This window comes from Scomber japonicus, chromosome 6, assembly GCF_027409825.1.
Source record: "Scomber japonicus isolate fScoJap1 chromosome 6, fScoJap1.pri, whole genome shotgun sequence".
Taxonomy (NCBI): domain Eukaryota; kingdom Metazoa; phylum Chordata; class Actinopteri; order Scombriformes; family Scombridae; genus Scomber; species Scomber japonicus.
In genome coordinates, this window is record NC_070583.1 from 32,124,526 (window position 1) to 32,196,614 (window position 72,089).

General features: G+C 39.4%; 3 protein-coding genes across 3 annotated transcripts in view; 2 read left to right on the top strand and 1 right to left on the bottom strand.

Annotated features, from left to right (window-relative positions):
• Positions 1 to 7,575: 7,575 nt before the first annotated feature.
• Positions 7,576 to 20,244, top strand: naalad2 (N-acetylated alpha-linked acidic dipeptidase 2). The gene is made up of 20 exons (XM_053321591.1): positions 7,576 to 7,657; positions 8,085 to 8,196; positions 10,137 to 10,323; positions 11,263 to 11,364; positions 11,467 to 11,592; positions 12,236 to 12,316; positions 13,136 to 13,241; positions 13,350 to 13,443; positions 13,730 to 13,825; positions 14,297 to 14,382; positions 15,050 to 15,169; positions 15,252 to 15,334; positions 15,444 to 15,507; positions 15,626 to 15,693; positions 15,839 to 15,930; positions 16,468 to 16,558; positions 17,358 to 17,622; positions 17,822 to 17,903; positions 18,295 to 18,387; positions 19,953 to 20,244. Exons 1-20 carry the CDS (start codon positions 7,576 to 7,578, stop codon positions 20,140 to 20,142), a joined length of 2,220 nt encoding a protein of 739 aa, XP_053177566.1. The 3' UTR covers positions 20,143 to 20,244.
• Positions 20,245 to 35,700: 15,456 nt separating this feature from the next.
• LOC128359964 (putative N-acetylated-alpha-linked acidic dipeptidase) lies at positions 35,701 to 39,704 on the top strand. Its single transcript, XM_053320277.1, has 4 exons — positions 35,701 to 35,710; positions 35,920 to 36,001; positions 36,454 to 36,546; positions 39,439 to 39,704. The coding sequence occupies exons 1-4, from the start codon at positions 35,701 to 35,703 to the stop codon at positions 39,626 to 39,628; spliced, it is 375 nt and encodes a 124-aa protein (XP_053176252.1). The 3' UTR covers positions 39,629 to 39,704.
• A 29,975-nt stretch (positions 39,705 to 69,679) lies between these two features.
• nlrc3l (NLR family, CARD domain containing 3-like) overlaps positions 69,680 to 72,089 on the bottom strand; it is a 15,460-nt gene continuing 13,050 nt past the window's right edge. The window contains exons 11-12 of the mRNA XM_053321471.1: positions 71,515 to 71,727; positions 69,680 to 70,503 (exon numbers count right to left, since the gene is read on the bottom strand). Coding sequence (XP_053177446.1) covers positions 70,111 to 70,503; positions 71,515 to 71,727 — 606 coding nt within the window. The 3' untranslated portion in view covers positions 69,680 to 70,110. The remainder of the gene's footprint in view (positions 70,504 to 71,514; positions 71,728 to 72,089) is intronic.

Here is a 72,089-nt window from a genome sequence, read left to right on the forward strand (position 1 = left end):
AGCTTTATGTAAAAAGGACTGTAACTGTGGAAGACTAACTAGCTTCATATCATCTTCTGATAAACTTTTAAATACATGTTTTTCTCAACATGAGTGGATTTTATTCCCTTTAACTTACATTTAAGAACATTTTGTGAGGATCCATTTTCATTTGGGTGCCTGATTATTATCTTAATACAAGCAGTTTTTTTAATTGCGAAAATATCCTTTAAGTATAACTACTGTAAATGATGTTTTAACTATTAATGAAGCAATAACTTATATGTATTAACCCTTTAAAAGAGTATGTCTCCATTAAAAGTGGCACCAAAGAAGTCAAAGCAGTTTATTTTCTTGTTCAGAGGTGAAAATGTCAGATCAATGATTTCTTTATTTTAAGGGGGAATGAACAATGTGACTGCCTCCTCATGTACAGATACATTTTGGAAACAATGAGATTTAGTACTGCATGCTGTCAGCGCCATCTAGTGTTTTTAAGAAGAAATGCAACTGTAACTTTATGATGCCTAATATTATAAAGGGATGAGCATACAAAGGAAAAATTTATATATCATAAAAATGTAATTTACCTTAGGTCTGGGTTGTTTTTTATGCTTTTATTTAAACTATAACTAAAACAATCTTACCCTAAAAGTCCATTTAAGTAGCTTTTCTGTAGTTTTCACTCATATCACATGATCTTCATCAGCAGACAGGCATCGTCCGGTTGGCATGGAGATTGAGATGTTCATATTTCCATTATTTCTTAGCATGACAAAGAACATGAAATCCTTCAAGTGATTAGAAAAAATAGGAATTTGAACATCTACATCTTCATGACTAACTGGGCAAAATCAATTTGTTGAAGAAGATCATGCAATATGGGTAAAAGCACCCAAAACAGGACAGGCTGAAAAAACATAAGAGTTACATTAACTACATCGTTCCCAAATTAATCTTCAAGGAATCTGTTGTATGTCACTATTGTCTCTCTATTAACAGTGGTTTAAATAGAAAACAAGCTGGAGGGTACTAAATGGACCTTTAACCCTCCTGTTGTCCTCAGGTCAAGGAAGGACAGAAGGAAGGACAGGAGGAAGGAAGGAAAGGAGTAAGGATGAAAAGAGGAAGGAATTTAGGAGAGAAGGAAGGAAGGAAGGAAAGAAGGAAGGAAATGAGTAAGGAGGGAGGGAGGGAGGAAAGGAGGAATGATGAAAAGAGGAAGACATTTAGGAGAGAAGGAAGGAAGGAAGGAAGGAAGGAAGGAAGGAAGGAAGGAAAAGGCGAAGGAAGGAAGGAAAGGAGTAAGGAGGGAGGGAGGAAAGGAGGAAGGAAGGAAGGAAGGCAGGAAGGAAGGAAAGGAGTAAGGAGGGAGGGAGGAAAGGAGGAAAGGAGGAAGGAAGGAAGGATAGAAGGAGGAGGGAGCAAAGAAAGAAGGGTGTATAGAACAACCTGTATCTATAGCAACCATAGAACAACCTGTATCTATAGCAACCATAACACAATCTGATGGTCTGTGTGCATTACATACCTCATACAAGTGGTAAAGATTGCCCAAAAAGTTAAATGGGTTCAATAGATTTAGTTTTTGACCAGATATCATGACACAAGGTGACCTCTACCAAACAGCTGAGCAGACCTATAAAGGGTTAAACTGACCGGCTCTTTATCAGGCTTGCCTCTTGGATTGTTATTTTCTCCGTCAGTCTTACATCATTGGATTAATCTAACAGGATTTGTTTTCATGCTTGACTGTGTTTGGCACTTTTTATTGATTGTGCTTCTCCTCTTACTGTTTTACTCAATACTTTCCCAGATGTGAGGTTGATAGTAAAGTAATGTTATCATAGTTATTGTGACATATATTGGTCTAAAGATCATTACTACAAATGTTCATCCAATCATTTCTGCAGACATGTGAGGTTGTACCGCACATCTGGTACTTTAAATAATCTGGTAAAGACATGCACAGACATCCTCTCTAATTCCCCTTACTGTTACTGTTAGCTGATTTATATTGTTTGATGTACTGTTGTAGGAAGGAAGGGAGGGAGGAAAGGAAATAAGGAAGGGAGGAAGGAAGGATGGAGGAAAGAAGTAAGTAAGCAAGGAATGTAGGAGGGAGGGAGGAAAGAAGATAGGAGGGAGGAAGGAAGGAAGGAAAGAAGGACAGAGGAAAGAAGGAAAAAAGGAAGGAAGGAAAGAAGGTAGGAGGGAGGGAGGAAAGGAGGAGAGAAGAGGAAAGAGGAAGGTAGGGGGGAGGAAGGACAGAAGGAAGGAAGAAAGGGAGATGAGGAAGGGAAGAAAGAGAGAAGAAGGAAAGAAAGAAAGAAGGAGAGAGGAAGCACAGATGGAAGGAAGGAAGGAAGGAAGAAAGGAAGGAAGGAAGGAAGGAAGGAGGGAAGGAAGGAAGGAAGAGTCAAAACAGACGGGTCAATTTGACCCGGGAGGACGACACGAAGGTTAAATAATAATATTGCTATAACAGGTCCAGGTTGAGTATGAGGCATTTTCTTTTTCTGCTTCTTCAACTTCTGCAAAAACATCTGGAGTTGTTTCATCGGTGGAGAAACTGTACTTTTTTGTACTGTTGGTATTTGTCATCATTTTCTATCTTACTCCATTAAGCTACATCTACATCAATCTGTTATACAACACCAGTCAAAAGTTGGACACATCTTAAAATCATTGCACCAGTTATCAATAATACATTGGCTACAAGCTCTCCTCGAGGTGATCTACCCGGAGTGGTCATCAGCTCGGATTAACCCTCCTGTTGTCCTCAGGTCAAGGAAGGACAGGAGGAAGGAAGGAAAGGAGTAAGGATGAAAAGAGGAAGGAATTTAGGAGAGAAGGAAGGAAGGAAGGAAGGAAGGAAGGAAGGAAGGGAGGGAGGGAGGGAGTAAGGGAGGAAAGGAGGAAGGAAGGAAGAATGGAAGAAGGAGGGAGCAAAGAAAGAAGGGTGGAGGGGAAGAAGGAAGGAAAAGAGGAAGGATGAAAAGAGGAAGGAATTTAGGAGAGAAGGAAGGAAGGAAGGAAGGAAGGAAGGACGGAAGAAAGGAAGGAACAGTCAAAACAGACAGGGTCAATTTGACTCAGGAGGACGACACAAAGGAAGGAAAGGAAGAAAGAAGGAAGGAAGGAAGGAAGGAAGGAGGGAGGAAAGGGCGAAGGAAGGAAGGAAAGGAGTAAGAACAGAGGAAAGAAGGAAGGGAGGAATAAAAGGAAAGAAGGAGAGAGAGAGGAAGGACGGAAGGAAGGAAGGAAGGAACAGTCAAAACAGACAGGGTCAATTTGACTCAGGAGGACGACACAAAGGAAGGAAAGGAAGAAAGAAGGAAGGAAGGAAGGAAGGAAGGAGGGAGGAAAGGGCGAAGGAAGGAAGGAAAGGAGTAAGAACAGAGGAAAGAAGGAAGGGAGGAATAAAAGGAAAGAAGGAGAGAGAGAGGAAGGAAGGAAGGAAGGAAGGAAGGAAGGAACAGTCAAAACAGACGGGGTCAATTTGACCCGGGAGGACGACAGGAAGGTTAACTTCTCTTCTCTCATGAAGACTGAAGCAGCCGAGCAGTAACAGGCATGTGTAACACTGTTGACTTTATCAACCTCCCTGAGCTCCACGCTGCTGGTTTAATCAGCGGTTTCCCTCCTCCAGATAAACAGCGTGCTCAGGACGACGCTGCGCTGTGGTCTGTATCCTCCCCACATTCCTGAGGGAGGAGAGCCTCCTCCTACTCACTTCACGCTCCAGCCCACCGCATGAAAGAGCCGCCCGCCAGCCCGCACAGCTGTTCACAGAGCTGTAGGACAGGTCAAGCACGACCGAGGCCTGCCTGGTTTACAGTGTGGGAAACAATATATATGTCAATGACTTCCTGTAGTAGTGTCGTAATGTAGGTTTGTAAGCCTACAGTCCTTCCTTCCTTCCTTCCTCCCATCCTTCCTTCCTTCCCCCTACCTACCTTCCTTCCTTCTTCGTCCTACATTCCTTCCCTTCCCTTCCTTTCCTCCCTTCCTTCCCTTCTTGCTTCTTCCCTTCCTTACCTTCTTCCTTCTTTCCTCCCTCCCCCCTACCTTCCTTCCTTCCTTCCTCCCTCCCTCCCTCCCTCCCTCCCTCACTCCTACCTTCCTTTCCTTCCTACCTTCCTTCCTTTCTTTCTTCCTCCCTCCTACCTTCCTTCCTTCTTTCCCCCTGCCTTCTTCCGTCCTTTCCTTCCCTTCCCTTCCTCCTACCTTCCTTCCTTCATTTCCTTCCCTTCCTCCTTTCCTTCGTTCCTTCCTTCCTTCCTGCTTGCTTCCTCCCTCCCTCCTACCTTCCTTCTTTCCTCCGTCCTACCTTCCTTCCCTCCTTCTTTCCTCCCTCCCCCCTTCCTTCCTTCTTTCCTCCGTCCTACCTTCCTTCCTTCCTTCTTTCCTCCCTCCCCCCTTCCTTCCTTCCTTCTTTCCCCCCTACCTTCTTCCTTCCTTTCCTTCCTTTCCTCCTTTCCTTCCTTGACTTGAGGACAACAGGAGGGTTAAGTACAACATGAATTTTTACCTCTTTGATAACTCAGCAAAATAAAAAAAGTTGTCAGCACACAAAATAGGATGATTTTCCTCCTTTGTTAAAAACACTGGACACATAGTATAGTTTACTGCAAGCCAAATTTCAGACAGAATATAAATAAATATTTGGGCTCTTAGTGTTAACACAGCATTGAACAGCTGGGTGCTTCAACAGGACAGGCAAACCAAACCAATGTTTGTGGGTTCAATGGCTGTGGGGGGGGGGGGGGGGGGATGTTTTGTTTTGGGGGGTTGGGGGAGGGGGGGGGGGCCTGAGTGGGCTTCTTTGTCTGAGGACTGCAGACTCTACAATCGCCACTGCCAAGTTTAATGCATTAATGTTTAATCTCATGCATGCATTGGTCACATTCCTGCACTGTCTGCAAACATTACTGGGACTTTTTTTTATTATTAGAGGAGCACACACTAAAAGAAAAAGAAACAAATATATATATATCACTTATTTGCACGTCATGTCTTCTGTTTATAAAGTCACCGATGTTGAAAGTAATGAGCCTGTTTTCACAATGTAAGGAGGAGAAGATACAGTATGTAGGGAGTAAAAGTAACAAGTCAGCAGAAAAATAAATATTAAAGTAAAGTACAGATACCTGAAAAATCTACTTAAGTACAAATACTTACTTCTTATCTCTGCCTTTATGTCAGATTTTCAATGAGCTCAGAGAAACTTTCCATTCTCAGCAGATAAATGTGAAAACAGCTTCATGTGGTAGGAGACAGCACCAAGAAAGCACTAAAGCAGAGAGAGGGAGGAAAGGAAAGGAAAGAAGGGAGGAAGGAGGAAAGAAGGAAGGAAGGTAGGAGGGAGGGAGGAAAGAAGGAAGGAAGGAGGGAAGGAAAGAAGGAAGGAAGGTAGGAGGGAGGAAGGAAGGAAGGAAGGAAAGAGGAAAGAAGGAAGAAGGGAGGGAAGGAGGGAGTGAGGGAAGGAAGGAGGGAAGGTAGGAGGGAGGGAGGAAAGAAGCAAGGTAGGAGGTAGGGCGGGAGGAAAGAAGGAAGGAGTGAGGGAAGGAAGGAAGGAGGGAGGGAGAAAGGAAAAGAGGAAGGACAGAGGAATGAAGAAAGGGAGGAAGGTAGGGGTAGGAAAGAAGACAATGTAAGGAGGAGAAAGTACAGTATGTGGGGAGTAAAAGTAAAAAGTCAGCAAAAAATAAATAAAAAATTAAAGTAAAGTACAGATACCTGAAACTTTCCTCTCTCAGCAGATAAATGTGAAAACAGCTTTCTACTGTCAAAGTCTTCATGTGGTAGGAGACAGCACCAAGAAAGCACTAAACCAGAGAGAGAGGAAAGGAAAGGAAAGGAAAGGAAAGAAGGGAGGAAGGAAGGAAGGTAGGAGGGAGGGCGGAAAGAAGGAAGGAAGGAAGGAAGGAAGGAGGGAAGGAAGGAGGGAGAGAAGGAAGAAGGGAGGGAAGGAAGGAAGGTAGGAGGGAGGGAGGAAAGAAGGAAGAAGGGAGGGAAGGAAGGAAAGGAGTGAGGGAGTGAGGGAGGGAAGGAAAGAAGGAAGGAAGGAAGGAAAGGAGGGAGGGAGGGAGGGAGGGAGAAAGGAAAAGAGGAAGGACAGAGGAACAAAGAAAGGGTGTTCAGATGTATGTTGGGAGTAAAAGTAAAAAGTCAGCAAAAAAAAAAAGTAAAGTAAAGTACAGATACCTGAAACTTTTCATTCTCAGCAGATAAATGTGAAAACAGCTTTCTACTGTCTTCATGTGGTAGGAGACAGCACCAAGAAAGCACTAAACCAGAGAGAGAGAGAGAGAAAGAGGGAGCAAACATATTTAAAAGAGGGACACCTGCAATATGATAGGCTGACAATGAAGGTGTGTCACGACGCCATTGGTTAGATGAGACCAGGTGATCTGAACAGCTGACATTTTGATTGAAGCTACAAGAAATGACAACAAGGACTTTATGAGTGAGTGAGCTGTGAGAAGGATCAGAAAGAGTTGAGAAGGTTGAGAAATAAAAGTATGGACTGAGTTTACTGAGCTTGATTTTAAAGATACATTCATTTTTTTAAATCCTAACATTTTTAAACAGGAAGTGAGCTTGTAAAGAGGAAACAGGTGTATTTTCTCATCCTGTGATAACACCACTTCAGATTCATGCTTGACTCTTGAATCTTGAATTAACTTTAGAAGCATTGCCTCTCATGATGTGCAATACATGTATTCTGGTTTAGGTCCAGAATACATGAATGACATGTTAGTAGAATATAAACCCAGTAAGAGCTCTGAGATCTACTGACTCAGGTCAGATAGTCGAGCCCAGAGTTCAAACTAAACATGGTGAAGCAGCTTTTACACAACTGGAACAAACTACCAGCAGAACTGAAATCAGCCCCAACTGTGAACATTTTTAAATCCAGGTTAAAAACATGTCTCTTCTCCTGTGCTTATTATGATTGAGCTCTTTTAAAGCACTTTACATTTTAATCTTTCATTTGCACTCTATGTCCTTTTAATGATTTTAAAGCTAATTTATTATTTTATGCTGCAATCATTTTATTTATGTCTTTCTATTTTTCTGTACTTTGTTTTTATTATGGGGGGGTGGGGGTGGGGGGTTAATTGTATGTTTTAAGTTTCTCAAATTACATGTTTTTCTGTTTTATGTAAAGCACATTGAGTTGCCATTGTGTATGAAATGCTCTATATAAATAAAACTGCCTTGCCTTGCCTTACTGAGCCAACACTGGAGCAGCCAAGGGGCACAAGATAAGTCATCCATCTACATGCAGGACACTAAATCACCAAGTCCCTCTTTTTGTCTTCCTCTCCAACTTTTTACTCACTGCCTCTCTCCTCTCTCACTTGCCAGTCACTGATTATCTCCTCCCTCCCTCCCTCCCTCTGTCCCTCCGTTTGCTCACTCTGTCGCTGTCCCTCTTTCTCTCTTTGTCTCACTCTGCCCCTACTCTGCATTACTTAAACAAATTACTCTGTGTGTGTGTGTGTGTGTCTCTTATCGCTGTGAGCTTGCTCTGCAGAGTAAGTTGAGTCAGTGTGTGGAAGACTTGCCCTTCTGCTGCTTTTTAAAATGAGAAAGGAGCGCAGGTCAATCACACGGGTCTGGTGGATTGTGATTGTGACAGCTTTGGTCTCGCTGGGCTTCATCATAGGTAAGACATGATAATAGACTTTAATGTAAAATAATGGGATAGTTAAGAAGGCATGTTGCTGGAAATGTAACCTGTTGAAAGTGTGTTGTTGCCATCGAGTGTGTGTCCGTGTGTGTGTGTGAATCGTGAAATGAACTTCATCACTATTCTGGCACATTTCACATCCTTCCGCTCACGGCAGGTTAACACATGGTGTCCATAACCACACTTCTCTCTTTAAAATATCATTTTAAAATATAACAGACAATTTATATTCTGCATTATTTCCCTTCACTTTGTCTGACTCGTACTTTGTTCTTGGAAAAAAGATATTTTTAACACAGCAAGAGGTGATACAGTGATGACTCTCTTCTCGTGTATGTGTGTGTGTGTGTGTGTGTGTGTGTGTGTGTGTGTGTGTGTGTGTGTGTGTGTGTGTCTCCTGTAGGCTGGTTTGCTAAGCCTACACACTCAAACACATCAAACACATGTGCTTCAAGCCGTTATCTGAGGGAGTTTCTGGATGAAATGCAGGCAGACCAGATCAGGGAGCATCTCAGGTAACGGCCACTAACAAAGACACTAAACCTCTCCTCCTTTGTACGCTTAACATAAGAAGATAAAGGGAGCAAGGAAACATGCTCCAGTTCTCATGGAAGGGGGGTTTCCTTTCGTCCATTGGAAGACACACAAAAACAGATTTGTCAAATACTACAACTGCGAGGAACGAAGGTAGGGGGAGGAAAGAAGGAAAGAAGGAAAGAAAGAGAAGGAGGGAGAAAGGAAAAGAGGAAGGCAAGAAGGGAGGAAGGGAGGGGGGAGGAAAGAGAGAAGGAGGAAGGAAGGAAGGAAAGAAGGAAGGTAGGAAGGAAGGAAGCACAGAAGGAAGGAAGAAAGGGGGAACGTGGAAGGAAGGTAGGAAGGATAGAAAGAGAGAAGGAGGGATGGCGGAAGGAAGGAAGCAAAGAAGGAACAGTCAAAACAGACGGGGTCAATTTGACCCGGGAGGACGACACAAAGGTTATAGAAGGATTCTGGACATTTGTTTGGAAATCCCAAAGTTTCCAAAAAAATACCCAATATGTGAAGCTGAATTTGAGCCATGAAAACATCCATCAGTGGTCTGAACTTACAAACATTTGAGAAAGAATTAATGGTTTTGAACATCTCAGTGAATTCAAGCATGGTACTGTCACAGGATGCCACCTTTGTAATAAGTCTGTTCATGAAATGTCTTCTCTACTAGATATTCCACGCTCAGCTGTAAGAGTTATTACTGAGAAGTGGAATCGTTGAGAGACAACAGGACCACGTAAAGTCTTATTAACATTAACACAGAGCCTTGACTTCAACCCAAATTGAACACTTGAAAGGAGATTGCGAGCCAGACCTTCTCGTCCAACATCTGACATATTCCAACATTTTGTGGAAAGCCCTTCACAGATGAGTGGAAACTGTTAAAGATGCAAAGAGGAGAACAACTCCATATTAATGCCTGTATCATAAAAGCTCCTGTAGGTGTAATGTCCAGGTTTCTCAATACTTAGAGTAGCATCACTGAAAAGTTGGACTACACTGATGCTGGCAAACCATGTGGAATGAATTATGTTTCTGCAGAACTGAGTAGGAAAAACTGTCATGAATGTTTTCATATTCACAAACTAGGTCAAGTGCTTTTTCTGTGTGGACATTTAAAAAAACAAAAAAACAGAGCCATCGTTAATGTTATACCGGTGCTGAAAGAGGCCTGTCAATATAAGTGAAATCAGACATCCAGAATATTCAGTCACTTCCTGAAACACTTTGCATGTATGCCCTGTTTTTGCTTTTAATCAGCTTGCTTTTTTAAAGCGGTGGTTCGGCATAATTTCGACCCAGTGTCATATGCACCATGAGGTCTATCCCTAGGGTCTATCTAATCAGCGCCTTGTCGAAATATTGCGACATCCCGCACATCACCTATAGAGATCTGTGTGGGATCTCGCGAGATGTTTACAGCTTTAGCAGTAGCCACAGAGTAAAAGCCATCAGGTAAGTGTTATTTTAATAAACTCTTGGTGTACTTACACACTTTCCAATGCATCGATTTATGAGTAAAGACCTTATTTGTACTACTGTAGAAGTTTGATAACAATCCAGGCATTATTAGTGGGGTCATTTACCAGATACACTGGTGGTCCCGTTAGCGCCTCGGCTGATAGCTCTAGCTCCACTATTTTGCGACTAAATGAAAAAAAAAAGGGCTGAGGCGCTGATTAGATAGACCTCATGGTGCATATGGGTCGAAATTACGCCGAACCATCGCTTTAAATCTAATGTGGAAAACCAATTATGAACAAAAATACTTTAACTATTCAGTAAAAGCATCCGTTTCTCCAGCTAACCCTAACCCCAACCCTAACCCTCCAGCTAATACCACATTTTAGTTAGGGTTAGGGTTAGGTTTAGGTTTAGTGATTGCTACCTCCTTCAACACTAACTGCTGATCTTCTCCTCACAGGAAATTTACAAGACTCCCCCACCTGGCCGGCACAGAGCAGAACCTAAAATATGCAGAGCAGTTCAAAAAAGAGTGGCAGGAGTTTGGGTTGGACTCAGTGGAGTTGGTGCCTTATGACGTCCTGTTGTCCTATCCCAACAAATCACAGCCCAATTACATCTCCATAGTAGATGCACAAGGAAATGAGGTACAGTGGACACACAGCACATAAACACATTACCTGGCAGGCTTTCTTTTGGCCAGGTATGATTCCAACAGTTATGTCAAATACATGTTTTCTGTACTTGTTACTAGTGCAAATGTATTATTACAGTTTGCTCCCATCTATTATAGCCTTAGGATGGCAGTTATACTCTATGTAGATAACAATATTATGAACTGGTTCATGTAACAGCTACCATTATTTCAAATGACTGTGTTATACATGTATTCCCAGCCAGAAACCAATTTAGAAACATGTTTTAAATGAATGATTGCCCAACAGTTTGTGATCCTAATCTTTGTTTTTTTTTAGCACCGCAGGCACTACTCTATTCATCGCACTTAACTTTCCCACCACACTTTCTCACGTACATGAACAATAACACTAATTCAGTCCAAACTAAAGACTATTTCTCAGTCTGGTTAAAAAAACAACCACTTTCCAGAGTTAGTCCTTACTGCAAAAAGTCGTTCAAGTCCAAGGTCCCTTTTATAGTTTTGTTGCAAGATAAACCTTTGTGTCTGTCTTATGAGTAGAGATAATGATTTATTGCATGGCCTCAATTGTGGGAAAATGGTGCAAGTGGGATTTAAAAAAAACCCTAGACGCTTATACAGTAGAAGGGGTCAAATACAAAAGACATGTAATGAACAAAATCATCTGTTACATAGCCGAGCCCTCCTATGTCAAATACGTCATCATGCTGCTTGAATGTATTAAGGACATTAAACACCATAAAGATGTTTTATTCCAGCTAATTCAGTAATACTACAGACTACGAATCATTCAAAGCTGACCAGGATCAACTGGTGCCTGTAAATAATCTACTACTTTTTGTTAACCAGTGAGTCAAAGTGTTTACCATGGACACCGAAGTGCCATCACATCTAATTTAATCTTATGATGTCATCTTTTTTTCCTCAGGTTGTAAAAACGTCCTTAGCTGAGCCCGTCCCTGAAGGTTATGAGGATGTTTCTAATATCGTACCTCCATACAGTGCCTTCTCTCCTAAAGGACAACCCGAGGTACACACACACACACAAAATCAACAATATCATGATTATACTGATACACTGTTATATAAGCACAATCATTAGGATGTCTTAACTTCCTGTATCTCACTCCAGGGAGATTTGGTGTATGTGAACTATGGTCGCACTGAAGACTTCTTCCAGTTAGAGAGGCAGATGGGAATCAATGTTACTGGGAAAATTGTCATTGCCAGATATGGGAAGATATTCAGAGGCAATAAGGTAAGAAATGCACCTGCAAACCAAGTTAAAGCCTTGCTGTCAGTCGCTGGTAAAAGGATTATAAAGTATACCTGTGGTTAAATGTGACTTCATACTGAAAACCCAGGTTCAGGCTGTTACACTAAAATGCTGTTGATCCTCAACCTCTGACTCACCTCAAAGTCTTCTCACATTTCATGCCAGTCAGCAGTACTGTATTGTGATGATTTGTCATGACACATCAGCATCTGCGCAGACAAAAAGTACAATAAAACACACACACACTGCATCGCTATGATACAATGACAGAGACTGAGCAGAGAGGATTATCGGTGGCCCGCTGTCACCATTGCTGGGAATCTACAATAAGAGATGCACACGCAAAGGGAAATGCATCATCATCCAGGACTCCTCTCATCACTTTTCTCTGCTGCAGTCAGGAAGGAGATACAAAAACATCTCAATTACATAACAGCTTTTTCCCCATCTGCTGTCAGACTACTGAATGCACAACAATAATCACAATAATCACAATAATCACTGGCTGTCTGTACCCTCCACTATGCACTATGCACTTCATTTCTTAATTTTACTGATTTAGCACTTATTTATTAACTATTTATGGAATATTATTTATAATTCTTTCCCTCTCTTTCTCCACCAGGTGAAGAACGCTATTTTAGCCGGAGCAACAGGAATCATAATGTTCTCCGATCCAGCAGATTACAGTGCTGCAGGAGTCAAGGTACAGTATTCTGCAGGACTGGCACCAAAATATGGTTGTGTTCATATGTGTGTGCATACATAATAACTGGCACTGTTAATGCAGTAGAGTATCTATGATTACAACAACTATTAATTAATGGTCCAGATGCCCAAATTTGACTTCATTGCCTTGGCTTGACCACTTCCTGATTATGACTGTAAAGAGATTTTACAAGAAAGCCTTAACCCTTTGTAGGTCACTTTGTGTCATGATATCTGGTCAAAAACTAAATTTATTAAACCCATTTAACTTTTTGGGACAATCTTTACCACTTGTATGAGGTATGTAATGCATAAAAAGACCATCGGATTGTGTTATGGTTGCTATAGATACAGGCTATAGATACAGGTTGTTCTATGGTTGCTATAGATACAGGTTGTTCTATGGTTGCTATAGATACAGGTTGTTCTATGGTTGCTATAGATACAGGTTGTGCTAGTGTATAAACGAAGAATAACACAAAAACACTGCTGACATCAGAGATCCTGCTGGAGACATTTGTTTAAATTGAGTTTCATTTTTTTCATCTTGTACATGAACAGAATGAGTCTCTAACTTTTTTTTTTTTTTAAGTTTTGAACAAATGAGGTCTGTAGAGGTCTATAAAACATCACATTTAGGGTAAATGAGAAATAAAGTCCATGTTTTATGTTGTCACGGCCTCAAAATATTTTTTTAAATGGCACTTTCTTGGTGTGACCTACAAAGGGTTAATGAAGGTAGAAGCTGGATTCAAATAAAGTACTTAGTGTGTGTGTGTGTGCGTGTGTGTGTGTGTGTGTGTGTGTGTGTGTGTAGCCGTACCCTGATGGCTGGAACCTGCCTGGTGGAGGAGCTCAGAGAGGAAACGTTCTTAACCTAAATGGAGCAGGAGACCCACTCACACCTGGGTATCCTGCCAAAGGTGTGTATGTTTCTAAAAAAAAAAACACACATACAAAAAAACAGTATTTATACATGTGTATGTGTGTATGCATGTGTGTGAGTCTCTCTAATGTCTATTCTCTTGCAGAATATACCTACAGATCCAGCCTTGAGGATGGAGTCGGGCTACCCAGCATTCCTGTACATCCCATTGGCTACCATGATGCAATAAACCTGCTTAAGTACAACTTTTTTCTTTCTCTTTCAACACAGAATCTTCCTTCCTGCTTTGGAACATTCTTATTTGAATTCCGTAATTTATATTTGAAAACATTCTTATTTGAATTCCGGAATTTATATTTGAAAACATTCTTATTTGAATTCCGGAATTTATATTTGGAACATTCTTATTTGAATTCCGGAATTTAGGGAAAAGAGCTCAAACTGTCATTGGGGTCTTTTCAATGCAGCAGCTGATTTTTACACTGTATTATTAACAGAATATGTCCATTATTCACCATTCAACAGGAACATGGGAGGACAGATGCCCCCCAACAACTGGAAAGGAGCTCTTAACATCTCCTATAGGATTGGTCCAGGCTTTACCGAAGACTTCAAGACCCAGTAAGAGCTTCTTCTGTCTCCTATCTGTCGCTTCTCTGCCGCTCCACTATTGTCTTCACTGTGATTCAGCCTTTTTGTGTTTTGTCTCTCCCCCCTTTTTTTCCCCTTTTTGCTCCTTTTTCTGTTGTTCTGCTTTAATGGCCCGGTGGCAGGCAGCCAAACAAAGTACAAAGAGGACCCTTGTATTTCCTGTGTGTGAGAGACATACATACACATACAAGCACATACTGTAGAAGCTGAACAAATAAAGCTTGTAGTATGCACTCATATGCAACAACGGCTAACGGGGTCATTAGTGCTTTTGAACGGTTGGGTTTCTGGAGCAACAACAACAACCCAAGCAACACATGACATCGACAGTGTGGGATTCCTGTTATGCTTTTACTCCCTTCTCTTCACATATATCCTATTTGTGTCTGTGTCTCTCCGTCCCCTATATGTATCACTCCTCTCTTAATCTGTTTGTCCCAGGAAGGTTCGCATGAATATCCACACTAACAATCAGGTAACCAGGATCTACAACGTCATTGGAAGGATTAGAGGAGCTGTAGAGCCAGGTAATGCAACCCTAATGGACATAATAATGTGAACAAGAAAAGGATAAATCATAATTTTCTCATGCTGTAGTCATTCCTCCTGCTCTGGCTATTAGAAGATCCTTTCATAAAGCACTATCAATGTAAGTGATGGGGGACAGAATCCACAGTCATCTTCATGGGTAAAATATATCTAAAAGTTTATCTGAAGTTAATATGAAGCTGTTCAAATTATTCAAATCAAGAAGCCATCTTTCAGCATTACAGTCTTTTTTAAAAGCCAGATTCACTGCAGCTGAACAGGAAAACAGTCTGTCGAGACACAAAGAGCAACATTTGTTTTACCAAAAAGATTGTAAGTGTGTGAGATATCCACTTTATCTGACTAACGCTGATGGCTTATAAACTTTTTAGTACATTTTTGCTCTAAATGAGAACTATGTATTTTGTCCACCATCACTTACATTATAATCACATTTGAAAGGGATCCCCAAGAGGAATGACTACAGCAACAAAAACCTGTTTTAATGATAACATTGTTTAAAGACTTTATTTGCTCTGTTCTAAACCTGTCTTTTGGCAACTGTGTGAATATCTACTGATCTAAATTCAGGAGATGAAATATATCTTTATAAATTTTCTCTAACTCCCCTATCAACATGTGTTTTTGTTTCTCTGGTGTGTGCAGACAGGTATGTAATTCTGGGAGGGCACCGGGACGCCTGGGTGTTTGGAGCAATCGATCCCATGTCTGGTGCTGCAGTGCTCCACGAAACTGTCAGGAGTGCCGGCAGGTTGCTCAGTAAAGGTGGGTTTCTTTCAACAAGTGAATGAGTGAATAATGGTGGAATAATGACTGTGTGTGTGTGTGTGTGTATGTGTGTGTGTAGGATGGAGGCCAAGGAGGACGATCATATTTGCCAGCTGGGATGCAGAGGAGTTTGGTTTGCTGGGATCTACAGAATGGGCAGAGGTATGACGCACACCATAACACACACACACACACACAAACACACACACACACACACACAAAAACACACACACATTGACATACACTGACCACACTTCATCCTTCTCTACAGGATAATGCCAAGCTGCTGCAGGACAGAGCTGTAGCCTACATCAATGCAGACTCTGCCATAGAGGGTGAGTGTGTACATGTTTGTGTCAATTTCCAAATTAACAGTAATTTTGAGTCTAAATTGGATTGTTATATGGTGTGTGTGTGTGTGTGTGTGTGTGTGTGTGTTCATTTGAATTGTAGGTATGTACACACTGAGGGTTGACTGCACTCCATCTCTGCACACGATGGTGTACGACCTCACCAAGCAGGTGTGCAGGTGTGAATACACACAAAGCATCAATATATGTGAAGTCTCCATTCATCCTAATGCTCTCTCTTTCTCTTTCCTTCTATGTCTGTGTGTCTGTGTGTGTGTGTGTGTGTGTGTGTGTGTGTGTGTGTGCAAATGTGTAGATATCCAGTCCAGAAGAAGGAGAGGAAGGAGTTTCTCTTTATGACAGCTGGCATAAGAGAGACAACTGGACAAATGACCGCGACGCACCCAGGCAGGTTACAAAAGCCTCCCAGTTATAAAACATACAAGTTTCAGGTCCGACGCACACCAATACAGAGCTAGTGTTTCATATCAGTTGCTTAGTAACACTGATCAGTTACCAGTTGGGAGACTAATGAAGAGACAAAAACATGACAAACTTTTATGAATGAATCGGTCATCTTATCTTAAAAGAGAGGCTTCTTAAACAGCATCTTCAGACAGTGTGGTTGCCGAATCATCTGTAAACCTGTAAATTAAGTCATTTATGAACTTCTATAATGTGTTCGCTGATAAAGTTATACAAAGGTATTTTCCAGTAGACCTACTTACCTACTTATATAGAATTCTCTCAAACTCTCTCAAACAATTTAAAGACATAATATTGTTGAAATATATCAATGAGAAGGTTTTGAAAGCCTCCATCAACGTCTCATCTATACTAAACTCTACACATTTGCAGATCTGTCTTAAGGGATCAATTAAACGATCAGGGAATAAATGAAATAAATCACTGAGTCGGTTTACCCTCCACTCTGCTCTGCTATAGGATCAGTAAACTGGGCTCAGGCAGTGATTTTGAAGCTTATTTCATCCGTCTGGGAATCGCTGCGGGCCGAGCCAGGTACACTAAGAACAAGGTAATGTTGTTACATGATGGCATGTTTGTATATTTCTGTTTGTTCTATTACCCCTTTTCCACCAAGCTGGAGCTGGTGCTGGTTTGGAGCCCGAGCCTGACTATGCACCGGTTCTTTGCTTTTCCACCTCCAAAGCTCCAGCCCCGAGCCTCAGAACGAGCGAGCACCAACTCTTTGCTGGTCTAAAGCTAGAACAGATTACGTCAGTGGACTGGGGGCGGGACTAACATTTATTAGCCGGCTAGCGGGGTTAATGTTTATTAGCCGGCTAGTGGGGCTAACGTCTATTAGCTGGCTAGCGGCGTTAACGTTTATTAGCCGGCTAGTGGGGCTAACGTTTATTAGCTGGCTAGCGGCATTAACGTTTATTAGCCGGCTAGTGGGGCTAACGCTTATTAGCAGACTATCGTGGCATTTACAGAGGGTTAAAGATTTGTTGATTAAAACTACAATTTTGATCATTTTTTTGCCAGAGCTGTCTTCTTCTTCTTCTTCTTCGTTTCCGGCAGGCTAGATGCCTTGCACCATGTTGCTGCCTCTCACTGGTGAATCATGGAAGTGCTTCAAAGGCGCACGCTGGCTACGTTATACAGTGACATAATCGCATGGCTCCTTGCCTGTGGTAAAGGAACAGGTTCGTAAGAGGTGCTTGGTTTAGCACCAACTGAGCACTGGCTCTAGCACTAGCTCCAAACCAGCACTGGCTCCAGCTCGGTGGAAAAGGAGTGTATGTGAATTTGTCTTAACTTAGATGGTGTCCTCTGTGTGTGTGTGTGTGTGTGTGTGTGTGTGTGTGTAGAAAACAGAGCGATACAGCAGTTACCCAGTCTACCACAGCGTGTATGAAACCTTCGAACTCGTGGACAAGTTTTACGACCCGTCCTTCAGGAGACTTCGAGCGGTGGCCCAGGTGAGAGGCGGGCTCATCTTCCAACTGGCAGATTCCCAGCTCCTCCCCCTTGATGCCAACCAGTACGCAGTCTCACTCGGGAAGTATGCACAGAACATCGCACAGCTGGCACAAGCGCATCCGGAGAAGATTAAGATGTACAAGGTGTCATTTGGTACGTAAGTGCTTATGTCAGGTGGTGAAATATCAAATCATGCTTTTATATGAGATGATAAACTATTTTTTTTTTAAATTTGAAACACAGTCTAATTAAGCACACATTTCATATAATATACAGTGAATTCAAGTGAAATTAAAGGAATAAGCCAACCTGCTTTTAAAAATTTAGATTTTTCTCTCCCTTTCATTTTCAGACTCCTTATTTTCTGCAGTAGCGAACTTCACTGATGCATCCAGGGAATTTCATGAGCGCCTGGAAAACCTCAACAGAGGAGAGTATGTGTGACATTTCATTCATTTCAAGAGTCCAAACAAAAGCTGAAATATGCAATGTGTAAGGTCTCATGGCATTCGGTAGGGGGGAGGAAAAGAAAGAGAGAAGGAGGGAGGGAGGGAGGAAAGAAGGAAGGAAGGTAGGATGGAGGTAAGCAGGAAGGAAAGAAGGAGGGGAGAGGAAAGAAGGAGGGAGGGAGGGAGGAAGGAAGGAAGGAAGGAAAGAAGGAGGGAGGGAGGGAGGGAGGGAGGGAGGAAGGAAGGAAAGAAAGAAGGAAGGAACAGTCAAAACAGACGGGGTCAACAACACGAAGGTTAAAGAAATTAATTAACTTCCCCTAATGTTACTGTGTGTGTGTGTGTGTGTGTGTGTGTGTGTGTGTGTGTCTCTCAGTCCTCTGCAGGTTCGCATAATGAATGATCAGCTCATGTATCTAGAGCGAGCCTTTATAGACCCCCTGGGTTTACCTGGCAGACCCTTTTACAGGTAAGTCTCACATCCTCACACACTAAACATCGGTCGGACTCTCTCTCTCGCTCTCTCTAGCTCTCTCTAGTTGAGCGTTTAATAACCACTAGGTGGCACTGTGGGCTGTTTCTGACTTTTCAGAGTGCCCCCTCCCACCTTAAAACAATACTTTGTTCCATTGAAAGGTTGGATGAAGTATGTAAAAGGCTGTCCACACTAAGAATAATAACTATAAAGATAATGATGTGTCCGCACTTATGATCTATAACGGCCTATAAACAGCTGTGTCTGCAGATAATGAAAACAGATATTGATGACCCTTAACTGCTGCATGTTGTACAGAAAAATAAAAAATAAAACCAGGCAGGTTCACAGGCGGGAGCTGATTTCAGTTTGTTGATCAGAAGCACTTCCGACAAGTTGTTGTTGCTGTGATGATTCACTAGAACAAACACAAATGACAGCAGCTGATGTTGAAGCGCGATATGCAAAAGCAATGAGCAGGTTTTATTGACCTCTGGCAGAGACACACAGTACGAGCATAGATCTGAAGAATTATATGATCAACAAACTTTGTTTTTCCACTGGATGGATAAGAGGATGATGCTCTGTTGACTCTGGGACTGACGCAGAGTCCGAGGACAATTTACAGTGACTTGGGCGCAACATTTGCATCCAGCGACAGCGCTGATGAAGAGTTTTTGGGACTTGAGTGGGCATACAGCTGCACACTGTATTAAATGTGTAAAGATACTGTGTTCTTTTAAAAGTTTTAATTGAAACTCAACGTCACCTGAACCAGGTCTGAGTTAATATACTGCTCCAGTTGAGTTAAGCAAATCATTACCGGACCATTAACCATCAACCCAACACACTGTCTCAGGTGTGTTTTTTACTGTGTTTCAAATAAAAGTATTGAAAAAGTTTGAGTGTGTTTATGAATGAATAGCTACTGGTGCATTTCAAATAAACCGGCCTTTCATTTTAAAAAAGCGTTTTCCCAGCATGACACCCCCAAAAAAATAGACTCCAACTTACAGCGCTTTTCCACTAAACAGTTCCAGCACGACTCGGCTCAACTCGACACGGACCTTTTCCATTACAAAAAGGTACCTACTCAACGTGGATGGACAATGGAGGCAGTGGTGTACTTGCTGCTGTATGTGGCTTTCTGTCACACACAAAGCAAAAAAATTGAGCCGTATGACTGTAACGCTGTCCCGGTATTTAAAAATTCTTCTGTGGGACAGCTCAGCGACAACTTTTCTGACCAATAAGTGGCCGGCAGTCTGTTGACGTCACATTTATGGTATCAGCTCGGCTCGCTTGTAACCTCAGCAGAGCAGGTACTAAAAAAATACCAGGTATCAGGTACTATCCCTAATGGAAACGCAAAAAAACCCAGTCGAGTCAAGTCGAGTCGTGCTGGAATTGTGTAGTGGAAAAGCGCTATTATACGCCAGTTTTTACAGTACTTTTCTCTCTCTGTATTTTATCATGATTTCAGTCATAGCGTTTTAAATTGTTACTGGATAACTGCAGTGTTCTTCATACTCATCCCTGTTTCTCTCATCTGTTTTCAGACATGTGATATTTGCTCCCAGCAGCCATAACAAATACTCAGGAGAGTCTTTCCCTGGGATCTACGACGCGTTGTTTGACATTGAGAACTCAGCGGACCCAGAGAAGGCTTGGGAGGAAGTCAAGCGACAAATCAGCATTGCAACGTTCACCGTCCAGGCTGCCGCCATGACGCTTACGCCACCCGCATAAAGCACGCACAGTCTGAAGCTGTGTGCTCGAACAATCATGTGATCATTATTTTTTACCACCTCAATGCTAAAAGAGGAAAATCATCACCTGCAACACACAGAGCGATGGACTGTCCCTATTTTCTGAGAGGAGTCGTCTTCCACGAACATCCAGGGCTCGCTCACTTCTGAGTGTCATTACCAAAACACAATTTACAATCTGTATTTTTAATATTTTTTTACGTGACTGCAATTATTTATGTTGTTGTTGTTGGAGTATTGTAATAATCATCTCTGGCTAAAAGAGACACTAATAAAATCCAGTGATCCCTTAAACATGAGCAGAAAACAAGTGATAATGTACGGAAGCGTATTGCAATCACTTGAATAAAAAATAAATAAATCCAGTTTTTCTTTTTTGGTCTGTTTTTTGAGGTAATTATTTCTGAATAATAATCTGTTTTCCAGAGTAATTTATTTTTATGCTTGGTTTTTCGGGGTCATTTTGTTCTGATTTTCTGAGTAATCTTTTTTCTTTTCTGTTTTTCGGGCTAATTTTAAGAGGGCATTCAAAACATTGGACACATTGACTCTTTATTGAGAGCTCGATGTAATGGAAGCAAACATGACCTGCTTTGATCTGGGTTTAAGACACTGGGAGATTGTCCTGTCTTTAAGTCATACAAATGGTATTACTATTAGTTTGGATGTTCTCGCGAGATTGTGATAATTCAGAGAAAAAAATACCACGAAAAACAGATGAAAAAATAAATTACTCAAAAAAACTGATTTTTTTTTTAATTCAAGTGAATGCAATACACTTCCATAATAATAAATGTAATGTTCTGACATAAAACAAAGTCATATGAGAGAGATTTCTTTTCACCAGTTAAACCTACACGTCATGGAGTTATAGAGAACATGAAAGAAAGAGAAAACAACATTTTCACCAAAGCGAGAATTTACTACCACATCGAATATATTGTCTTGTAGTCACAAGATTAGGGGAAAGAATTAGGAAAAAGTGTGTCTATCTATTTAATGGGCATCTATTTATTATCTGACAAAATGAAGACGATTTAGCAGGACACAACACACAGCTACTATGAGTGTGTGTGTGTGTGATGCCATTACTCCCACTCTCTCCTACAGTTTTGCATGTTGGTTAATGTTTGGGTATTTACCATCTGGCCTAATTTTTTTCCTCCAGAAGACACACAATGCCCCCATCACACAGCGTAGCTCTGTAGCAGGAAGCTCCAATACTTCATGCTGCCAACAAACATGTACTGTACACACACATTTCAAGTAGAAAGTAGACATTTACACCAGTGTTTTTGCATGTATTTGAATTTGCATCTGTATTCATGCAGCTCTGTAATGGCAAGGCAAGGCAAGGCAAGGCAGTTTTATTTATATAGCGCATTTCATACACAATGGCAACTCAATGTGCTTTATATAAAACAGATACATTAAAACATACAATTAACCCCCCACCCCCACCCCCATAATAAAAACAAAGTACAGAAAAATAGAAAGAAAAGAAAAAAATAGAAAGAAAGTATAGTCCTCCTGGATCAAGTTGACCCTTTCTGTTTTGACTGTTCATTCTTCCCTTCCTTCTCTCTTTCTTTCCTCCCTCCCTCCTACCATCCTTCTTCCTCCCTACCTTCCTTGACTCGAGGACAACAGGAGGGTTAAATTCATGCGTGTACCAGTGTCGTTGGTGGGATTACTGCCATTTGGGTCAAGTTTATCAAGAGCCTGACTCCACTGATGACCACTATTAAAATATCACTTTTATTGACAATAAGAAGGCACTTGATCACATCCCGTCTGGACTACTGTAACTCTCTCCTCTTTGGTCTTCCGCGGAAATCTCTTCAAAAACTCCAACAGGTACAGAACGCAGCCGCTCGTATCATAACCAGAACTCCCTCTATTGAACACATCACTCCTGCCCTGCAGCAACTTCACTGGCTCCCGATCAAATCCCGCATTGACTTTAAGATTCTACTCCTCACGTTCAAGATCCTTTACAACCTGGCACCATCATATATCTCTGAACTTATTCACATCTACACAACTTCTCCAACTCTCCGATCCTCCTTTACCAACCAGCTCTTTGCCCCATCTGCCAACTTAACCACCATGGGGTCAAGAGCCTTCAGCCGATCTGCCCCCTGCCTATGGAACTCTCTCCTACCAGACATTCTATGGAACTCTCTCCTACCAGACATTCTATGGAACTCTCTCCTACCAGACATTCTATAGAACTCTCTCCTACCTGACATTCTATGGAACTCTCTCCTACCAGACATTCTATGGAATTCTCTCCTACCAGACATTCTATGGAACTCTCTCCCACCAGACATTCTATAGAACTCTCTCCTACCAGACATTCTATGGAACTCTCTCCTACCAGACATTCTATGGAACTCTCTCCCATCAGACATTCTATGGAGCTCTCTCCCACCAGACATTCTATGGAACTCTCTCCTACCAGACATTCCCACTTTGGACTCTTTCTCCACCTTTAAATCCCACCTGAAAATGCTCCTATTCAGAGTGGCCTACTCTGTCTCCCACTAACTATGCAATCTTCATTCTTGTTTATTTATTGTACTAATGCACTTTGAAGTCACATCCATATTTATTCTTTATCTTTGCACTAAATGTAACCTGATTTATATTGTTTGATGTACTGTTGTTGTGTTATATGTGCCTTGTAAGGTGATCTTGAGTGCTTTGAAAAGCGCCTTTAAACAAAATGCATTATTATTATCACTTGTATGAGGCGTATAATGCACAGACAGACCATCAGATTGTGTTATGGTTGCTATAGATACAGGTTGTTCTATGGTTGGTATAGATACAGGTTGTTCTATGGTTGTTTAGGTTGCTATAGGTACAGGTTGTTCTATGATTGCTATAGATACAGGTTGTTCTATGGTTGCTATGGATCCAGGTTGTTCTATGGTTGTTATAGATACAGGCTGTTCTATGGTTGCTATAGATACAGGTTGTTCTATGGTTGCTATGGATCCAGGTTGTGCTAGTGTATAAACAAAGAATAACACAAATTACTTGTACATGAACAGAATGAGTCTCTAATATGTTTTTTATAATAATGTTTTGAACAAATGAGATCTGCAGAGGTCTGTAAAACATGAAATTTAGGGTCAATTAGAAAAAAAAATCCAGGTTTTATGTTAAAGAGGTAGAAAAAGGGGAAAAAAATGTTTTCTTGGTGTGACCTACAAAGGGTTAAGACTGGATTGAGTAGGAGCAGGACAGATTATATTTAGGAATCAGTTGAGATATTATTTCTTGCTACATTGACTCTCATAGTAACTTTGTGCAAAAATGAACTGAAACTGGGAGCAACAGTTGTCTTTCAGTCCAATTTATGATACACACTACCATTTTTTTATTTGTAAACAGCAATGTCTGTTTCTAATCATTATGGTAAAGGTTCCTCAGTATGTGCTAAAGTTTGCTCTGTATGACTTTTCTATGAAGAGAACTGTGAATGGTTATATTGTGGACTTTGGTTCCATCCTATCTGAACAAACACCCTGCAAAGCCTCAGAACTTGGATTTGCATATGGTTTGTGGAAGCAGAAAATTGTTGTTTGTTGATTTCAGAGGAACGAATACGAAAACTTTTCCATTTAATTTGAGTATATTAACTGAGCTACCTTGTTGAAATCTCTAATTTTCTTTTCCTTTTAGAGACTATATACTATATCCACATCACACAACCACTGTGTGTTTAGGCTTTTTTTTTTACAACAGTGAAGGTGCTTTTTGCTCATCTTTTAAACAAATGAGCATCCGTGTGGGTGTGTTTCTTAGAAGAGATACACAGCTTTATAAAGTGATGTACAGCAAAGACAGTTTATATTTCCCTGTCCACCTTGCCATCACAGTCACCAGAGCGAGTCCTCATTGATTTGGTAAGTTTATTATAGATTTAAACTGCTTTAATACAATACCAGAGACTGTATTCAATTTGGTTCATTCTTGTCTAATTATTTCAATCAAATGTTATGAATTCAATGAAACAGATATTTAAATTGGAGAAAACTGAATGACTTTAAAAAAAAAGTTATTTCTTTGTGATGTCAGACTGGCTGGTATTTGTAATGAATATTGGGTATTTGTCATATTAACATGCTACAAAAAATACATTTCATGACACTTTTATACTATTATATTAATACTAATTTTACTTGCTTTAATATATTGGGCCCTATTTAGACTATTTAGACACACACACTCAGTACTATTTTGTTACATGTACTGTATATGCAACATGATGTGAGTGTCCACACTTAGGAACTAACGTAGATAGGACCCGTAACTGCTGTATGTTGTACAGAAAAAAAATAAAAAATGAAACCTGGCGGGTACTGATTCACTTTGTTTATCAGAAGCACTTCAGACACTTGTTGTTGTGATGTTTCAGTAGATTGAACACGACTGACAGCAGCTGATGTGGAAGCGAGATATGCAAATGCACATAGATGAGCAGGTTTTATTGAGCTCTGGCAGAGGCACGGTGCGAGCACTGATATGAAGCCTAAAATATTCACTAACTTTGTTGTCCTCGTGGCGTGAAAGAGCCGTGTAGCCAGTGGCGTGCACAGACATTTTGGGGGCGTAGGTGCTCAGTGAAAAATAAAGGCTGCCAGTTGACATGGACCTACACTGCAGCACACTGAAATATAGCTGTCATGGCACTTGATGTGAAATGTGTCAACATGTGAAGCATCTGTTGGATACTGCAGAGTAGCTATCTTTGCAGTTGTGTCATCTCTTTCACATACAGCTGGTTCTTGCTCATGCCTTTCTTGTTCTTCCTCATTTTGATCACCAGAGGGCACTGTTTCTGTTTCTGTAACTGTGCATGAACCTGGTGCTGCTCTGGACTCTGCTTTATCTGTGTCTGTTATATATTCTGGGGATTCATCTCCCTCATCTTCCATGCTAGTAGATGGCCTATTGCAGGACAGAACAGAGCTGCTTCCCTGCTGTAGCTGCCTAGAATAGAATAATAATAGTTTTAATAATAGCCTATTAAATTAAATACAAGATTACTGCAAGCCTTGTAACATAGTAATAACTTATGGTTGGTACAAAATAATATGATTAGCTAATATAGCGTCATGCCTGATTTAGTACCGCCAAACCACTTTGTGTAGTTAAAATAAAATGTGGACAGCTTTTAAGATATTTCAATAGAATTAGAGGACCAGTTCAACTTTAAAATCTGATCCTTAAAAGGCCCTAAACAGTTAACATGACTCTGACCTTTCATCTTCCTCTTCCTCTTCCTCCTTGCTGCTGAGGCTTAAGGGGCAAACAATACACTCGACTCGATTCATGTATGCGTTACCTGGCTGGTGGGGCAGGGGAGGAGGTGTGTGTGGGCTGCGGCTGTGCACTGCTGCTGCAACGCGCCTCCGTTTGTGTCCGCTCTGCGCGTTCACGTTGACAAAGGAAGAGAGGTGTGTGCGGAGGAGGACGGAGGCCGGGGGGGGGGGGACATATTGGGGCATTATTATCACACGCTTTTAATCGTCGAATATTTATAAATGATCATGTCATCATGGGCCACATACAGTAGCCTACACTGTTAAAAAAAAAAAAAACTTTCCTTCAACTTGCTTGGTCCAGTGGGCAAAGGACATGTGCAATAGCACCACCTAGTGTCTATATGTGGACGCCACTGCGTGCAGCCGATGCAGCCACTTCTCAGAGCAGAGGCTGCAGATTTATCAACATATCAGTCCTGCTGCCTTCAGGTGCTGCAGGGATTTCATGAACTGAAGGAGAAGTTCTTCATACAGTATAAAGCAGCTGTGGACAGCAGCTACTGTAAGAATCACCCACATTTGTTTATAGATCAATGCAGATTGATTTAGGCTACTGACTTTCTTTATTTAACCATATTAATCCACATTGTTTTCTTTGCTGATTTCTAATGATTTATATTTTAAGTATTAATCTGTTGTTGCAGTGAGTATTTAGTTTGATCCTGTTGATAAAACCACCAGAACAGCATCAGACTGACGTTGCACCAGAAACAAACGTAGTTCTGTTTTCAAGGGCGACATCTAGGACCAAATTTCAATATAACAAATGTCTCAGTGCTGCTGCTTCATTTACCAAAAATAACACAACAACCAAGAGTTGGTGTATTGTGGTCCATTGTGTATTTATTTTGCCATTCAAAGCAAATGCAAATGAACCGTCTCTGTCTCTTACTGTTTTCCTTCCATGGGTTGAGACAGTAAGAGGAGCACACTGTTTGTTTTGTGGCCAATAGCCCATCACTTACCAGTCCTCAGATAACTAAGTTATTAGTGGGTGATTTGTGGGTCTTTGAAAGCAAATAGGTGCACCATCAAGTCATGTGACCTGACTAGTGGTTCATTATCACAACTGTGATGTCCTGTCTGCAAATAAATTTCAAAATCTATCAAAGTCCAAAGTAACCTGAGTAACTGAGGATCGCTTTTCAGATTAAGTAGATAGTAAATGTTGTCACACCTGGACATTGAGCACCCCATCCATAATTTGAGTATTTGACTGTCAGTGTACAGAACGAAGACAACAAAGTCATACAGTTTGGTTATTTACATTTAGGAACCGTGCTATTTATAAAAGTCACGTGGGTATGAGCTTCTGCGTGTCAGCTGTGTTCTCACTTTTTTTTTTCTTGTATGTTTACAGGCAATGGCACAGTTGATCTATCTACCACTGCTGCTGCTGGGTATGTTATCGGCCTTGTTAGAACGTTAAGGGACAGTTCACACAAAATAAAACCTACATCTAGTCGTATCTAGCCTGCACAGTTAGGTTTTACTTAATCTCTCCTTCTTTATGTTTTACATTTTAGATAAACACAGATTTTTTTAAGAAAAAGGTCATGGGTTGCCCGTGTCCACTTAGTATTCCACTGGACAAAAATGAGACGGATAGAAGGTTTAAATAAAGCATATTTTATTTATTATATTTTATTACTTAACTTTACTTCTGTGTATATTTATGTATCTACATGTTTTCCTCAATATATTCATTTCATTAGTAAATAAGGACAGAAAAAATAGAAACAAATAAACAAGTACAAACTAAACTTCTGATGTGATCTTCTGCGTTACAGCAACAATCCAGCTGCTCACGGATTCAGCAGAAGTAGAACAATGGCTGGAAAAAGGACTCACATATACTGTGTCTGACAATTACAACAACGGCTGGATCACTGAATTCAGTTGCACAGCTGAGCGATGGAATTGGAAGCTGACACGTTGTAAGGCCAGAGAAAAGCTCGAAGTCAAATTCGTGGCCGTGCCCGTAAACAGCTGTGAGCCAGAAAACATGCACGGCAACGACCCTGATATCAAGTACTACAGTCATGACAAGGATAATGTTATAAATCTAGAGAGAGTAGAAGGTAAGCACTGCAAATCTTTTGATACATTCTGTTATCTTCACTTGTCTGTTTTTAGGAGAGATGCACGATTGCTTTTTAAGATTGTTTGAAAAAAAAGAGCACTTACAGTAAATGCCTGTTGCATATTTGCCAACAGAAAATGAGTCAGCATGTACATCAATGTTTCAATATGCATCTGCATTTCCACTTTAACCGATTCTGTGTTTTGTTTTTTTGTTCACTGTTTCCATTTATCAGGGCCTATAAAGATATGTCGCCGTAATAATACATTTTTCCTGATCAGAGAATCCAATCAGACGTGTGATAGATGTAGAAACGAGTGCTCCAATGTCTCCGACACTGGACATGGGTAAACAGGTCTTTTGTGTAGCCTACTAGTTGCTGTGTTGATATTTGGATTTGTTGCCAGTTGTAGCTGCCAGCATGTTTGTGTCACACATTTCAAAGGCTTTTCAGTAGATGTTTTTTTTCCACAGAGTCCCACGAAAGACAAAAATACATTTGCAACCATCAGATGACTGGACAGTGAACATAACAGTTGAAATAGACAACAATGTGAAAAATTACTCCATCAATTGTACCAGTGGCAATACAGGCAAGTACTTTTATTTGACACAATATAACTGTCCTTCAGTTGTTATAATAGCAGAGTTTACGATGTATTCACCTTATAATAATAGTTCACCTTCAAAACTATAAGTTCATTGAAAACTTCCATGACCTTCAGGCTAATTCAATTCTTCAATCCATGGAGAAAAATGACAAATACAATAACACATTTTTTTTAAATTATAACCCAGATTATTTCTATCCAAAGTAGAAATTATGTTAATTCACCTCATGGATGTGCAGTGTATGTGTGTGTTTGTGTTATAACATGCACTAACTTCAAATCTCACCTTGCTTTTGTAATTTGTGTTGACGTGGTGCAGATCTGCAATTCCACTCGGAGCCTAAAACCTGGATTGAAGCCCTGAAGACCTGCCGTGGAAATCGATCTGAACTGGTTCACATCACCAACCAGAGTGTGTGGTATGATGTGAATTCTCTCCTGAAAAAGGAAAAAGCAAAAGATGAGATAGTCCTGGTTAAAGGGGTGTGGATCGGCCTGGAGAGATCCATCTTTGGCTGCAACCCCAAATGGATGTGGACGTCGGGGAAAGAAGTTAACTGTCGTTCCTCGTTTAAAGACTTCCCTGTTGACCCCCTTAACCACCACTGCGGAAAGGTCATGTGGATTGAAGAGTCCTGTAACTCCACTTGGCTGGATGAGGACTGCTTTAAGGAGTTACCTTTCATCTGCCAGCGTAAGCTGTTGTTTTGTTCAAGGCCAAAGTTATTTTATTAGTATACAGGCTTGAATGAACGTCTTGACATAATATCAATAATGCGACTAAAAGTATTTCACCAGGTAACGGGAGAAATGTACTTTTAACTGTATGTTCTGTTTCTTTTATCTCTACAGGTAAGATACACTAGATACAGAACACTGTATACTGGAGGGCTGCCAACTACAAGAGTCATATTCAAATTCTTCCCCATTTTCTCCCTTTCATAAGGCTTATATTTGAATAGATCATAGATTGTTGCCTATGCTGTTTGCTGTATGCTTTACCCTTTCTAATAACTTTCTTTCTCTGTAATATGTAGGTACTGTGAGTGATGTAATGCAATCATTTATCCAATAAAAACTATATCGGTTTGATCAATAATAGTTCACCTCGTCTTCCTCTTGTATTGTTTCATACATGTTTACTAACGGAAACAATGAGCAATATATCCACACCATTAAAAAACAAGGCCCAGGATGATCACCCTTTTCCACCTCAATGATTGTGGGTGTTTATCTGAAATTGTTCCGATATTTCAGGGGAGATTATGTGAGAGAGTCACCCAGTAAATGTATCTCACATGGATAGATGGATAGACGCACACACAGACACACACTCACATACAAAGTTACACAAGCACACACACGCACACACACACATACCTGTTTTTACTACCGCTGACCTTTCTGAATGGTCTAGAAACATAATTTTAACTGTTAAATTCATCAAAAAAAATTGTGAACACAATAATTACTTGAAATATCAAAAACTCTCACTTAAATTTTAAACCTGAATTTTGCCCTCGTTGTGGGGACCTGTAATGATAACATCTGTTAGCATACAATTGACATCACTGTTAGCCACAGCACAATTCATGACAATTTAAATTAATGTCCGATTGAAACCTTAAAGTCTGTGTAAAGTAAGAATAAATATGTGTTCGGAGTTTGACATACCACAGAAAAGTATGTAGTTAACCACCCTGCCAAATTTGAATGATTAAAAAAATCGCCAAATATATGAAATTAGGCTTCAAAGTTGTGTAAAAATCAGCCTCTGTCTCTGCTGCCAAACGATGTGGGCGTGTCTGCCGAGTTTGCTGAAACCCCGCCCCCTACCAAGTGTCACCTGTCAATCAAAGTCACCACCTCTACCAGAAACATGGACACTAAGGCTGTGTCTCAATTTGGACCCAACTGCGAGGCTGCATCCTCGAAGGACGCGGCCTTTGCGGCCTTCGAAGGATGCAGCCTTGAGGAACCTCCGAAGGACGCATCAACCGTTGTTAAATGAGACGGTCTAGCCTTCGAGGCATTTCCTGGTTGCGTCACCAGCTGTTCCCGCCCATAAGACGAGAAAGACGCCACGACCGAAAAGACGGTGAAAAAGCTGACAAAATTATAAGAGAGAAGAAAGGAGAAGAATAAAGGAAAGGAGAAGAAAGAAGGAAAACACACAAGAAAGAAAGAAAGAAAGAAAGAAGAAGAAAGAAGGAAAACACACAAGAGAAAGAATAATAAAATAATAATAATCTGTAAATAGTTATTTCTGATGTAAATGTGTAAATAGTTAAATGTTAAGACCGTAGTTATATTTCATTCCTTGATAGAAAGAATTGTATATTGTATATAATAATTATTTTGATAATAATTGTACATAATTTTTATAATTTTCTTATAATAATCTGTAAATAGTTATTTCTGATGTAATTTTTGTAAATAGTGAAATGTTTCATCACTTGATAATAAAAGAAAATATTTAATCCCTTGTTCTTCCTGAACAGTAGCACTTTATGCAACCCTGTTATAAATTGTACTGAAGTTGTAAATACTAAATGGAATAGACGTGTAACAATGAACAATATTTTTTATTTAATAACAACATAAAACATCAAAATCTTCACAATCAAATAAAAAATAAAGAAAAATCATAAATAAACACAGTTCATAAATAAAATCAAATTAAACACATCTATATAGATGTATATTTATTTTTCTATTACTTTTCCAGGAGAGAGAAGAGCCTCTTCATCCTGTCTTTCCCCTCCTGCTCCCTCCTCTCCTCTGCCTCATTTTGCCTTCTCATGTCCTCCTTTATGAGGTCAAGGAGGTCATCCTCCCTCCTCCTCTTCCTCCTGGGCCCTGGCTGGTCCTCCTCCTCCTCCTCCTCCTCCTCTTCACTCTCCTGCTCACCCACTGCGGCACTTGGCCCTGGTGTGTCCTCACGGATGGAGGCAATGAGGACAGGGGGGGCAATAGATGGCCTCTGCCCCAGTACCTCATCCATGAGGACAAACCACGGCCAAGTGCCAGCAGTGGACTTGCCGCTGGCCCCCTCCCCTGTCCCTGGATATTTGCAATCCTAACTGGGGATTTCCACTGGGTCCGTCAGCGGCGCGGAACGGCTGTGCTACGGTTTAGCTCCGTCCTCTGCCCGGCGTCAACTCACACCGGGAGCGTTACAGCAGCGGACCGGAGCATGCTCTGGGAGAGAAAGCTGCCTTTTTAAAATGACGTTGCACTGTTAATACAGTAATTACGGCAGCCCAATCAAACCCGAACGAGTGCCTTTAGTCTACAGTAATTACTGTAGTAGCAGCACAACTAAATGGCCCGGTTTTGTTAACTTGCTCAATTTTGGTTGATTTGGTAATTTTCTTTGATTTATGTACTTATCCCATCTGTCAGTAGGCTACGTAGCTAGATGGAGTCTTTATCTGACTGTTTTATTCATGTTTGTTGCCGAAATACGATCGGGAGGCTGCACGGGTTGTTTTATTTTGAAAAACGGAAGTTTTATTTTGCTGATTCAGTGTCGGACTTCCTGTCTAGTGCAATCTGCTCTGTTGAGCTTGTCGCGAGTTGGCAACGGCTCCGTCAAAAATAGAAATGCTACCTATCCATAGCGCTGCGGCGCGGGAGCCGCTGCTGAGCCGTTGCTGACACGCTGCTGAAACGTTCCCGGTGGAGATACTCTCATTGATTATAGTGTTACCTATCAGCTCCGGTGACCGCGGCGCAGCTGTAACGCGCCGCTGCCGGACTCAGTGGAAATTGGGCTTAAGGCAGTGGAAATCAATCATGTCAGCAATTTTCAGCAAAAGTATTTAGTAACAGTAAAACTAATCCAAACCTGTAGGCTACTTTATATATATATTTTTTTAAATTGTCCCATTTTTTTTTGGCCTGGTAGGGCTGGACCTTCCCCTCCAGCCCAGTCTTTCCCAGTATTGCTCTAAACACAGAGGGAAGCAAGAGAAAAGGTAAACACAAGATCACATCAACACAGGGATGCAAAGATGTACATAAATGGACATCAGCCTTGCCTCCATCCCGCCGTGGCGGAGTTTTTGCCCCCCGTGAATAGATGGTCATTTTCCCCTCTTTGTTTAATCAGGAGCTCGGTTTGCTCCTTGCTCCCTAAAACAAAAATAAAACAAAATGTAATGTAAAACATGTTTTTTCTTTACTATGTCAACAGACAAAAGGGTTCTAATATAGCAAAAAATTATCATAATAATGATAATAATGAAGTATAACATATAATAGTGATAATCCCAAACGTAGCTCTTTATTAAAATCTAAATTTGTTCATCTTAGTCCATTTATATATATATGTATATATATATATATATTTATATATATATATATATATATATATATATATATATATATATATATACATATATATATATATAAATAAAGATATAAGTCAAGTAATAAAATATAAGTAATTAGTAAAAGTATAAAAGTATTAGTAGTAATAAGTACAAATAATTAAATAAAACAAACCAATACTTACACTTGAATGAAAAGTCTTCACCTGTTGGTGTCGCCATTGTTGTGTTTTCGCGGCACTGAACAGCGCCGCGCAAAGGATCTTGGGATTTGGGAGGCCGCGAAGGATAGTAGCGATGCATCCTCGAAAAAGAGGGAAAAGAAGGCCGCATTTCAAGGCTGCATTTGAAGGACTCTTCGAATTGGGACAGCCTTCGCGCGGCGTTGTGACGTAATCGGCCTCGAAATGCGCACTTCGAGGATGCAGCCTCGCAATTTGGACCAAATTGGGACACAGCCTAAGTGTCCTAACTAACTCGGCAGCTATGTCCGCGGCTAACTCAGCTAACTGGCTAACTGTAGACTGTAGTAGTAGTAGTGTGCACTGAATGTATACCACTACAGCAGCAGGGGCGGGTTTATGCTAATCGTTGCTGTGATTTTCAGACTCACCCGCTACATCCTGAACACAGAAATTTTGAAACACAGTTTGTGAAGCCTAGCTCCACAATTCAAATCTAAATTGTTGAAATGCATTTTACACGTTTTTTAGAAATATATTTATGACCTATTTAATGTGTTTAGAAGAAAACGTCAGAATTCAGCTTACACAGTCTTTAATGTTCTTTTACATGCATTTAATAATGCAGAATGCCAAGGGGCTATTTGCCAAGCTGATATGCTAATATGAAGCTAATATGCTAATATATGCGCTTACACTCTTTGTCAGAAAAAGGTCTCCACTGACGAAATTCACACACTGCTGTACCGTTTGTGACCACTAGGGTTCACACAAAGTCAGGAAAACCAGCTCTGTGGGTTCCTTTATTTCTTTTTTTTCAAAAAAACTACACCAGGCATATCAGGAGCCTGTTTGCTATTGATTCCAATGCTCGTTCCCATGGGAACCAGGAGTCGGTCCCCACGGGGTCAGTGATATGTCAGGTTGTGGTCCCCGCAAGGATAGAAAAACACAGACAGACACACACACACACACACACACACACACAATATGCATTGAAGGACAAGTATGGCTCTATTTTCCATCGACAAATCCCATGAAAAGACCAAAATTAGTAAAATGTTAGTTCATCTCTAAACACTTTTCTTTACCTTTTTCTCAGGATTTTAATTTTCTAGATTGGTGTCTAAAATACAGTAGGAACCAAAAGTCTGAGTTTAAAATAAATAAATAAACAATTACTTATTGCAAACCATAACCCATAAACTAAAAAGTGGTTTGTGGGAGCAGAAAATTTGTTGATTTCAGAGGAGCACAAAAACTTTTCCATTGAATTTGAATATATGAACTGAGCTCCCTTGTTCTCAGCTTCTACTAAAGATCTACTAAATGCTTTGGCATGTGTGACATTGTTAGAGCTCCAACGATATCAGAGTCATACTTTCACTAATATTATTGAATTCTCTTTATTTTATTTTCCTTTTCTTTTGTTTAATAGAAACTACATACTGTATCCACATCACACAACCACTGTGTGTTCAGGCTTTTTTTTTTTAAATGTACAACAGTGATGGTGCTTTTTTCTCATCTTTTAAACAAATGAGCATCCATGTGTGGGTGTGTTTCTTAGAAGAGATACGCAGCTTTATAAAGTGATGTACAGCAAAGACAGTTTATATTTCCCTATCCACCTTGCCATCACAGTCACGAGAGCGAGTCCTCATTGATTTGGTAAGTTTATTATAGATTTAAACAACTTTAATACAATACCAGAGACTGTATTCAATTTGGTTCATTCTTGTCTAATTATGTTATGTTAGTTCCTTTTGCCTATTTATATAGAATTCTCTCAAACTCTCTGAACAATTTAAAGACCCAAAAGTAAAGGAAGCTGAACTAACAAACTAACAGCCAGTGCTTCGGAGTAAATGTGAAGAAACAGCCCCACTGTAGACCAGGTGGTTCAAACATACGGCCCGTGGGCCAGAACCGGCCCGCCAAGGGGTCCTGGCCCGCTGGATAACTCTGAAAAGTATGAATATTACAGAAAAGTATTTCCAATTTTTCTGCTGCTTTCATCCTGACCAGAAGACAATTCAACGTTCAATGTTATATTTTCATGTCTTAGGTAAAATAAGACATAATATTGTGTGATAGTAGTGGTGTTAAACCTAATAAATACACTCTCTCTGCTCTCTGACTGTTGTCAAGCAGCTTCTGAGCAAAATAACTTAAAATAACAGACATAATATTGTTGAAATGTATCTATGAGAAGGTTTTGAAAGCCTCCATCCTCGTCTTACCTATACTAAACTCTACACATTTGCAGATCTGTCTTCAGGGATCAATTAAACGATCAGGGAATGAATGAAATAAATCACTGATCACTGAATCACTGAATAATCACTTGCCCTCCGCTCTGCTATAGGATCAGTAAACTGGGCTCAGGCAGTGATTTTGAAGCTTATTTCATCCGTCTGGGAATCGCTGCGGGCCGAGCCAGGTACACTAAGAACAAGGTAATGTTGTTACATGATGGCGTGTTTGTATATTTCTGTCTGTTCTATTACCCCCTTATCCACCGAGCTGGAGCTGGTGCTGGTTCGGAGCCAGAGCCTGACTAAGCACCGGTTCTTTGCTTTTCCACCGCCAAAGCTCCAGCCCCGAGCCTCAGAACTGGTCTAAAGCTAGAACAGATTACGTCAGCGGACTGGGGGCGGGACTAACGTTTATTAGCCGGCTAGCAGGTTAACATTTATTAGCCGGCTAGTGGGGCTAACGTTTATTAGCCGACTAGCAGGTTAACATTTATTAGCCGGCTAGTGGGGCTAACGTTTATTAGCTGGCTAGCGGCGTTAACGTTTATTAGCTGGCTAGCGGGGCTAACGTTTATTAGCAGACTAGCGGAGTTAACGTTTATTAGCAGACTAGATTGGCATGTACAGAGGGTTAAAGATTTGTTGATTAAAAGTACAATTTTGATCATTTTTTTTGCCAGAGCTGTCTTCTTCTTCTTCTTCTTCTTCGTTTCCGGCAGGCAAGATGCTAGATGTCATTTGGTACGTGAGTGCTTATGCCATGTGGTGAAATATCAAATCATGCTTTTATATGAGATGATAAACTATTTTTAAAATTTGAAATAGAGTCTAATTAAGCACACATTTCATATAATATACAGTGAATTCAAACTTTAAAGTGTAGCTGAAATTAAAGGAATAAGCCAACCTGCTTTTAAAAATTTAGATTTTTGTCTCCCTTTCATTTTCAGACTCCTTATTTTCTGCAGTAGCGAACTTCACTGATGCATCCAGGGAATTTCATGAGCGCCTGGAAAACCTCAACAGAGGAGAGTATGTGTGACATTTCATTCATTTCAAGAGTCCAAACAAAAGCTGAAATATGCAATGTATAAGGTCTCATGGCATTCGGTAGGGGGGAGGAAAAGAAAGAGAGAAGGAGGGAGGGAGGAAAGAGGAAAGGAAGGTAGGACGGAGGAAAGAAGGAAGGAAAGAAGGTAGGAGGGAGGAAGTAGAGTAAGGAAGGAAGGGTGGAGGAAAGAAGGAAGGAAGGTAGGACGGAGGAAAGAAAGAAGGAAGGAAGGTAGGACGGAGGAAAGAAGGAAGGAAGGAAAGAAGGAGGGAGGAAGGAAGGGAAGAAGGAGGGAGGGAGGGAGGAAGGAAGGAATGAAAGAAGGAAGGAACAGTCAAAACAGATGGGGTCAACAACACGAAGGTTAAAGAAATGAATGAACTTCCCCTAATGTTACTGTGTGTGTGTGTGTGTGTGTGTGTGTGTGTCTCAGTCCTCTGCAGGTTCGCATAATGAATGATCAGCTCATGTATCTAGAGCGAGCCTTTATAGACCCCCTGGGTTTACCTGGCAGACCCTTTTACAGGTAAGTCTCACATCCTCACACACACTAAGCATTTCCTCATGTTTCTGGTCGGACTCTCTCTCTCTCTCTCTCTCTCTCTCTCTCTCTCTCTCTCTCTCTCTCTCTCTCTGTCTCTCTCTCTCTCTCTCTCTCTAGCTGAGTGTTTAATAACCACTAGGTGGCACTGTGGGCTGTTTCTGACTTTTCAGGGTTAGTATGATATAAGTCAGCGTCACTGGATTCACAACAGTTTACTTGTACCACTTGTATGTATTTATAGATGATTTGTAGCTCTGCCTTATTTGCATGCCTACAGTAATATACAGTACTGTGCAAAAACATTAGGCCACCGCCTTCATACAAACGGAAAATACAGGAACTATGTAAACAACATTTAACATTAATTATTATTATTAATTCAAGCTCCATTTAGGTTAAAGAGAGCCATTATTGCTCAAGTGTAAGGGGAGGTCTGAATACTTACACCTATTTAAATACAGCATACACATTTCCTGTATTTTTTTTGGTTGTTTTCAATTAAAGAGACTGAGAAATAATTATATATGGTCATTATAGCATTGCTAAAACAACCAATTAAATGGTGGCCTAATTTTAATTTCATAATTTTGTACTGCTTTACAATTGAGCCACTGAGCTCTACTTTATCAGGTCAGCTGATCTGCTGCTCCTGGAGGTACCGAGGCCAAAGCAGAAGCTCAGAGGGGATAGAGCCTTTTCTGTTGCTGCTCCTAAACTATGGAACGAGCTTCCTTTAAATATTCGACAAGCCTCCTCACTGTCCATTTTTAAAACTCGTCTTAAAACCCATTTTTATTCCTTGGCTTTCAAACGTGCATGAGACTCTGCTCCTGTTTGAGTGTTTTATGGTTTGTTTGATTTTAGTGATTCATAAAGCAATAAACAATGATTTTAATATTTATTTCCTGTGAATTGTTTTATGTTCCTGTGTTGTTTTTATCTATTTATGTACAGCACTTTGATTCAGCTGTGGTTGTTTTACAGTGCTATATAAATAAAGTTGAAGTTGAAGTTTATCAGCAGATCTAGTTACGGATACAACGGATACAACCCAGACTGTGAAAAGCCCTTTTTATAATATGACAGGTGAACATGAAGAACCTGATTCTCCAGCAAAGCACTGCTGGTTTTGTGTCCCAGAGAATAGATCATATCTTTAAGGCTGTGTGTGCTAATAGACTAATTGTACTCAGTGTAGTGTAGTGCTGGAAATTCTGGTTTATTCACTGTTAAGAGCTTTTTGTTTTCTATATACTGTAAAAAAAAAAAACTGGTGTAGAAGTCCCACCATTTTTTTCATTTGAAAGTGGGGTGCCTCTTATACACCAGTGCGTCCTATTCACCAGTAAAATACAGAGAGAGTTTAGTTTATTTGGATCCCCATTAGCTGTTACCCAGGCAACAGCTTTCTTCCTGGGGTCCATGTTAAAATAAATACAACCAACTACAATATGACATAAATGCATACCTAAATAGAGTGCCCCCCCCCCCCCTTAAAACAGTAATTGGTTCCATTGAAAGGTTGGGTGAAGTATGTAAAAGGCTGTCCACACTAAGAATAATAACTATAAAGATAATGATGTGTCCACACTTATGATCTATAACGGCCTATAAACAGCTGTGTCTGCAGATAATGAAAATAGATATTGATGACCCTTAACTGCTGCATGTTGTACAGAAAAATAAAAACTAAAACCAGGCAGGTTCACAGGCGGGAGCTGATTCAGTTTGTTGATCAGAAGCACTTCCGACAAGTTGTTGTTGCTGTGATGATTCACTAGAACAAACACGAATGACAGCAGCTGATGTTAAAGCGCGATATGCAAAAGCAATGAGCAGGTTTTATTGACCTCTGGCAGAGACACACAGTACGAGCATAGATCTGAAGAATTAAAAGATAAACTAACTTTGTTTTTCCTCTGGATGGATCAGAGGATGATGCTCTGTTTGACTCTGGGACTGACGCAGAGTCCGAGGACAGTGAGCTTTGTGAGCATTACAGTGACTTGGGTGCAATATTTGCGTACAGCGACAGCTCTGATGAAGAGTTTTTGGGACTTGAGTAGGAATACAGCTGCACTGTATTAAATGTGTAAAGATGCTGTGTTCTTTTAAAAGGTTTAATTGAAACTCAACAAGTTTTGGAGTATAAACATATGTGTTTATGAATGAATAGCTACTGGTGAATTTAAAATAAACCTTTAATTTAAAAAAAGGCGTTTTTCCAGTATGACACCCCCCAAAAAATAGACTGCAACAGTAATGGCGCTTTTCCAGCACGACTCGGCTCAACTCAACACGGTTCCAGAAACAACCTTTTCCATTACAAAAAGGTACCTACTCAACGTGGGCGGGGTCATCATAGCAACGGCTCTGCGAAACTGCTGTGACTTCGTTTTATACGCGACACAAACACATAAACAATGGAGGACATGGAGGCGATGGTGTACTTGCTGCTGTATGTGGCTTTCTGTCACACACAAAGCAACAAAACTGAGCCGTATGGCTGTAACGCTGTTGCCGGTATTTAAAAATGCCGGGTTTGATTCTTGTGTGGGACGGCTCATGACTCTTCCAGCGACAACTTTTCTGACCAATCAGTGGCCGGCAGTCTGTTGACGTCACATTTAGTATCGGCTCGGCTCGCTTGGAACCTCAGCAGAGCAGGTACTAAAAAAGTACCAGGTACCAGGTACTATCCCTAGTGGACACGCAAAAAAAACCGAGCCGAGTCGAGTCGTGCTGGAACTGTGTAGCGGTTTTTACAGTACTTTTCTCTCTCTGTATTTTATCATGATTTCAGTCATAGCGTGTTGTTACTGGATAACTGCAGTGTTCTTCATACTCATCCCTGTTTCTCTCATCTGTTTTCAGACATGTGATATTTGCTCCCAGCAGCCATAACAAATACTCAGGAGAGTCTTTCCCTGGGATCTACGACGCATTGTTTGATATTGAGAACTCAGCGGACCCAGAGAAGGCTTGGGAGGAAGTCAAGCGACAAATCAGCATTGCAACGTTCACCATCCATGCTGCCGCCATGACGCTTACGCCACCCGCATAAAGCACGCACAGTCTGAAGCTGTGTGTGCTCGAACAATCATGTGATCATTATTTTTTAACACCTCAATGTTAAAAGGGGAAAATTATCACCTGCAACACACGGAGCGATGGACTGTCCCTATTTTCTGAGAGGAGTCGTCTTCCACGAACATCCAGGGTGTCATTACCAAAACACAATTTACAATCTGTATTTTTAGTATTTTTTTACGTGACTGCAATGACTTATGTTGTTGTTGTTGTTGTTGTTGGAGTATTGTAATAATCGTCTATGGCTAAAAGAGACACTAATAAAATCCAGTGATCCCTTAAACATGAGCAGAAAACAAGTGATAATGTACGGAAGCGTATTGCAATCACTTGAATAAAAAATAAATAAATCCAGTTTTTCTTTTTTGGTCTGTTTTTCTGAGTAATTTATTTTTATGCTTGGTTTTTCGGGGTAATTTTTTTCTGATTTTCTGAGTACCGAAATCTTTTTCTTTTCTGTTTTTCGGGCTAATTTTAAGAGGGCATTCAAAACATTGGACACATTCAGTCTTTATTGAAAGCTCGATGTGATGGAAGCAAACATGACCTGCTTGTTTTTACGTTGATCTGGGTTTAAGACACTGGGAGATTGTCCTGTCTTTAAGTCATACAGATGGTATTACTATTAGTTTGGATGTTCTCGCGAGATTGTGATAATTCAGAGAAAAAATTACCACGAAAAACAGGAAAGATTACTCCAAAAACAGGGGAAAAAATAGCCAGATACGCTTCCGTAATAATACTGACATAAAACAAAGTCATATGTGAGAGGGTTTTTTTTTGCCAGTCAAATCTACATACCATGGAGTGATAGAGGAAAAGAAAGAGAAAAACAACATTTTCACCAAAGCGAGAATTTACTACCACATCGAATATATTGTCTTGTAGTCACAAGATTACGGGAAAGAATTAGGAAAAAGTGTGTCTATCTATTTAATGGGCATCTATTTATTATCTGACAAAATTAAGACGATTTAGCAGGACACAACACACAGCTACTATGAGTGTGTGTGTGTGTGTGATGACATTACTCCCACTCTCTCCTACAGTTTTGCATGTTGGTTTAAGTTTGGTTATTTCCCGTCTGGCCTTTTCCTCCAGAAGACACACAACGTCCCCATCACACAGCGCAGCCCTGTAGCAGGAAGCTCCAATACTTCATGCTGCCAACAAACATGTACTGTACACACACATTTCAAGTAGAAACTGACATGTTTCTGCATGTATTTGAATTTGCATCTGTATTCATGCAGCTCTGTAATGGCCTCTTAACCTTCGTGTAAGGCAAGACAAGGCAAGGCAGTTTTACTTATATAGCGCATTTCATACACAATGGCAACTCAATGTGCTTTTCATAAAACAGAAACATTAAAACATACATAATTAACCCCCCCCCCTCCCCCATAATAAAAACAAAGTACAGAAAAATAGAAAGAAAGTGTAGTCCTCCCGGGTAAGTGTAGTCCTCCCGGGTCAAGTTGACCCTTTCTGTTTTGACTGTTCATTTTTCCCTTCCTTCTCTCTTTCTTTCCTCCCTCCCTCCTACCTTCCTTCTTCCTCCCTTCCTTGACCTGTGTCTGACGGACCCTTTATACAGTCTATGGACGGACCCTTACGTAAAGCCCTGCCCCAGGCTGTAGTTCTGTACTGTTTTTTTAAATAATCACAGCAGCTAGCAATACTGCACCTTTAGCATCAGCAAACACTGATTCTCCTGCACCAGCTCCCTCCACCCCCCCCAACAAGTGCTCCCCCAAAGCAGCCTGTTAAGCTGCCAACAAAAAAACAACAAACAATTGACTATAGTGTAAAGTCCTACTTTAGGTTAAAATATATTTGAGAATTAGGCCATCCAGTTAAGATGAATGTTATGTTGTTGGTTGATAAAATCTGGATGAAGGATGTTTTATTTCATTTTATTTTATTCATTTATTTTATTTTTATTTTTCAGTTTCACCCCTGAGGGATTGCCACCTTATTGTGGTCAGGGGGTTTGTATGCCTCAGTTAGTGTTCAGGTGGGACACCCAAGTTGGACAGATCTGAAGGTAGAGGCCTGACAAAGTGCAATCCACTTCTCCAGGTTGGGGTTGGACACATAGACCCCTTTCAATGAAGAAAGCATCCTTACTATAAGCACAGAAAGAAAGTGCTGGAGCATGATGTGTACACATGATGCCCCCTTCACATTTCTGACTGCCCCCTCATATATGCCTGCCTAGAACCGGCCCTGGTAAGAAGGCACTTGATCACATCCCGTCTGGACTACTGTAACTCTCTCCTCTTTGGTCTTCTGCAGAAATCTCTTCAAAAACTCCAACAGGTAAAGAACGCAGCCGCTCGTATCATAACCAGAACTCCCTTTATTGAACACATCACTCCTGCCCTGCAGCAACTTCACTGGCTCCCGATCAAATCCCGCATTGACTTTAAGATTTTACTCCTCACATTCAAGATCCTTCACAACCTGGCACCATCATATCTCTCTGAACGTATTCACATCTACACACCTTCTCAAACTCTCCGATCCTCCTCTACCAACCAGCTCTTCACCCCGTCTGCCAACTTAACCACCATGGGGTTAAGAGCCTTCAGCCGATCTGCCCCCTGCCTATGGATCTCTCTCCCACCAGACATTCCCACTTCAGACTGTCTCCACCTTTAAATCCCACCTGAAAATGCTCCTATTCAGAGTGGCATACTCTGTCTCACACTAACTATGCAATCTTCATTCTTGTTTATTTATTGTACTAATGCACTTTGTAGTCACATTCATATTTATTCTTTATCTTTGCACTAAATGTAACCTGATTTATATTGTTTGATGTACTGTTGTTGTGTTAAATGTGCCTTGTAAGGTGATCTTGAGTGCTTTGAAAGGCGCCTTTAAATAAAATGCATTATTATTATTACTTGTATGAGGCATATAATGCACAGACAGACCATCAGATTGTGTTATGGTTGCTATAGATACAGGTTGTTCTATGGTTGGTATAGATACAGGTTGCTCTATGGTTGGTATAGATACAGGCTGTTCTATGGTTGTTATAGATACAGGTTGTTCTATGGTTGTCATAGATACAGGTTGTTCTATGGTTGCTATAGATACAGGTTGTTTTATGGTTGTTATAGATACAGGTTGTTCTATGGTTGCTATAGATACAGGCTGTTCTATGATTGCTATAGATACAGGTTGTTCTATGGTTGTCATAGATACAGGTTGTTCTATGGTTGTTATAGATACAGGTTGTTCTATGGTTGCTATAGATACAGGTTGTTCTATGGTTGCTATAGACACAGGTTGTGCTAGTGTATAAACAAAGAATAACACAAATCACTTGTACATGAACAGAATGAGTCTCTAATATGTTTTTTATAATAATGTTTTGAACAAATGAGGTCCGCAGAGGTCTGTAAAACATGAAATTTAGGGTCAATGAGAAAAAAATCCATGTTTTATGTTAAAGAGGTAGAAAAAGGAAAAAAATGATTTTTTTCTTGGTGTGACGTACAAAGGGTTAAGACTGGATTGAGTAGGAGCAGGACAGATTATATTTAGGAACCAGTTGAGAGATTATTTCTTGCTACATTGACTCTCATAGTAACTTTGTGCAACAATGAACTGAAACTGGGAGCAACAGTTGTCTTTCAGTCCAATTTATGATACACACTGCCATTTTTTATTTGTAAACAGCAATGTGTGTTTCTAATCATTATGGAAAAGGTTCCTCGGTTGGTAGTATGTGCTAAAGTTTGCTCTGTATGACTTTTCTATGAAGAGAACTGTGAATGGTTATATTGTGGACTTTGGTTCCATCCTATCTGAACAAACACCCTGCACAGCCTCAGAACTTGGATTTGCATATGGTTTGTGGAAGCAGAAAATTGTTGTTTGTTGATTTCAGAGGAACGAATACGAAAACTTTTCCATTTAATTTGAGTATATTAACTGAGCTACCTTGTTGAAATCTCTCATTTTCTTTTCCTTTTAGAAACTACATACTGTATCCACATCACACAACCACTGTGTGTTTAGGCTTTTTTTTTTTTTAAATGTTCAACAGTGATGGTGCTTTTTGCTCACCTATTAAACAAATGAGCATCCGTGTGGGTGTGTTTCTTAGAAGAGATACACAGCTTTATAAAGTGATGTACAGCAAAGACAGTTCATATTTCCCTGTCCACCTTGCCATCACAGTCACGAGAGCGAGTCCTCATTGATTTGGTAAGTTTATTAAAGATTTAAACTGCTTTAATACAATACCAGAGACTGTATTCAATTTGGTTCATTCTTGCCTAATTATTTTACTCAAATGTTATGAATTCAATGAAATAGAAAATTAAATTGGAGAAAACTGAATGATTTTTAAAAAAAAAGTTATTTCTTTGTGATGTCAGACTGGCACACAGACATGTGTAAAGAGATGCTACAAAAAATACATCTCTTTACACATTTATACTATTATATTAATACTAATTTTACTTGCTTTAATATATTAGGCCCTATTTAGACTATTTAGACACACACACTCAGTACTATTTTGTTACATGTACTGTATATGCAACATGATGTGAGTGTCCACACTTAGGAACTATAACGTAGATAGGACCCGTAACTGCTGTATGTTGTACAGAAAAAAAATAAAAAATGAAACCTGGTGGGTTCACCAGCGGGTGCTGATTCACTTTGTTTATCAGAAGCACTTCAGACACTTGTTGTTGTGATGTTTCAGTAGACCGAACACGACTGACAGCAGCTGATGTGGAAGCGAGATATGCAAATGCACATAGATGAGCAGGTTTTATTGAGCTCTGGCAGAGGCACGGTGCGAGCACTGATATGAAGCCTAAAATATTCACTAACTTTGTTGTCCTCGTGGCGTGAAAGAGCCGTGTAGCCAGTGGCATGCACAGACATTTTGGGGGCGTAGGTGCTCAGTGAAAAATAAAGGCTGCCGGTTGACATGGACCTACACTGCAGCACACTGAAATATAGCTGTCATGGCACTTGATGTGAAATGTGTCAACATGTGAAGGATCTGTTGGATACTGCAGAGTAGCTATCTTTGCAGTTGTGACATCTCTTTCACATACAGCTGGTTCTTGCTCATGCCTTTCTTGTTCTTCCTCATTTTTATCACCAGAGGGCACTGTTTCTGTTTCTGTAACTGTGCATGAACCTGGTGCTGCTCTGGACTCTGCTTTATCTGTGTCTGTTATATATTCTGGGGATTCATCTCCCTCATCTTCCATGCTAGTAGATGGCCTATTGCAGGACAGAACAGAGCTGCTTCCCTGCTGTAGCTGCCTAGAATAGAATAATAATAGTTTTAATAATAGCCTATTAAATTAAATACAAGATTACTGCAAGCCTTGTAACATAGTAATAACTTATGGTTGGTACAAAATAATATAATTAGCTAATATAGCGTCATGCCTGATTTAGTACCGCCAAACCACTTTGTGTAGTTAAAATAAAATGTGGACAGCTTTTAAGATATTTCAATAGAATTAGAGGACCAGTTCAACTTTAAAATCTGATCCTTAAAAGGCCCTAAACAGTTAACATGACTCTGACCTTTCATCTTCCTCTTCCTCTTCCTCCTTGCTGCTGAGGCTTAAGGGGCAAACAATACACTCGACTCGATTCATGTATGCGTTACCTGGCTGGTGGGGCAGGGGAGGAGGTGTGTGTGGGCTGCGGCTGTGCACTGCTGCTGCAACGCGCCTCCGTTTGTGTCCGCTCTGCGCGTTCACGTTGACAAAGGAAAAGAGGTGTGTGCGGAGGAGGACGGAGGGGGCGGGGGGCGCATATTGGGGCATGATTATCACACGCTTTTAATCGTCGAGCATTTATAAATGATACAGTAGCCTACACTGTTAAAAAAAAAACGAACTTTCCTTCAACTTGCTTGGTCCAGTGGGCAAAGGACATGTGCAATAGCACCACCTAGTGTCTATATGTGGACGCCACTGCGTGCAGCCGATGCAGCCACTTCTCAGAGCAGAGGCTGCAGATTTATCAACATATCAGTCCTGCTGCCTTCAGGTGCTGCAGGGATTTCATGAATTGAAGGAGAAGTTCTTCATACAGTATAAAGCAGCTGTGGACAGCAGCTACTGTAAGAATCACCCACATTCGTTTATAGATCAATGCAGATTGATTTAGGCTACTGACTTTCCTTATTTAACCATATTAATCCACATTGTTTTCTTTGCCGATTTCTAATAATTTATATTTTAAGTATTAATCTGTTGTTGCAGTAAGTATTTAGTTTGATCCTGTTGATAAAACCACCAGAGCAGCATCAGACTAACGTTGCACCAGAAACAAACGTGGTTCTGTTTTCAAGGGCGACATCTAGGACCTAATTTCAATATAACAAATGTCTCAGTGCTGCTGCTTCATTTACCAAAAATAACACAACAACCAACAGTTGGTGTATTATGGTCCATTGTGTATTTAATTTGCCATTCAAAGCAAATGCAAATGAACTGTCTCTGTCTCTTACTGTTTTCCTTCCATGGGTTTTATTCTGTACAGAATTAAAGGACTCAGTTTTTTTGTTAATTTAAAAGTGGGGTGCGTCTTATACACCAGTGTGTCCTACACACCAGTAAAATACAGTGAGAGGTTGGCTCTGGGTATGATTATAGGTATGTAAACGGCCACACTAAGAATGATAACTATAAAGATAATGATGTGAGTGTCCACACTTATGGGTCCTATCTACATTATAGATCATAACTACTGTATGTTGTACAGACAAAATTAAAAATAAAACCTGGCAGGTTCACTGGTGCTGATTCACTTTGTTGATCAGAAGTACTTCAGACACTAGTTTGAGACAACAGCAGAGATTGAAGCGAGATATGCAGAAGCGCACAGATTAACAGGTTTTATTGAGCTCTGGCAGAGACACAGAGTATGAGCACTGATGTGAAGCCTAAAATATTCATTAACTTTGCTGTCCTCTATGCAGCCACTTCTCAGAGCAGAGGCTGCAAATTTATCAACATATCAGTCCTGCTGCATTCAGGTGCTGCAGGGATTTAATGAACTAAAGGAGAAGTTCTTCATACAGTATAAAGTGCTTCTGCGTGTCAGCTGTGTTCTCACTTTTTTTTTTCTTGTATGTTTACAGGCAATGGCACAGTTGATCTATCTACCACTGCTGCTGCTGGGTATGTTACCGGCCTTGTTAGAACGTTAAGGGACAGTTCACCCAAAATAAAACCTACATCTAGTCGTATCTAGCCTGCACAGTTAGGTTTTACTTAATCTGGTTTTGAGATATCTGACATTTCAATCACCACAGAAACAGAAGTGAATTGAAGTTAGTTTGTGGTGCTCACTGAGAAAAGACATTTCAAATATGTGCGGTTTTCATCCACAGGTCTGTGGGTTATCTGAATTAACAGAACACTGTAATTAAGCTGGTTGGCAATGTAATGGGGAGTTTCTCTCCTTCTTTATGTTTTACATTTTACATCACTGCAGATTTTTTTTTAGAAAAAGGTCATAGGTTGCCCGTGTCCACTTAGTATTCCACTGGAGAAAAATGAGAAGGATATAAGGTTTAAATAAAGCATATTTTATTTATTATATTTTATTACTTAACTTTACTTCTGTGTGTATTGATGTATCTACATGTTTTCCTCAATATATTAATTTCATTAGTAAATAAGAAATAAATAAAGAAGTACAAACTAAACTTCTGATGTGATCTTCTGCATTACAGCAACAATCAAGCTGCTCACGGTTTCAGCAGAAGTAAAACAATGGCTGGAAAATGGACTCCTTTATACTATGACTAAAAATTGCGAAAACACCGACTGGATCACTGAATTCAGTTGCACAGCTGAGCGATGGAATTGGAAGCTGATGTGTTGTGAGGCCGAAGAAAACCTAGAAAAAGTCAGATTTGTGGCCGTGACCGAAAACAGCATGGCACTATTGCATCAACCACAAAATAGCGACGACTCTGATATCAAGTACTACTATCATAACAAGGATAATGTTATAAATCTAAAGGAAGTAACAGGTAAGCACTGCAAATCTTTTGATAAATTCTGTTATCTTCACTTGTCTGTTTTTAGGAGAGATGCACAATTGCTTTTTAAGAATGTTTAAAAGTTAAATATGAGCACTTACAGTAAATGCCTGTTGCATATTTGCCAGCAGAAAATAAGTCAGCACGTACATCAATGTTTCAATATGCATCTGCATTTCCACTTTAACCGATTCTGTGTTTTGTTTTTTTGTTCACTGTTTCCATTTATCAGGGCCTATAAAGATATGTCTCTGTGATAATACATTTTTCCTGAGCAATGAATCCAATCAGATGTGTGATGAATGTGGAAACGAGTGCTCCGATGTCTTCAACACTGGACATGGGTAAACAGGTCTTTTGTGTAGCCTACTAGTTGCCGTGTTGATATTTGGATTTGTTGCCAGTTGTAGGGGCCAGCATGTTTGTGTCACACATTTCAAAGGCTTTTCATTAGATGTTTTTTTTTCCCACAGAGGAAGCCAACAAGACATAAAAGTACATTTGCAACCATCAGATGACTGGATAGTGAACATAAGAGTTGAAATAAGCGACAATGTGAAAAATTACTCCATCAAATGTACCAGTGGCAATACAGGCAAGTACTTTTATTTGACACAATATAGCTGTCCTTCAGTTGTTATAATAGCAGAGTTTACGATGTATTCACCTTATAATAATAGTTCACCTTCAAAACTATAAGTTCATTGAAAACTTCCATGACCTTCAGTCTAATTCAATTCTTCAATCCATGGAGAAAAATGACAAATACAATATCAATTTCTTTTTATTATGAGCCAGATTATTTCTATCAAAAGTAGAAATGATGCTAATTCACCTCATGGATGTGCAGTGTATGTGTGTGTTTGTGTTATAACATGCACTAACTTCAAATCTCACCTTGCTTTTGTAATTTGTGTTGACGTGGTGCAGATCTGCAATTCTACTCGGAGCCTAAAACCTGGATTGAAGCCCTGAAGACCTGCCGTGGAAATCGATCTGAACTGGTTCACATCACCAACCAGAGTGTGTGGTATGATGTGAATTCTCTCCTGAAAAAGGAAAAAGCGAAAGATGAGACAGTCCTGAATAACGGGACATGGATCGGCCTGGAGAGGTCCATCTTTGGTTGCAAACCCAAATGGATGTGGACGTCAGGGGAAGAAGTTAACAACCCTCACTGGGATTCCAGTTTCCCTGTCGACTCCCTTAACCACCACTGCGGAAAGGTCATGTGGTTTGAAACCTCCTGTAACTCCACTTGGCTGGATGAGGACTGCTTTGAGAAGTTACCTTTCATCTGCCAGCGTAAGCTGTTGTTTTGTTCAAGGCCAAAGTTATTTTATTAGTATACAGGCTTGAATGAACGTCTTGAAATAATATCAATAATGCGACTAAAAGTATTTCACCAGGTAACGGGAGAAATGTACTTTTAACTGTATGTTCTGTTTCTTTTATCTTTACAGGTTAGATACACTAGATACAGAACACTGTATACTGGAGGGCTGCCAACTACAAGAGTCATATTCAAATTCTTCCCCATCTTCTCCCTTTCATAAGGCTTATATTTGAATAGATCATAGATTGTTGCCTATGCTGTTTGCTGTATGTTTTACCCTTTCTAATAACTTTCTTTCTCTGTAATATGTGGGTACTGTGAGTGATGTAATGCAATCATTTATCCAATAAAAACTATATCGGTTTGGTCAATAATAGTTCACCTCGTCTTCCTCTTGTATTGCTTCATACATGTTTACTAACGGAAACAATGAGCAATATATCCACACCATTAAAAAACAAGGCCCAGGATGATCACCCTTTTCCACCTCAATGATTGTGGGTGTTTATCTGAAATTGTTCTGATATTTCAGGGGAGATTATGTGAGAGAGACACCCAGTAAATTTATCTCTCATGGATAGATGGATAGACGCACACACAAACACACACTCACATACAAAGTCACACAAGCACACACATACCTATTTTTACTACCGCTGACCTTTTTGAATGGTCTAGAAACATAATTTTAACTGTGAAATTCATCAAAAAAAATTGTGAACACAATAATTACTTGAAATATCAAAAACTCTCACTTAAATTTTAAACCTGAATTTTGCCCCCCTTGTGGGGACCTCACTGTTAGCCACAGCACAATTCATGACAATTTAAATTAATGTTCAATTGAAACCTTAAAGTCTGTGTAAAGTAAGAATAAATATGTGTTCTGAGTTTGACATACCACAGAAAAGTATGTAGTTAACCACCCTGCCAAATTTGAATGATTAAAAAAATCGCCAAATATATGAAATTAGGCTTCAAAGTTGTGTAAAAATCAGCCTCTGTCTCTGCTGCCAAACGATGTGGGCGTGTCTGCCGAGTTTTCTGAAATCCCGCCCATTACCAAGTGTCACCTGTCAATCAAAGTCACCACCTCTACCAGAAACATGGACACTAAGTGTCAGAGCTTTCTGCGACTAACTCGGCAGCTAGGTCCGCGGCTAACTCAGCTAACTGGCTAACTGTAGACTGTAGTAGTAGTAGTGTGCACTGAATGTATTTATACCACTACAGCAGAAGGGGCGGGTTTATGCTAATCGTTGCTGTGATTTTCAGACTCACCCGCTAAATCCTAAACACAGAAATTTTGAAACACAGTTTGTGAAGCCTAGCTCCACAATTCAAATCTAAATTGTTCAAATGCTTTTTACACATTTTTTAGAAATATATTTATGACCTATTTAATGTGTTTAGAAGAAAATGTCACAATTCAGTTTACACAGTCATTAATGTTCTTTTACATGCATCTAATAATGCAGAATGCCAAGGGGCTATTTGCCAAGCTGATATGCTAATATGAAGCTAATATGCTAATATATGCGCTTACACTCTTTGCCAGAAAAAGGTCTCCACTGACAAAATTCACACACTGCTGTACCGTTTGTGACCACTAGGGTTCACACAAAGTCAGGAAAATCAGCTCTGTGGGTACCTTTTTTCTTTTTTTTCAAAAAAACTACACCAGGCATATCAGGAGGCTGTTTGCTATTGATTCCAATGCTTGTTCCCGTGGGAACCAGGAGTCGGTCCCCACGGGGTCAGTGATATGTCAGGTTGTGGTCCCCGCAAGGATAGAAAAACACACACACACACACACGCACACAATATGCATTGAAGGACAAGCCTGGCTCTATTTTCCATCGACAAATCCCATGAAAAGACCTAAATTAGTAAAATGTTAGTTCATCTCTCAACATTTTTCTTTACCTTCTCAGGATTTTAATTTTTCTAGATTGGTGTCTAAAATACAGTAGGAACCAAAAGTCTGAGTTTAAAATAAATAAATAAACAATGACTTATTGCAAACGTTGCTCAAAGAGGAGTACGTTGCAGATTTGTTGGACACCATTTTGGCCACTGATTTATACATATTTGGTGCTGTAGTACTTTATGGTGTTTGTATTGTATTCATATTTTCATCGTATCTATGGCGTGGATGGTGTTTTTCAAAATAAACCACAGTGTTCATTTTCATGGTAATGAAGACACATCATCTAGTGCAATGTTGAGGCTCATTGATGTCATTTTAATAGTCTTTAGATTAAAAAAGGAACTCTATGCCATATGAGGCTTTGGATACACAGGCAATCATATTTAAAATGAGTATCACCAGACAAATCCTTTGATCATTCTTCAAAACAGTTCAGACAGTTCGGTACTGCTAGTCTTTTTCAATCATTGGAGTTCAGCGTTCAGTTTTTCTACCTCTGAGTAAAAAATGTAATTAGTAATCAATTACAGAAGGCACATACTCAGACAAATGTGCGTATTCACAGGCCAACCAAGCTGAAAAAATGCTTTTCATTCATCCATATCATGAACTAAAAAGTGGTTTGTGGAAGCAGAAAATTGCTGTTTGTTGATTTCAGAGGAGCACAAAAACTTTTCCATTGAATTTGAATATATGAACTGAGCTCCCTTTTTCTCAGCTTCTACTAAAGATGTACTAAATGCTTTGGCATGTGTGACATTGTTAGAGCTCCAACGATATCAGAGTCATACTTTCACTAATATTATTGAATTCTCTTTATTTTATTTTCCTTTTCTTTTGTTTAATAGAAACTATATACTCTATCCACATCACACAACCACTGTGTGTTCAGGCATTTTTTTTAAATGTACAACAGTGAAGGTGCTTTATGCTCATCTTTTAAACAAATGAGCATCCATGTGTGGGTGTGTTTCTTAGAAGAGATACGCAGCTTTATAAAGTGATGTACAGCAAAGACAGTTTATATTTCCCTATCCACCTTGCCATCACAGTCACGAGAGCGAGTCCTCATTGATTTGGTAAGTTTATTATAGATTTAAACTGCTTTAATACAATACCAGAAACTGTATTCAATTTGGTTCATTCTTGTCTAATTATTTTAATCAAATGTTATATTCAATGAAATAGAAATTTTAATTGGAGAAAACTGAATGATTTTTAAAAAGTTGTTTCCTTGAGATGTCAGACTGGCTGGTATTTGAAATGAATATTGGGTATTTGTCATATTAAAATGCTACAAAAAATACATTTCATGGCACTTTTATACTCTAATTTTACTTGCCCTAATATATTGGGCCCTATTTAGACTATTTAGACAAACACACTCAGTGCAGGTCTCTATACACAACCGCTATTTTGTTTCATGTATATGCAGCAGTGCAAATTGCGCATGAGGCTGAGTGAAGGTGAATATATAGATCAGCTCTCAGCCAGTCACATCACTGCTCTCATAGCTCTGAAACAGTTGTGCCAAACGTTATCACAACAGCTTAGTAAATGGAAAGCTTTTGTCAGGACTTATGTCTGGACAGTTATGGTATTTCAGAGGTCAATTTGCAAAGGTAATTTTTCTGTGAAAGAGTTAAAGGCAGAATGTATGTGCAGAGATTCAACTAAAGTGCAGGATATGTGGTGTGAGAATGCAGGAGATCAAGGAAAGTTTGGGAGCAGCGTATGATAAGAGAGAATGAGGTAACGAGCAAGCTGGGGTCGTGGAAAATAATAGGAGACATTGGTGTGTGTTTCGACTCCTGTAGCTCTGCCTATCTTTGAATATAATGTTCACTAAGGTGTAAGTCAGTCTCTTTTATTCTGTACAGACTTAAAGAACTCAGTTTTTTTTTCATTTAAAAGTGGGGTGCGTCTTATACACCAGTGTGTCCTATACACCAGTAAAATACAGTGAGAGGTTGGCTCTGGGCATGATTATAGGTATGTAAACGGCCGTCCACACTAAGAATGATAACTATAAAGATAATGATGTGAGTGTCCACACTTATGATCTATAATGTAGATAGGACCCATAACTGCTGTATGTTGTACAGAAAAAATTAAACATAAAACCTGGCAGGTTTACTGGTGGGTGCTGATTCACTTTGTTGATCAGAAGTACTTCACACACTAGTTTGAGACAACAGCAGAGGTTTAAGCGAGATATGCAAAAGCGCACAGATTAACAGGTTTTATTGAGCTCTGGCAGAGACACAGAGTATGAGCACTGATGTGAAGCCTAAAATATTCATTAACTTTGCTGTCCTCACGGCGTGAAAGAGCCGTGTAGTCTATGCAGCCTCTTCTCAGAGCAGAGGCTGCAGATTTATCAACATATCAGTCCTGCTGCCTTCAGGTGCTGCAGGGATTTAATGAACTAAAGGAGAAGTTCTTCATACAGTATAAAGCAGCTGTGGACAGCAGCTACTGTAAGAATCACCCACATTCGTTTATAGATCAATGCAGATTGATTTAGGTTACTGACTTTCGTTATTTAACCATATTAATCCACATTGTTTTCTTTGCCGATTTCTGTTGGAGGGTGTTTAATTTAAATAAATAATTTATATTTTAAGTATTAATCTGTTGTTGCAGTAAGTATTTAGTTTGATCCTGTTGATAAAACCACCAGAACAGCATCAGACTGACGTTGCACCAGAAACAAACGTGGTTCTGTTTTCAAGGGCGACATCTAGGACCAAATTTCAATATAACAAATGTCTCAGTTCTGCTGCTTCATTTACCAAAAATAACACAACAACCAACAGTTGGTGTATTATGGTCCATTGTGTATTTAATTTGCCATTCAAAGCAAATGCAAATGAACTGTCTCTGTCTCTTACTGTTTTCTTTCCATGGGTTGAGACAGTAAGAGGAGCACACTGTTTGTTTTGTGACCAGTAGCCCACCACTTATCAGTCCTCAGATAACTAAGTTATTAGTGGGTGATTTGTGGGTCTTTGAAAGCAAATAGGTGCACCATCAAGTCATGTGACCTGACTAGTGGTTCATTATCACAACTGTGATGTCCTGTCTGCAAATAAATTTCAAAATCTATCAAAGTCCAAAGTAACCTGAGTAACTGAGGATCGCTTTTTAGATTAAGTAGATAGTAAATGTTGTCACACCTGGACATTGAGCACCCCATCCATAATTTGAGTATTTGACTGCCAGTGTACAGAACGAAGAAAACAAAGTCATGCAGTTTGGTTATTTACATTTAGGAACCATGCTATTTATAAAAGTCACATGGGTATGAGCTTCTGAGTATCAGCTGTGTTCTCACTTTTTTTTTTCTTGTATGTTTACAGGCAATGGCACAGTTGATCTATCTACCACTGCTGCTGCTGGGTATGTTAATGGCCTTGTTAGAACATTAAGGGACAGTTCACCCAAAATAAAACCTACATCTAGTCGTATCTAGCCTGCAGAGTGAGGTTTTACTTAATCTGGTTTTGAGATATCTGACATTTCAATCACCACAGAAACAGAAGTGAATTGAAGTTAGTTTGTGGTGCTCACTGAGAAAAGACATTTCAAATATGTGCGGTTTTCATCCACAGGTCTGTGGGTTATCTGAATTAACAGAACACTGTAATTAAGCTGGTTGGCACTGTAATGGGGAGTTTCTCTCCTTCTTTATGTTTTAAATTTTACATAAGCGCAGATTTTTTTAAGAAAAAGGTCATGGGTTGCCCTTGTCCACTTAGTATTCCACTGGAGAAAAATGAGACACATAGAAGGTTTAAATAAAGCATATTTTATATTATATTTTATTACTTAACTTTACTTCTGTGTGTATTTATGTATCTACATGTTTTCCTCAATATATTAATTTCATTAGTAAATAAGGACAGAAAAAATAGAAACAAATAAAGAAGTACAAACTAAACTTCTGATGTGATCTTCTGCGTTACAGCAACAATCCAGCTGCTCACGGTTTCAGCAGAAGTAGAACAATGGCTGGAAAATGGACTCACATATACTGTGACTCAAAACTGCAACGACTGGATCACTGAATTCAGTTGCACAGCTGAGCGATGGAATTGGACGCTGATACGTTGTAAGAACGGAGGAGAGCTCAAATTCAAATTCGTGGCCGTGCCCGTAAACAGCTGTGAGCCAGAAAACATGCACGGCAACGACCCTGATATCAAGTACTACAGTCATGACAAGGATAATGTTATAAATCTAAATAAAGCAACAGGTAAGCACTGCAAATCTGACAGAGATGCACAATTGCTTTTTAAGATTGTTTAAAAGTTAAATATGAGCACTTACAGTAAATGCCTGTTGCATATTTGCCAACAGAAAATAAGTCAGCACGTACATCAATGTTTCAATATGCATCTGCATTTCCACTTTAACCGATTCTGTGTTTTGTTTTTTTGTTCACTGTTTCCATTTATCAGGGCCTATAAAGACATGTCGCCGTGATAATAAATTTTTCCTGATGGGAGCATCCAATCAGACGTGTGATGAATGTGGAAACGAGTGCTCCGATGTCTCCGACACTGGACCTGGGTAAACAGGTCTTTTGTGTAGCCTACTAGTTGCCGTGTTGATATTTGGATTTGTTGCCAGTTGTAGGGGCCAGCATGTTTGTGTCACACATTTCAAAGGCTTTTCATTAGATGTTTTTTTTTCACAGAGGAAGCCAACAACACATAAAAATAAATTTGCAACCATCAGATGACAAGACAGTGAACATAAGAGTTGAAATACGCAACATTGTGAAAAAGTACTCCATCAAATGTACCAGTGGCAATACAGGCAAGTATTTTTATTTGACACAATATAACTGTCCTTCAGTTGTTATAATAGCAGAGTTTATGATGTATTCACCTTATAATAATAGTTCACCTTCAAAACTATAAGTTCATTGAAAACTTCCATGACCTTCAGTCTAATTCAATTCTTCAATCCATGGAGAAAAATGACGAATACAATAACATTTTTTTTAATTATAACCCAGATTATTTCTATCCAAAATAGAAATTATGTTAATTCACCTCATGGATGTGCAGTGTATGTGTGTGTTTGTGTTATAACATGCACTAACTTCAAATCTCACCTTGCTTTTGTAATTTGTGTTGACGTGGTGCAGATCTGCAATTCTACTCGGAGCCTAAAACCTGGATCGAAGCCCTGAAGACCTGCCGTGGAAATCGATCTGAACTGGTTCACATCACCAACCAGAGTGTGTGGTATGATGTGAATTCTCTCCTGAAAAAGGAAAAAGCAAAAGATGAGATAGTCCTGGTTAAAGGGGTGTGGATCGGCCTGGAGAGATCCATCTTTGGCTGCAACCCCAAATGGATGTGGACGTCGGGGAAAGAAGTTAACTGTCGTTCCTCGTTTAAAGACTTCCCTGTTGACCCCCTTAACCACCACTGCGGAAAGGTCATGTGGATTGAAGAGTCCTGTAACTCCACTTGGCTGGATGAGGACTGCTTTAAGGAGTTACCTTTCATCTGCCAGCGTAAGCTGTTGTTTTGTTCAAGGCCAAAGTTATTTTATTAGTATACAGGCTTGAATGAACGTCTTGACATAATATCAATAATGCGACTAAAAGTATTTCACCAGGTAACGGGAGAAATGTACTTTTAACTGTATGTTCTGTTTCTTTTATCTTTACAGGTTAGATACACTAGATACAGAACACTGTATACTGGAGGACTGCCAACTACAAGAGTCATATTCAAATTCTTCCCCATCTTCTCCCTTTCATAAGGCTTATATTTGAATAGATCATAGATTGTTGCCTATGCTGTTTGCTGTATGCTTTACCCTTTCTAATAACTTTCTTTCTCTGTAATATGTAGGTACTGTGAGTGATGTAATGCAATCATTTATCCAATAAAAACTATATCGGTTTGGTCAATAATAGTTCACCTCGTCTTCCTCTTGTATTGCTTCATACATGTTTACTAACGGAAACAATGAGCAATATATCCACACCATTAAAAAACAAGGCCCAGGATGATCACCCTTTTCCACCTCAATGATTGTGGGTGTTTATCTGAAATTGTTCTGATATTTCAGGGGAGATTATGTGAGAGAGTCACTCAGTAAATGTATCTCTCATGGATAGATGCACACACAAACACACACTCACATACAAAGTCACACAAGCACACACACCCGTCTTTTCTACCGCTGACCTTTCTGAATGGTCTAGAGACACAATTTTAACTGCTAAATTCATCAAAAAATTTTGTGAACACAATAATTACTTGAAATATCAAAAACTCTCACTTAAATTTTAAACCTGAATTTTGCCCCCCTCGTGGGGACCCGTAATGATAACATCTGTTAGCATACAATTAACATGACTGTTAGCCACAGCACAATTCATGACAAGCATTTAAATTAATGTTCAATTGAAACCTTAAAGTCTGTGTAAAGTAAGAATAAATATGTGTTCTGAGTTTGACATACCACAAAAAAAGTATGTAGTTAACCACCCTGCCAAATTTGAGTGATTAAAAAAATCTCCAAATATATGAAATTAGGCTTTAAAGTTGTGTAAAAATCAGCCTCTTTCTCTGTTCCCAAACTATGCGGGCGTGTCTGCCTAGTTCGCTGAAACCCCGCCCCCTACCAAGTGTCACCTGTCAATCAAAGTCACCACCTCTTTTTTTTTTAAAGTATATTTTTTGGGCTTTTTGCCTTTTTAATGGACAGGTTAGTAGAGATAGACAGGAAACAGGAGGCAGAGAGGGGGGAATGACACGCAGGATAGGACCGCTCTGTGCGGGATTCGAACCGGGGTCGCCTGCAGCGAGGACAACAGCCTCAACACATGTGGCGGGCGCTCCTCCCACTGAGCTAAACTCCGCCACAAAGTCACCAGCTCTACCAGAAACATAGACACTCAGTCTCAACGCTTTCTGCAGCTAACTCGGCGGCTAGGTCCGCGGCTAACTCAGCTAACTGGCTAACTGTAGACTGTAGTAGTAGTAGTGTGCACTGAGTGTATACCACTACAGCAGCAGGGGTGGGTTTATGCTAATCACTAAATCCTGAACACAGAAATTTTGAAACACAGTTTGTGAAGCCTAGCTCCACAATTCAAATCTAAATTGTTGAAATGCTTTTTACACATTTTTTAGGAATATATTTATGACCTATTTAATGTGTTTAGAAGAAAATGTCTGAATTCAGTTTACACAGTCTTTAATGTTCTTTTACATGCATCTAATAATGCAGAATGCCAAGGGGCTGTTTGCTAAGCTAATATGCTAATACGAAGCTAATATGCTAATATATGCGCTTACACTCTTTGTCAGAAAAAGGTCTCCACTGACGAAATTCACACACTGCTATACCATGTGTGACCACTAGGGTTCACACAAAGTCAGGAAAACCAGCTCTGTGGGTTCCTTTTTTTCTTTTTTTTCAAAAAAACTACACCAGGCATATCAGGAGGTTGTTTGCTATTGATTCCAATGCTCATTCCCATGGGAACCAGGAGTCGGTCCCCACGGGGTCAGTGATATGTCAGGTTGTGGTCCCCACGAGGACAGAAAAACACAGACACACACACACACACGCACACAATATGCATTGAAGGACAAGTATGGCTCTATTTTCCATCAACAAATCCCATGAAAAGACCAAAATTAGTAAAATGTTAGTTCACCTCTCAACATTTTTCTTTACCTTTTTTCTCAGGATTTTAATTTTTCTAGATTGGTGTCACAAATACAGTAGGAACCAAAAGTCTGAGTTTAAAATAAATAAATAAACAATGACTTATTGCAAACGTTTTAATAGTCTTTAGATTAAAAAAGGAACTCTATGCCATATGAGGCTTTGGATACACAGGCAATCATATTTAAAATAAGTATCACCAGACACATCCTTTGATCATTCTTCAAAACAGTTCAGACAGTTCGGTACTGCTAGTCTTTTTCATTCATTAGAGTTCACCCTTCAGTTTTTCTACCTCTGAGTAGAAAATTTAAGAAGTAATCAATTACAGAAGGCACATACGCTGACAAATGTGCGTATTCATAAACCAACCAAGCTGAAAAAATGCTTTTCATTCATCCATATCATGAACTAAAAAGTGGTTTATGGAAGCAGAAAATGTCTGTTTGTTGATTTCAGAGGAGCACAAAAACTTTTCCATTGAATTTGAATATATGAACTGAGCTCCCTTGTTCTCAGCTTCTACTAAAGATCTACTAAATGCTTTGGCATGTGTGACATTGTTAGAGCTCCAACGATATCAGAGTCATACTTTCACTAATATTATTGAATTCTCTTTATTTTATTTTCCTTTTCTTTTGTTTAATAGAAACTATATACTCTATCCACATCACACAACCACTGTGTGTTCAGGCATTGTTTTTAAATGTACAACAGTGAAGGTGCTTTTTGCTCATCTTTTAAACAAATGAGCATCCATGTGTGGGTGTGTTTCTTAGAAGAGATACGCAGCTTTATAAAGTGATGTACAGCAAAGACAGTTTATATTTCCCTGTCCACCTTGCCATCACAGTCACGAGAGCGAGTCCTCATTGATTTGGTAAGTTTATTATAGATTTAAACTGCTTTAATACAATACCAGAGACTGTATTCAATTTGGTTAATTCTTGTCTAATTATTTTACCCAAATGTTATGAATTCAATGAAATAGAAATTTAAATTGGAGAAAACTGAATGATTTTTAAAAAGTTATTTCCTTGTGATGTCAGACTGGCTGGTATTTGAAATGAATATTGGGTATTTGTCATATTAAAATGCTACAAAAAATACTTTTCATGACACTTTTATACTCTAATTGTACTTGCTTTAATATATTGGGCCCTTATTAGACTATTTAGACAAACGCACTCAGTGCACGTCTCTATATACAACCGCTATTTTGTTTCATGTATATGCAGCAGTGCAAATTGCGCATGAGGCTGAGTGAAGGTGAATATATAGATCAGCTCTCAGCCAGTCACATCACTGCTCTCATAGCTCTGAAACAGTTGTGCCAAACGTTATCACAACAGCTCAGTAAATGGAAAGCTTTTGTCAGGACTTATGTCTGGACAGTTATGGTATTTCAGAGGTCAATTTGCAAAGGTAATTTTTCTGTGAAAGAGTTAAAGGCAGAATGTATGTGCAGAGATTCAACTAAAGTGCAGGATATGTGGTGTGAGAATGCAGGAGATCAAGGAAAGTTTGGGAGCAGCGTTTGATAAGGGGGAATGAGGTAACGAGCAAGCTGGGGTCGTGGAAAATAACAGGAGACATTGTTGTGTGTTTCGACTCCTGTAGCTCTGCCTATCTTTGAATATAATGTTCACTAAGGTGTGTGAGTCAGTCTTTTTTATTCTGTACAGACTTAAAGAACTCAGTTTTTTTTTCATTTAAAAGTGGGGTGCGCATTGTTTTCTTTGCCGATTTCTGTTGGAGGGTGTTTAATTTAAATAAATAATTTATATTTTAAGTATTAATCTGTTGTTGCAGTAAGTATGTAGTTTGATCCTGTTGATAAAATCACCAGAACAGCATCAGACTGACGTTGCACCGGAAACAAACAAAAAAAATACAACAACAACCAACAGTTGGTGTATTATGGTCCGTTCTGTATTTATTTTGCCATTCAAAGCAAATGCAAATGAACCATTTCTGTCTCTTACTGTTTTCCTTCCATGTGTTGAGACAGTAAGAGGAGCACACTGTTTGTTTTGTGACCAGTAGCCCACCACTTATCAGTCCTCAGATAACTAAGTTATTAGTGCGAGATTTGTGGGTTTTTGAAAGCTAATAGGTGCACCATCAAGTCATGTGACCTGACTAGTGGTTAATTGTCACAACTGTGATGTCCTGTCTGCAAATAAATTTCAAAATCTATCAAAGTCCAAAGTAACCTGAGTAACTGAGGATCGCTTTTCAGATTAAGTAGATAGTAAATGTTGTCACACCTGGACATTGAGCACACCATCCATAATTTGAGTATTTGACTGTCAGTGTACAGAACGAAGAAAACAAAGTCATGCAGTTTGGTTATTTACATTTAGGAACCATGCTATTTATAAAAGTCACGTGGGTATGAGCTTCTGAGTATCAGGTATGTTCTCACTTTTTTTTTTTTCTTGTATGTTTACAGGCAATGGCACAGTTGATCTATCTACCACTGCTGCTGCTGGGTATGTTAATGGCCTTGTTAGAACGTTAAGGGACAGTTCACACAAAATAAAACCTACATCTAGTCGTATCTAGCCTGCACAGTTAGGTTTTACTTAATCTGGTTTTGAGATATCTGACATTTCAATCACCACAGAAACAGAAGTGAATTGAAGTTAGTTTGTGGTGCTCACTGAGAAAAGACATTTCAAATATGTGCGGTTTTCATCCACAGGTCTGTGGGTTATCTGAATTAACAGAACACTGTAATTAAGCTGGTTGGCACTGTAATGGGGAGTTTCTCTCCTTCTTTATGTTTTACATTTTACATAAGCGCAGATCTTTTAGAAAAAGGTCATGGGTTGCCCGTGTCCACTTAGTATTCCACTGGAGAAAAAATAAATAAATAATAAAACATATTTTATTTATTATATTTTATTACTTAACTGTACTTATGTGTGTATTAATGTATCTACATGTTTTCCTCAATATATTCATTTCATTAGTAAATAAAGACAGAAAAAATAGAAACAAATAAAGAAGTACAAACTAAACTTCTGATGTGATCTTCTGCGTTACAGCAACAATCCAGCTGCTCACGGTTTCAGCAGAAGTAGAACAATGGCCGCAGAAAGGACTCGATTATACTGTGACTCAAAACTGCGAAGACAACGACTGGATCACTGAATTCAGTTGCACAGCTGAGCGATGGAATTGGACGCTGATACGTTGTAAGGCCGATGACAACCTCCACGATGTCAAATTCGTGGCCGTGCCCAGAAACAGCTGTGGGCCAAAAACCATGTACAACAACGACTCTGATATCAAGTACTACTATCATAACAAGGATAATGTTATAACTCTAAAGGAAGTAAAAAGTAAGCACTGCAAATCTTTTGATAAATTCTGTTATCTTCACTTGTCTGTTTTTAGGAGAGATGCACAATTGCATTTTAAGATTGTTTAAAAGTTAAATATGAGCACTTACAGTAAATGCCTGTTGCATATTTGCCAACAGAAAACGAGTCAGCACGTACGTCAATGTTTCAATATGCATCTGCATTTCCACTTTAACCGATTCTGTGTTTTGTTTTTTTGTTCACTGTTTCCATTTATCAGGGCCTATAAAGACATGTCGCCGTGATCATAAATTTTTCCTGATGGGAGCATCCAATCAGATGTGTGATAGATGTGGAAACGAGTGCTCCGATGTCTTCAACACTGGACCTGGGTAAACAGGTCTTTTGTGTAGCCTACTAGTTGCTGTGTCGATATTTGGATTTGTTGCCAGTTGTAGGGGCCAGCATGTTTGTGTCACACATTTCAAAGGCTTTTCATTAGATTTTTTTTTTTTCCACAGAGTCCCACGAAACATAACAATAAATTTGCAACCATCAGATGACTGGACAGTGAACATAACAGTTGAAATAGGCAACAATGTGTATGTGAAAAAGTACTCCATCAAATGTACCAGTGGCAATACAGGCAAGTACTTTTATTTGACACAATATAACTGTCCTTCAGTTGTTATAATAGCAGAGTTTACGATGTATTCACCTTATAATAATAGTTCACCTTCAAAACTATAAGTTCATTGAAAACTTCCATAACCTTCAGTCTAATTCAATTCTTCAATCCATGGAGAAAAATGACAAATACAATAACAATTTATTTTTATTATAAGCCAGATTATTTCTATCCAAAGTAGAAATGATGCTAATTCACCTCATATATACTTAAATATTGTTCAAATTCAATCCCAAAGGATACTCCTTTAATAAATCTATAAAACTCACTCGCACTGAATGTCACTGTGAGTTTATTGGTCTTCTTAGAAAGTGACAAAGGATGTGGGGATGTGCAGTGTATGTGTGTGTTTGTGTTATAACATGCACTAACTTCAAATCTCACCTTGCTTTTGTAATTTGTGTTGACGTGGTGCAGATCTGCAATTCTACTCGGAGCCTAAGACCTGGATTGAAGCCCTGAAGACCTGCCGTGGAAATCGATCTGAACTGGTTCACATCACCAACCAGAGTGTGTGGTATGATGTGAATTCTCTCCTGAAAAAGGAAAAAGCGAAAGATGAGACAGTCCTGAATAACGGGACATGGATCGGCCTGGAGAGGTCCATCTTTGGCTGCAACCCCAAATGGATGTGGACATCAGGGAAAGAAATTAACTGTCGTTCCTCGTTTAAAGGCTTCCCTGTTGACCCCCTTAACCACCACTGCGGAAAGGTCATGTGGTTTGAAACCTCCTGTAACTTCACTTGGCTGGATGAGGACTGCTTTAAGGAGTTACCTTTCATCTGCCAGCGTAAGCTGTTGTTTTGTTCAAGGCCAAAGTTATTTTATTAGTATACAGGCCTGAATGAAAGTCTTGACATAATATCAATAATGCGGCTAAAAGTATTTCACCAGGTAACGGGATAAATGTACTTTTAACTGTATGTTCTGTTTCTTTTATCTTTACAGGTAAGATACACTAGATACAGAACACTGTATACTGGAGGACTGCCAACTACAAGAGTCATATTCAAATTCTTTCCCATCTTCTCCCTTTCATAAGGCTTATATTTGAATAGATCATAGATTGTTGCCTATGCTGTTTGCTGTATGTTTTACCCTTTCTAATAACTTTCTTTCTCTGTAATATGTAGGTACTGTGAGTGATGTAATGCAATCATTTATCCAATAAAAACTATATCGGTTTGATCAATAATAGTTCATCTCGTCTTCCTCTGGTATTGCTTCATACATGTTTACTAACGGAAACAATGAGCAATATATCCACACCATTAAAAAACAAGGCCCAGGATGATCACCCTTTTCCACCTCAATGATTGTGGGTGTTTATCTGAAATTGTTCTGATATTTCAGGGGAGATTATGTGAGAGAGTCACCCAGTAAATGTATCTCTCATGGATACACACACACTCACATACAAAGTCACACAAGCAAGCACACACACACACACACACACACAAACATACCCATTTTTACTACCCCTGATCTTTCTGAATGGTTTCTGAATTTTAACTGTTAAATTCATCAAAAAATGGCTTGAAATATCAAAAACTCTCACTTAAATTTTAAACCTGAATTTTGTCCCCCTTGTGGAGACCCGTAATGATAACATCTGTTAGCATACAATTGACATCACTGTTAGCCACAGCACAATTCACGACAAGCATTTAAACTAATGTTGGATTGAAACCTTAATCTTCTTTTACATTAACACTGCATCAGGCTTGCCAACTTTGGGTACCTGGCTGGAGTGAGATTTTGATGCCATCGACTTAATCACGTTTATGCGCACTAAATCACGGGCACATATTTGGACTCAATTCACCATCATGATTTCTAAAAAGTATGCTGCTGCTAACATATGTAAGGATTTAAGGATATAGCCTGACTAGCCACCCCAGGATTTACACCAAGGGAAATACTCACAATTTCACAATATTAGACATACTAACCCAATAAAGGGCCCAATATTTCATTTACTAATGAAAGTCAAAGATGTGTTGTTTCCAAAATCAAAATGGCACTGTTTTGTAGCAACAACACACTTCATCTGCACTTGGCTGTTTTGCATCAGAGTGCTTCCTCAAGTGGCAAAGGAGGGATTTTAAAAAACGATGCAGCAAGAGTGTAGTGGAGATTTGCCCTTAATGTGACAATAAAGTGTAAAAACAAATTCTGAAAAATGAATAAATAAACTCAAAGTCAATGGCCACTGAGGCACCTCAAGAATGAATCTTAAGCAGGAAATAAAAGTTAATTTTTCAGGCAAGCATGGGTTTCTTTTGGTCTATTTTACCATTTTCTGCAAGCAAACAGGAAAAAAACAATACAATAGTGTCTCTGACCTGGTAAGAAAATAAACCAAAAAATGTATATCCGTGCTGGTGCCTGCTGGTCCTATAACCTGCCTACCTATAGAAATAGGTTCATCTCTGTGCCCCAGCTGCCCTGTACCTTTAAAAAGCATTAACCAGTTCTCAAATAAACCAAAATGATACTAATATTAGAATCAAAATAATTCAGCTATATTAAAAATCAACAAAAATGTATAATTAATATTAAATTATTAAATCTAACAAGAACAAATAGCTCACACAAAGAGAACTTAGAAGACAATGGCATAAAATAATAATACAAACAGCATTATAATACACTAAATAATAATGTTGAATGTTCTTCAACTACTTATCCTAAGGGTTTATGTTCTCGTTTTCTCTCGTGTTCTTTGTAAATCCCTCTTTCTTGATCAGTTATTTTCAAAATCCCTCCCTTGCCTCTTGAGGAAGCAGCCTGATGGCGGGTATCTGTCATCACAGAGCAGACACTGAGCGTGTGCACAGAGTTCAGACATACACATTTTTGTTTGCTCTGATTAATATTTTCTCTTCAAATTATTAAGTGTGTTCGCGAGAGTCCCACTGCGCGCTCACTAATGTCACACAAACATAACTGCTTCATCTTGACCAATATATATATATCTATGCATCTTGACTACATGGTTTGGTTACGGCTTCAGTTGGCGTCGTCACCATGGTAACCGTCACTGAGCTAATGTAACCGCTTCTGTTATCGTCCAAAGCTGCCCCCCTTATAACATATTTCTCACAATCGAAAGCGATATAATTAAAGCCAATTATCATAACGTTTAGTCATCGTTTTGTTGAGGTATCAAGGACACTTTGGTGTGGTTGTGTTGGGAAATATTGAGGATACAAATAAAATCGACAGTGAGTAAAATCGCCTACTTCAAGCAGGGTTATCCGGTCTGACAGCGTGATAAATGTGAGATAAATACTTAACAAGGATAAATATCTCCCTATTAAATATCAAGTAATGTAGCAGTTATATTTTCCAAATGAAAATTAAATGTAATAATTCAATACGGTTTACTGCACAGATGCGTTACCGGTGTTACCTTGGTAACGGCTGACTATATTCATAAGCACATTATTAGAACTACTAATAATAATAGTAATAATAATAGCAATAATTACTTTGCTACGAAAGAAAATATATATTACTATTATTATTCATGTGGGAAAATGATAAAAGAGGACAATAGTTAGTCAAATAAAAGGAAATATCCAGCTGTAATAAATACCTCATCACACCAAAATGACAGTTACTCGCACAACTTAATATTTTCTAGACAACAATAAAATGTATTTCATGTACTATAATAAATTCAGTTAAATGACTTTTAAAATAACGATAAAATAAAACTACTTACAGATTAGAAAACAGTATTAACTACCGGCCACTGCGTAACGTTGTTGAACCAGGGAGTCCGTGTGTCCACCGTGAAAAAATATCCTGACTTTAAACTGGCTACTGTTTCCGTGGTGACAGGGAAACGTTAATTTTATGTGATAAGAGCTCGTGCCCCTGCCAGTATTTCTGTGACATCAGGTGCGGAAGTAACTTAGAGCTGCATTCTATCAAAAGGCCACCAGGGGGCGACCGTCTCTATACAAGTCAATGGAGAATTCACCAACTTTTCACTTGATTTCTAACCTCAGTAAACGTTTTCAAAATGTGTTTATGGTCTCAATCGCTAGTTTAACCACTTAACGCACGCTGTTCCGTCTACGGAACGGGACGGATGTTAGGAGGTTGCCACAAGTTCTTCTGGATGTTTTAAACACCAACCCTTAAACATATATATTCATGCCGTACATCGTTGGAAAGCTTAGATTGTCCTGATTCATTCAGGACCACTCACGACTTATATGGTTGCTCACAGCCGTAATAGTATTAGCGATTAGCTCGGCTAGCCCCTGAGCTAAGTAAGAAAAGCTTACATACATAATGCTTACATACCTTCAAAGTCTTCCCTTTATCCACAACGATCATCTTATGACTCAGCACTTTCTGTACAGCTCGCCAAATATCCATTCTTGTGAAATATGAAATCCGTTTCCATAAAACCGAAATACTTTCCTCAATATGTCCATGTATTTAGTCCAACACGTAACGTAATAACACAAATAACAAACCATATACGGTCCGTTTACGTCATTTCCTGACCTGCGCGTCCATCTCAGACTACACGTGACTAGATGTTTACGACCGTGAGCCTCTTCTGCTTCTGACGACACCACACACAAGCCAATCTGTGTTTAGGTTTAGGCAGTACATGTCTCCAAAGCCAATGAGGACATGTGACCGACAACAATGACGACATGGCTTTGATTGACTGCTGTTCTAGCCTATGGAAATATTCGGTGAAATGAAGTTGATAACCTTTTAGCCAATAGTCAGAGGTTTCCAACGGTGTATGACACTAAGCTATCAGTTTGGCTGTCCATAAACAAACTCCAAGCGTAACCGGCGTGCGCCCGGTGCGTAAAAGAGTTGAACCATATATCATTACGCACTCGGCATTTTGGTACACGGTTGGTTCTTCTTCGACTTAACATATGACTTATACCAAAATAAACAGATAGATAGATAGATAGATAGATAAATATGGCCAAACAAAAAAATGTGGTTATATGTAATAATGATAATAATAATAATATTACTAATAATAATAATATGGCGTCAGCTTTCATTAGAGACCAAGATTTTGATTGTAGGCAAAGGGGATGTGAAGTTATAGGTGTTTGACTGCGGTTATACAGCTTTGGTAACCAAGTGTCCATTTGGAGTCTCCAAAAAGGACCTGAGGAAAACGCATGGACATACCTGTTGAAAAATAATTCAGAAAAATTCATCTTTTGGTCTTTTGACTCCAAATTTGGACTGCATGAAGCCAAGACCTGTGGCTGTGGCCTCATTGTGTCTATATCTCGCTGAGAGGTCCCTGAATGTCTGTACACATGTCATTGTAAAGGCAAACCTATGGGCGAGTAAACAACCCCATCATTGTAACCTCTGCCACTCTTTGTCAGTAAGTCACAGAATCACACAGACACTTTTACAAGAATCCTGAGAGTGTTTCCTTTCCAATGATACCAGACACATCTCTGAGTCTCAAACTATGTGGGATCTGTGCTGCTCACAACTTGGGCATGTCGTTTAGGCTAACAGCATAAAAAACAGGGGCGTGTGTTAAGTGGTTAAAGCCTTCTTCAATGCAGTCTGGTGTTCATTTGTGAAATTTTGGCCTCCCTGATTTTATATTTGACGATAAAGCAGGCTAAGTGGCTACGTTGTGATTGACAGGTTGAGCATTTAATCTAATCTTGGATTGAAACCTTAATGCTCTTTTACATTAACACTGTATCTAATCATCCAGAATGCCAACGGGCTATTTGCTAAGCTAATATGCTAATATGAAGCTAATATATACGCTTACACACTTTTTCAGAAAAAGGTCTCCACCTGGGAAATTCACACACTGCTGTACCGTTTGTGACCACTAGGGTTCATACAAAGTCAGGAAAACCCAAACCAGCTCTGTGGGTTCCCTTTTTTCTTTAAAAAACATAAAACTACACCAGACATATCAGGAAGCTGTTTGCTGTAGATTACAATGCTCGTGTCAGGTTGTGGTCCCCACCAGGATAGAAAAACACACACACACACACACACACACAATATGCATTGAAAGACAAGCCTGGCTCTATTTTCCATCGACAAATCCCATGAAAAGACCTAAATTAGTAAAATGTTAGTTCATCTCTCAACATTTTTCTTTACCTTCTCAGGATTTAAAATTTTCTAGATTGGAGTCTAAAATAAAGTAGGAACCAAAAGTCTGAATTTAAAATAAATAAATAAACAATTACTTATTGCAAACGTTACTCAAAGAGGAGTATGTTGCAGATTTGTTGGACACCATTTTGGCCACTGATTTATACATATTTGGTGCTGTAGTACTTTATGGTGTTTGTATTGTATTCATATTTTCATCGTATTTATGGCGTGGACGGTATTTTTCAAAATAAACCACAGTGTTCATTTTCATGGTAATGAAGACACATCATCCAGTGCAATGTTGAGGCTCATTGATGTCATTTTAATAGTCTCTAGATAAAAATGCTCTATGCCATATGAGGCTTTGGATATACAGGCAATCATATTTAAAATAAATTCATTTATGGTTCATTATAATTCATTGACAAAAAGAAAAATACAGAGTATCACCAGACACATCCTTTGAACATTCAGACAATTCGGTACTACTAGTCTTTTTCATTCATTGGAGTTCACCCTTCACTTTTTCTACCTCTGTGTTTCTAAAGTGGTGATTGAAAAAAGGCACACACAAATGCTGAAAAATGTAAGAAGTAATCAATTACAAAAGACACATACGCAGGCAAATGTGCGTACTCATTACCCAACCAAGCTGAAAAAAATTATTTTCATTTCATCCATATCATAAACTAAAAACTAAAAATCTCATCGGCCCATTATAACAACACACTAATAAAACAACTCTAAATAAATTACAATGTAAGTTTCTCCTCTTTGTGGTTTTTAGGGTGGTTTCCTCCAAAAATAATTATGCCAAATATGGTTTCACTTGCATATATGGAGAGAAATCTGTTTTTAAGGAAAGTCAGATTTTTGCCGCCTCTTGAAAACATTATCATATCTTGTGATACTTGCTGCTAATTCTACAGTTCATTCAGTTTTGCCAGTCTTCGTGCGTTTCATCGAGGAGAAACTAAATGCATATAGTTAACTGACAAATGGCAGCTGAGTGAAGTAAAATCGATGTCAGGACGCATTTTCATTAGTGCTCATTGCAAGCCATGACAATCATACTGCAGAGATGCACAGAACATTGTTTTTGTCAGTTGTATCTGTCACATGACTGACAGACTCTTAACGTCGTGATCAAACAGCACTGGTCTAACGTATGAAAACTTAATATCAAACACAAAATGACACAGATTTGAGTGTTTTCAGAGTCGCACTTTGAATTCTTACATCCATATAAAGCGACTGATTGTCATGAATGATGCAAAATGACCCCGACTCACTCGTCCTTTTGGATCAATTCTCTAAGGCACTCCTTTAAGTTTTCCTTTCGGTCCTCAGGAGCAGTCTGTATTTTCTTCTCCAGAATCCGCTGCACCTCGTCAAGTGCGCACACCTTCGGGGCGTGGTGGCAGTAAAGGCACCCGGCCAGCTGTTCGTCGTGGCATTGTGGGGACAGCATGCCACACAGGAAGCGCAGGAAGAAGTCGAAGTGTCCCACCGGGGCGGCGAAGGTTTTCTCCAAGGCGCAGTGGACCATACCTACTGGCGATTTGGTCTGATCCTTGGTGGCGGAGCCGGCGAAGATCTTGGGCATGTGCATCCCAGACTCCAGAACGTTCTTACCGTCTGTGCGAAAACTCGTGAAGACGTACATAGCGGCCATGTACTCCTGGAAGAGACAAGTTCAGTCATTTTTAGACGATTATTTTGGGATAGGCTACTTATTGTTCTATAAGCTCCTAAGATGAGCCAAATATCTGTCAAGAAAACATTTTGGAAGGATTTTATATTGTGCCTCGAGTATTTTTCTCTTTCTATAAAATGTTAAAATACTTTGTGATTACCCATCATGGTGTATACACACACATGTTTATCTTATATAATATAATTTGGAGAAAAGCTTTTTTGAAGTTACTTGTGTTTTGTAGTAGCTAGTAGTAACTCATTGTTCAGAAACTTTCTTCTTTTCCTTTCTAAACAGTGTGGTTGAGATCTAACCACACGGGTGAGGGAGGTGGAAGTGGATGTTCTGTAACGCCCACTGCGATCCACCATACCCAACATCTCCAAAAGATTGAAAACTGTCCATGATCACATTACAAAATGTCCCCAACATTTTACTGGTGCAGAAAATCATGAATAACTTGAAAAACACAAAATTAACTGCACAGTAAATAGTATTCGACATATTGTTACTCTAGTAGGGCTGGGTAATACATCGTGATATTAGAGTGGATATCGTCTAAAAATTTGGATATCGTAATATAGTGATACAGCATAAGTGTTTCTTTTCCTGGTTTTAAAGGGTGCATCGAGGTACTTGGTCAAATATATTGTGATATCTGAGTTCATCTGTATCGCTCAGCTTTACCTCAACTTTACTTCAATTTCTATGTTAACAATTAACACTTTGCTCATATTTTTAAAACACTTGGATGCACCATTACTAAGCATGTTTATTTTTGCATCTTAATGTGAGGTGATTAAAATCAGAGGGGGGTTTAAGTTTACAATAAGTGTTTAAATTTAATATTTTTTCCACAGAGCAATTATTTTAAATAGGTTTATATTTACACTTTTATCGTGATACAGGTTTCAGCCATATCGCCCAGCCCTAAACTGTAGTATACAACAGTGTAAAAAAACAAAACCCTGTCATGTAATACTGAAAGAGTCTCACCTGGAGAGTGACGTGTATGAAGGAGAACGCCCTCTTGCTGTTGGCTGTATTGGGGATCTCAGTACACAAGCCAGACAACACCGTCACCTCCATGAGCTTCAGACCGAACTCCTTCACGTCCTCTTCGTAGAACACGCTGGTATTCTTCTCCAGCATCTTTAAGGCCATCTTCCCCATCCGTGTCAGCAGGGACTTGTCCTCATCCGTCCATCTCTGAGTAGACAAAGAATATCAAGATGACGAGGATCAATTCTGATACTGAAGTTACTGATTAGCTTCACTCGACTAAATAACCATCTGTCCTTTTGACTGACTGAGCGACTCAGAAACTTGATGCAGCAGTTTGTCGTCTTTGTGCAATCAACGAAATTAAAAGTGAATCTGGTGGTGACTAATAAATATCTGATCGAAATCAATGAAACACTAGACTTGGATTTTTATCCTGGTGAAAATTTAAGAAATAAAGGTGAATACATGTACTTCAGTTCTGTGTTTTATTTTTGTGAATGGCAATAGTGTATTTATTCACTAGGGGCTCACACTGAAATATAAATTAAACATGAATTGATGAATGA

Excerpts from the sequence above, each read along its gene's own strand:
- naalad2 (XM_053321591.1), top strand. The coding sequence starts at position 7,576 with ATGAGAAAGGAGCGCAGGTCAATCACACGGGTCTGGTGGATTGTGATT. Across the intron at positions 8,197-10,136 it reads CAGATCAGGGAGCATCTCAG|GAAATTTACAAGACTCCCCC; the intron begins GTAACGGCCACT and ends TTCTCCTCACAG. Across the intron at positions 11,365-11,466 it reads CTCCTAAAGGACAACCCGAG|GGAGATTTGGTGTATGTGAA; the intron begins GTACACACACAC and ends ATCTCACTCCAG.
- LOC128359964 (XM_053320277.1), top strand. Across the intron at positions 36,002-36,453 it reads GAAAACCTCAACAGAGGAGA|TCCTCTGCAGGTTCGCATAA; the intron begins GTATGTGTGACA and ends TGTGTGTCTCAG. Across the intron at positions 36,547-39,438 it reads CCTGGCAGACCCTTTTACAG|ACATGTGATATTTGCTCCCA; the intron begins GTAAGTCTCACA and ends ATCTGTTTTCAG.